The 72,089-nt window shown below is 35.8% G+C and overlaps 1 protein-coding gene and 1 non-coding gene across 2 annotated transcripts; one reads left to right on the forward strand and one right to left on the reverse strand.

Moving 5' to 3' along the window:
- Positions 1-1,979: 1,979 nt before the first annotated feature.
- On the reverse strand, positions 1,980-41,734 carry LOC143390098 (transport and Golgi organization protein 1 homolog). The gene is made up of 29 exons (XM_076842699.2): positions 41,602-41,734; positions 38,671-38,804; positions 35,723-35,809; positions 31,058-33,869; positions 29,270-29,473; positions 26,730-26,878; positions 20,722-20,853; positions 18,487-18,508; positions 17,486-17,574; positions 17,169-17,246; positions 16,972-17,082; positions 15,669-15,740; positions 15,367-15,471; positions 14,602-14,724; positions 14,395-14,503; positions 13,308-13,363; positions 13,129-13,219; positions 12,819-12,957; positions 8,040-8,141; positions 7,125-7,185; positions 6,975-7,010; positions 6,831-6,898; positions 6,619-6,719; positions 6,298-6,435; positions 5,459-5,527; positions 5,279-5,355; positions 5,082-5,153; positions 3,515-3,677; positions 1,980-2,504 (listed from the first exon to the last, which is right to left on the reverse strand). The coding sequence occupies exons 1-29, from the start codon at positions 41,732-41,734 to the stop codon at positions 2,191-2,193; spliced, it is 5,847 nt and encodes a 1,948-aa protein (XP_076698814.1). The 3' UTR covers positions 1,980-2,190.
- Positions 23,581-23,687, forward strand: LOC143390134 (U6 spliceosomal RNA). The gene has a single exon (XR_013090216.1). It is a non-coding gene; the product is annotated as a U6 spliceosomal RNA (small nuclear RNA).
- Positions 41,735-72,089: the final 30,355 nt, after the last annotated feature.

The following is a 72,089-nucleotide window of genomic DNA, read 5'->3' on the forward strand; positions in this document are numbered from 1 at the left end:
GACCAAACATCCCCTGCCAAAAAAGGTGGTTTTATCTTGAAGCAATTAACACAAAACAATCTGTATCTCACAAATTAGTTGTTTAAATTTACTTTCTAGTGTGGGAGGGGATGAGTCACTGGACAATAATTACAACTATAGCAGTAATACTTTCAGGTTGAAACACTACTGCTTCACAAATGAAATGATTTTAGTAACTAAACTCAAACACAATTTGCTGGAGAGGACTTCTAAAACTTTTGAGATACAAAAGTATAATTGAATCAAGGGACAGTATTCTCTCACAACCGGTATATGGGCAGCTACCTTGGGCTTTGCTACAGAAGTGGTACAATCAGATGGATGTAAGGAGAGGAAATTATGGGTGGGCTCAGAACTGCTCAGATAAACTACGTAGAACGCATTATAGCTTACTAATAGAATAAATACAAAAAAGGCTTTAGAGGGAAAACTACTGTTGCTTTGAATAAAAAAATAAATCTGCCTTTCCTTGAAAATCTATCTTCCTAGCTGACATCACCTTTATTTAAATGCTATTTTAAAATTAGAAGTTATAGTAACTTCAGCATTGCCATGTGTCCTGTAGAGGTTGAAAGATACATTCAAAATTGGTGTTTGTGACTTAAATTTTATTTTACATGGCTAAAAATGGCATAAGGTATTATATGGTTTTTCTCTTACACACAGCTGCTGCTTCTGATATTAAATGGAAGCTATGTAGATTGAATTCTTCCTAACGGACTCAAATTCTTTTTGATTCTGAGTCATCTTCAGTAGTTTAGAGATTTTGTTTCACAGAGATTTTGTTTCACACTGAAGCTTTTGCCCCTATTTTGAGAATACTTAGGGGACATAAAAAGAACAATGATATGTTCTAGGTTCCAACAATCCTATTACTTTCTAGAACTTTAAAGAATGGAAGAATATGGTCTAGCAGTAAACAAAAGTACCAGGCTTTTATAATTTTATTTAAATCTTAAACCTCTTAAAAAGTACTGTTAAAATTGCTGTAATTTAAATTACAGCTCTGGAGAGCTAGTTCGTAGGAACATTGTTTTAAAGACAGTAGTTACAGATTCAGGACTTGCTTTAATTGATTTTTAAATAAAATATATTTGAATATCTGTAAAAAAAAAAGAATTTAATTCAGCCCATAGTTGCTGATTAAGGACATTATAAGCCTTAGGGTTTCATTCATTCTTAGAGGATTATACTTTTCTAATTTTTTTATCATATTCCTTGAAAATCAGTGGCAAGGTATGGGAAAGAGAAGAGTGTGTGTGCACATTTTTTTTAAAAGAAATTTCCTTATTTTTTATAGACACAACATACCACCCTATATTTTACTGTTTTAATGCAATACTGGCAAAAGCAGTAGAACTTCAGGTCAAACAACTCTTGCTACTAATGTAAACTCATTCTCAGAAAACCATTCTCACATGGACAGTGGTTAGAAAAAAGTACATGAATGTGCTACAAAAATAGAGCCACAAGACTTCTCACAAGTAAAAGAAATTCCTCTGTATAAGTCCACAGTTGACCAAGGTCCAGCCTCCTTAACAGTGAGCAACAGGAAATATGCTGCCAAGTCACCATCTTCAGTTCTGAGAGTGAGTTTACATGCTTCCCCAATGGCACAAAGTCTCATGACGATCCAATGAATCAACAGACACTTGGGAAATATTAATAAACAATTGTTTATGAACTATTACCTCAAAGAACTTCAGCAAGAAGGAAAATGAAGTTTATGATCTTTGAGTAAACATTTTTAGCGTAACAGTCTCTGCGACCAGATATTTAAAGAGAAAAATCAAGCTTATAAAACACCATTTCTCTGTTATCAACTGGAATACACTAAAAATAGGATACTGGAAATACATGTTCTTAAAGCATTTCCACAAGAAATGTTCATAATTATGACATTCTAAACCATTTAGCAATTGTATATGCTACATTAACTAAAACAAAGGTATTCCTTATTGCACATTTTAAAGTTGGAAGGATACTCTAGTTTAAGTGGGGGATATTTAGGGGGAAAATATTTTGGCTCCAAATGTATACTGCACCAAGGCAGCTTCATTCTAAAAACATAAACCATTTAAAATAAACTTTTATATTTTGAAGCCAATAATCCTTCAACACAATGAATAGTTCATAGTCCACTTTCTGACTAAGTGTCAGAGGTTAATTTTATGGGCCCTGTTTTAAGGCCTGTGAACAGCCCTCACTACTCTGAGAATCGGGTGTAGGTGGAGGTTCATCTTTAAAGCCTGAAGACATTAAGTCTTTTGCAGCAGGTGGTGGCCCATAGTCTTGGGGACCATGAGTTGGAGGTGGTAATGGGGCACCAGGAATGAAGTACTCTCTTGGGCCAAATGAGCCTAAAGGTCTAAATGGTGCAGGTCCTGGAAAAAAATCACGAGGGTCAAAAGGCAAATCCCATTGTCCAGGTGGAACACCTGGTGCATATTCTCTGAAGTCTATTGGTGGACGGATACTAGGACCTGGAAAATAAAAAGGAAGTTATGTAAATACCCAGAAATTTCTGAACTTGGGTGATTTCAAGTATGTTAATATAGTCTTTAATTTCTCCCAAGCCTAGAACATCAACTGGTGAACATCCTGACTTGCCAGATGAGGCAAACTGAAATGGAACAAGTTTAGGTTATAGCCTGGCCAACCAGCCATGAAGCAACATATTAAGGATTTAAACATGGCTCTACCTAGCTCCAGGCTTATCTTTTATCTTTCCCTACTATATAATTGCAGGATTATTTCTATCTCACAAGAGCTCCATTTATATTTGGAAGTACTATATTACCATGACAAGATGATAGATTATGAAATAAGAACTTTACTACATCAAAGAAATTTTGATAAAAGGAAATCCCACTATTTATTACTGTATCCATTAAAAATTCATGAAGTATTTCAGCATGGACTTTACACATGCCATCAGAATCAAGGTGCATGCCCTCCTGGAAAAGGCCTTCCACAGCCACCTAATTAAATCAGCAACATTTATTAGGTCACTGTTAAATCCTCCTCTTTAACACTTCCCTCTGACTTTTCTCAAGGTAAGGAGGGTTTGACTTTTCCTTTTCTATATTCTATAACCTACTGCCTATGATTCCATTATGGGTGATTACAAACTTTATGTTATAGGATTTTCATATCTGTGACAAAATTTTAAGTTATGGCATGTGTCTCATCCACCTTTTCATCTATTGCAGTGCATATCAACATATTTTCAACAAACATCTGCAGAAGTAATATTTCTGGCTTTTCTCTATATAGCCCCTTATCCTTGTCTATGAGATAGCTATTGCCTATCTCAGTATAAGATTATGTAGTGTCCCATATGTCCCAAAAAACTGGAGGAAAAGTTAAAATGTACTCAGCTGTATCCTTTCATTGTTAAGACCTGAGATAGCAACCAACTGTTTTAGCAAGCAATAGAAATGAAAGATGAATGTGATTTATAAGTCAATCACTACTGTTCAGATCATCATACCAAATGGTGGAGGAATTGGCCGAGGCCCAAAAGGCCCACCGAGCTGAAATGGCGGTCCATACCAAAAGGGAGGTGGTGGAGGCCGTCGCATCGGGGGTTCCATAGGGGGGCCCATGAAGGGTACCCCTGAGAAAGGAGGGGGCCCTTTCATAGCCATATTAACCTGCAATTTAAGATTTTAAAGAAGTTAAAAGTTTTAAAATTCCTATGTATTAAGACAAAGTACCAACACCGATAAAAGCTAAAACCAAAACAGGCACCTGTCCAGAGAACACCATCAGTGCAACAAAACTCTACCCACCCCTCCTGTGTATTCCCACTGACAGCTTACAGAAGTTAGAAGGATTCCACAAGAGGGAGCAGTTTGTTAGTGATTATATCTGCTCAGGAAAGGGAAAGGCAAGAGGACTGGCAGAGGTTATTAACAGAGGTGATTTCTGACCAGTATGTCATGCTGTATTCACTACAACCTATTTCAAAGGGAGTCCCCCTCCTCCCCATCACTTCCCTTTCATCACAATAGCTCATTACTTCCATATTAAGAATGAACAGAATAAAATGAAAAATACATTCTTTACCCATGTAATAATAGCTACTATTCAGAGTATCTTCAGTAAGTCTTTCATAATTATTCAACCTCTGAGATCTTTAAGTAGACTGTCTTGTTTTAAATAAGAGGGAACAAAAGCAAATGGATTATGATAATTTGTTGAAGGCCACACTGCATATTAAAGGGTCTCAATCCCAGGTTTGCCTGCAAGCCATGCTTTTCCCACCTCTACTCCTCTATAACAACGGGTCTTTGCTCTCTTTTAAATCTTCTACTACAAAAGGGGTTTGGGGGTCTTATCTAAGCTGCCCTTAGATTGCTCCAGAGATGTATATTCCTGGAATATGTATACACTGGAACTTGAGAAGTATTTCCCAACACAATGCTATATACACAAATTAGGAAGACAAGGCTTTAATATTTACTTTCATTTACTGTACACCATTTGAGATATTGATTTATCATTTCCTATGAGTAGTGAGTTTGAAACTAAACAATTAAAAATTTATTTTATTATAGAGCTGCAGAAGACCTACCAGATATAATAGCAACACAGTTACAAGAAAATGCACTTATGTGAACAAATGAGACCATTGCTTGGGACTGGCTCAAGAGGTCATTTCAGATTATCATTGTTGCACTGAAACAGTATTTCACTTTCAGAAAATCTGATACCAATCTAATTCAAATCACTCAAAATAGGGTTTGCACAAATGGAGGAATTCTTAAATAGCATTCTTCCAAACAAAAATAAAAATGATGAATTATATAATTTATAATGAATTTACTTTGCCTTAGAACATTCAACACAAAACACCATATAAAGTTAGAGTGATAACTTTTCACATTCTGTAGTTCATTATAGTTGTACACACTTAAGCCACATTTCCAAGGAGAAAAGTAAGCTCAATATTGCATGCAGTTTAAAGCAAACAAGATCAGTGTCATGCTCTGAATATCCTTCCCAGAAATGCACAGAATAAAACACAATTCAGTTCTCAACCTCTAAGTACTTACTCCAACTGGATGCTCAGTTAAAGAAGTAATGGTAGAAACTGAGGGGGTCTCAGGTTCTTGGGGAACAGTTTGCTTTTTAAAAAACAAATGGGATGGTACAAATAGAACACAAAGAAGGATAAAGCAAAGAGCAAGTACTGTAGGAAAGCAACATGTTCCTGCACGACCACGTGATTCACAGTAACTACAGAACTTACCTTGCCCTCATCCGTCACCTTAGCTGGAGAAGAACTTTTGGAGCTGCTGTTCATGTGAGCTGGACCACATCCTGGGTCTGTTAGAGATCAAAGAATGGATTCAGACTTATTCTAACATAAAGAGAATAAAAATCCTGCATCCACAATTACAGATTCTTTGAAATTACTTGGTCTCTTTACCAGAGGCAACGGGTTTCCCAGATGCCTCAGAAGACCATTGAGTACGAGGTAAAGGTCCATCCATTGACCCTTGGGGAAAAAAGATCAGAGCCCTTGTATGTATTTTTCAGAAGAAATAAATCACTGGTGGACAGGTCAGGGTTCAACAATAACTAGAAAGCAACATTAAAATGGGTTGCTCAGGGGTTGGGGTTGTAGCTCAGTTGCAGAGTGTTTGCCTAGCATGTGTGAGGCACTGGGTTTGATTCTCAGCACCACACCATCTACAATTAAAAATATTTAAAAAAAATGGGTTGCCCAATACATAAATCACAATTTATGAAGAGACTTAAGTAAAATAAAAGAACTGCCTTGGGTTGATAGAACAGCAAATTAATACGTACTGGTCCTAAACTTTAAGCTACAGACTTGAAGTATGTGTAAGTTGGCTTTTCTTTAGTCTGTATAACCTGACTTCCAATCTTACCAAGACTACAGTCCTATTTAGAATTGGAAATAAGACTAAGTATTTCATATTGGAAATATGTATGCTACATAAAGTTTAAGGCTACTTTTATAATATGTGGAAAAGGAACACCATAGAGATTTAATTTAAAGATAAAGGTTTACACTTCACAGTGTAAAATTTAAAAGAAAAAAACAATACAGGGACCTCCAGGAAAAAAAATGTTTTCTATTCTAGAACAGATTTTACAGAAAACATTCACTAAGATAAAGTAAGAAATTATCTTCTATATATTGTACAGGCCCAAATTCTATGTTTTCATTAGAATATTCAAAAGGGAAAAAAAACCAAAACCTTGAAGCAGTTTACTATAAAGCAACATGTGAATGCTAACCAAATCCAATTCTAGGCATATCTCTTTGATTAAGAGTAGCAGAAGGAGGTCTCCCAGCTGGCTCTGCTGTCAGTGAAGGGGAACAGTCTCCACCACTCACTGGGGATGGACCAAAAGAGCCATTATGGCTCAGTGGACCTAAAGACAACAATGCCGTGTTACTACTTTAAGGCAGCCTTCTCCCTGACACCAACCCCCACACCTCCCGCTTTAGCAAATCATTCAGATTATTTCATAACCATTACACACAGAAATAAAAAGTAATTTACATACATTCTGCACCAAGAAATAAAATAGCTCCTTTTACAAAGTGCCCCCTACCTCTCCGAGGAGGATTTTGTAAATTTGGTCTCCCCGGCATTGGTTTTACAATCACAGGTTCATCTTGCCACATTGCCATCTTTTGGGTCATTTCCAGTAGTCTTGAATATTGAGAAAGAATGGGCTGAATTATGAAACAGCAATCATAGATAATATCTAGCATAACCTTAAAACACTATAAAACATACAGTAAGATACCAAAAATCACATACTTCTGTCTCAAATTAGCAGCTTCCCTTTTCTCTTCAGCTATAGCTCTTTCTGCAGAACGAGCTTTGAGCTATTAAAGAGAAAATATTCAAATTCAGTTGCGGTAGGCTATGCAAAAAATAAAGAAAAGGGGAAAAAAATCTTACCCAATTATCATGAGCTTTCTTCACATGCATAGCAATCTGAAAAAGACAACACATTAAAAAAATGTTTTTAGGGATTCATTATTATAGCCTATAATTGTCTGTATTAGATATCAAAGAATTCTGCAACTACAGGACAGTATTAATTACTACCTGGTTTTTAAATGAGCGCTCGGTTTTCTGTAATTCTTCTTCCATCTCTTCAATTCTCCGCCTAAGAATTACAACAATTGAATAAAATTTGAAACATTCTGACCATTTTCTCTTTATTCCATCAGCTATACTTTTAAAGACTTTTATCATACATAAGAAAAACATTTCTAAAGTTATATGAATCCAGTGTGTTCAAAATTAATACTACAGACCAGGTGCAATGCCACATGCCAGTAATCCCAATGATTGGGAAGCTGAGGCTGGAGGATCACAAGTTCGAGGTCAGTCTCAGCAATTAAGTGGGAACCTATGCAACTGAGACGCTGTCTCAAAGTGAAAAAAAGGTCTAAGGATGTAGCTTAGTAGTAAAGCACCAAAAATAAATAAATAAATAAATAAATAAAATAAAAACCTAATACTAATAACTTCTTTATCATTTAATTGCTAGAGATTCTGAATTGATAAATTATAATTTCCTTAACTGTTCATCAGTGTGTTCTCAAGTAATTCTGCTAGAAATATCTTCCTCCTTAAAACTTTTTCTTTTTTTCAAATTATATCCATAGAAGATTTCCAAGGTCTATCAAATGCCACACTTTTGTGGGTCTTGATATAACACACAGCAAACTGATTTCTTAAAGAATTACTACAACATACAAAACCCCCAGAACTGTTTGCATTGACCAAGTTCCCTATGGTCTTGCCCATTGGGTACAAGTAAATTTTTGTTAACATTTTTCATTTGTTAAGTTGAAATTTATTTTTTCTCCTGTGTGAATTGAATGTGTTCATATCCTCTCGTTATTTATACTTCCATGCTATTTTCTTCTATCTACATAATGTAAAAAAAAATTAAAAAGAAAGCTAACACTAATTCATGAGACACTGACACCCTCCTTTAGAAACTGAACTCACTTGTAATTTTTAACTTCCTGTACAGCGGAAACCACCTTTTCATCTGCAGCTGACAGCTGCTGCTCTTTTTCTAGTCTCTCACATTCTTCTTGACTCTGTTTCCTAAAAGAAAACAAGTTATCAAATCAAAAGTTTCTCTTTGTGAATATCACTTCCCACAATTCTATAAAATGCTTAGGCACATAAAATAGGAATTCAAACCTGCAATTTCATAAATCAAACTCTGGCAAATCACTTACATTTTCTAACTTATCCTCTTAATTCTCTACTTACCAGTAAATAAAATAAATGTGAAAACAACATGTGCCCCAAGGGCAAGTCTCCTGTGTGTAAGATAATAAAAACTCACTTTACTTCAATGTGGAAGATCAGGACTGATCAACCTAACATAATTAAACATATTAGGATAAAGCAGGGGATAATTCTTTTCTCGTTTCTGCCATGGGTAGGACACTAAGTATATCTTTGTCATGGAGGAACTCTTTTCTCAATCCAAGACTGGTACCATATAGTCAGTCAAAGAAAAAAATCTTCTAGAATATATCTTTTAGCTATGCAATTAACCACAGAACATTTTTCACACTTTAGATATTATTTTCAAAAGAATTGTAAATTAAGCAAAAAGACAAATCTGAGTTTTGATAATGTCTATCAACCAGAAAAAGAAGCCAAAGTGACCCACTATCAGAGTATTATCTACTGACAAGTTTTAACTCTCATCATGAAACTCAAGATGTTCATCTACTGACACAAAGGTAGCCACATTTAATGATTTAAAAAATACTATTTTCTGCTATCTTTGTACTACTTTAGCCATATTTCCAATTCAAAAGATAATTAACTTGAAACTTAATTTTCCATAAATCAGAAGAACTACAGTAAAAAAGGATTACTGGTACCAAATAGAAAAAGGGGATAATATATTCTTATATAGCTTCTCATTTAATTCTTCAGCAAGTATTTTATGAGTGGCTATAATATACTAGTTACCTTGTAAGATGCTAAAGAATAAAAGAGCTCACTGTTTCAGGTATAAATGATGCCTAAAGGAATATAATAATTTTCCCCACTGGCTTAAGAAAGAATATGGAGAAAACTGAATCTTGAAGGACAGAGAGAATTTTGTTTCCAATTATCAAAGAGTTAGTCTGAGAGCACTAAGAACAATCAAAACATCTTTATAAGAATATAAAATTGTGTTTGAAGAGATCCAAGCTAAAAAGTCAGTGAAGATATATGTATGTGGCCAAGATCCATTAGAAAAAGGAATCTGAGAATTACAAGTAAGGCTGGCACTTTAAGATACTTTTCTCCTATTGAAGATAACACAAAGATATGAGTCTGAACCAAGCCTTCATTAAATTCCTGGGCTTAGAGGAAAAATGAGGCTACCATTAAAGGGACCCCTAATAAAAGCCCTAGCCTTTGAGTTTAGATTAGAAAGTACTGCACACTTAAGTGATGAACAGGCAAAAAAATCCAAAAGGAACAATACTGAAAAACATTGAAAAGACAAGTCATTTTTTAATTATCTTAATTGCTGACTAAGTTTAAAGTGACAATCTTACTCAAGTAACCTCAACACTTTTCTATAAGAAGATAACTTCGTCTTAGTCCTCAAATTTCATCTATAATTATCACAACAATGTTGGCCAATCAAAACTGACCAGGCACTCCATAAGACAAAATTCTGTGAGAAAAAATCCCACAGAAAAGGAAACCAGCTAATGGGGTTATCCGCACATGTTTTAAAATCACTGTGCTTTATATAGTCAAAAAAGTAAAGTCAAGATTATGAATTTCAGGGCTGGGAATATAGTTTAGTTGGTAGAGTGCTGCCTTGCATGCACAAGGCTCTGGGGTTCAAACCCCAGCACCACAAAAGAGGAAAAAAAAGATTATGAATTTTGTCAAAGGATTAGAAACTATAAAACAAAGAAATAGTTGGGTGTGGTGACCTACCTACAGTCGAAGATACTCAGGAGGCAGAGGCAGAATTATGAGATTAAAGATAGCTTGGAAAGCAGTAAGACCCTAGTCCCTTATGAGAAAGAGCAAGGAGTCTGGGGAGGTAGCTCAATAGTAGAGCACATGGCTCAAGGTCCTGGGTTTGAGCTGTAGTACTGAAATAGGACTGGGGTTGTGGCTCAGTGGTGAAGCACAGGCCCCACATGTGTGGGGCACTGGGATCAGTCCTCAACACCACATAAAATAAATAAAATATTGTGTCGGGCTGGGGATGTGGCTCAAGCGGTAGCGTGCTTGCCTGGCATGCGTGCGGCCCCGGGTTCAATCCTCAGCACCCCATGCAAACAAAGATGTTGTGTCTGCCAAAAACTAAAAAATAAATATTAAAATTCTTTCTCTCTCTCTTAAAAAATCCTATAAAAAATAAAATATTGTGTCCATCTACAACTAAAATAATATTTTAAACCCTGAATTTTTTAAAATCCTAAACTCAATGAATGATTTTAACAGCAGATTTGGGAAGTGAAATAAATCCTAGAGCTTTTAACATAGGTCAGAAGAAAATATCCAGAAGAAGTAAATCCAGAATGTAGGAGGCAGGGGAAATCAAATTCTAATATACATTATTATAATCAGAAGAGAGAATGAGGTAAAATCAACATTTAGAAAAAGACTCGAAAATTCAAGAAGTGTTTAATGGTCCCAAGCAACATAACTGCAAGAGGAAAAGTGGGTGGGGTGGGGAAAACTACACCTAGGCACTTCCCAATACAACTGTTAAAAACAGAGAAAGGACTACAGAAACTAGAAGAGGGATAAGACCAAACAACAATGATAATGGACTCCTTAAAGAAAAAATTTAAAACAGATGGTAATTAATTGGATATTTTTAAATTGCTAAAACTAAGTAACAGTCAAAATTCAGTAGCCAAAAGAAAGATCCTTTAAAAATGGAAACTGGTTTTAACTCTAATCATGAAGTCCATGTCAACCTAATACAGATTATAAAGGTAGCAATATTTAGTGAATAAAATACTATTCTCTGTTTATCCTTGTATTACCTTTGATACACTAATCAAATCTATCATTAAAGGACAATGTTCAAATAGAATGAAAATAATTTCAAATAAGAAACCAACAGTGTAGAATGCAGAACTACAGAAACTTTAAATATGTGTATAAATTGAATGAATGTCTTGTGGAGTTCACAGCATATGAAGTACTAACATACAATGCCACAACAGTTATCTGATTCAGGAGCTACTTAAAGCCCATAAAAAAAATAATAAACCTATTAATCTATGTCAGGTTTTTATTAAATCCAGAATATATACCATGGCCTTTAAATTATGAGAAGATGAATAAAATTATAATTATATAATTATAATTCCATTATAATTTATGATTACATCAAGCTTATACAGGGGATGAGGAAAATAATTAAAAATATTTAAACTATTAAAAAGATACAAGGAAGAAAAAAAGAACAGGTCATCAAATAGAAAGCAAATTCTTCATAAACCACACGCACATATTGACATGGACAGACTTATATTTTAGAAAGTCCACTCAAGCGGCTATAGAGAAAACTACTAAGAATTTGAAATAAGTTATATACAAATATAAAAAATGTAGAATGAATACAGATGATCTAGGTTAGAAACAGAAAAGATGACACAGGCATGAACTAACATAGTACCTGGGGATGAGTAAAAAGAGTAAAAACCACAGATGATGACTGAATGAATTTTGGAGGAGTTGAGAAAAATAGTGCTACAATTTAACTGCATTACAAAAAAATTAATTGCCATTTAGGTCATTCAGATTACTAGTAGGGACAGAGAAAACAAGTGTTCTTTAAAAAAAAAAAGTGATAAAATGAGAAATGTTTCTTTGAAACAGGCCAGGAATTTAGAACTGGCCTGAACAAAAATTTGAGATTCTAAAAAGGTCGATTGGAGATCACAGAATTTTAGAAAAGTTAATGGAAAGGTTTCAATATTTAATGCATTAATTAGGCAACAGAAGTCAAAATACCTAAAAATAGTTAGGTCTGTAAGAAGGTCTGTCGTTGCTTTACTCTTTTTACCGAAGAGTAAAATCAGGTGCAAACAAATAAAATCTGACACAACCTATTTTTAGAGAATCCAAGTATTTTTGTGGATTAAAAACTTCAAATGAACTTTCAAAAAATAACTAGCTCCACACTAAGAAGATTAATATATAAATATATTCTACAAACAAGTACTTCTGTAATCATAACTCCTAAGGTCCTTGCCACAGTTCAATTTTGTGTGAACATCTGAGATATTCAAGTCCAAAACTTGTACCATCAATAAGTAAATATTATCCCTTTTTGAAGTTTTTATTCTACTAAAACATGTCATTCCAAATCACTCAGTATTTTTAAAGGTCCAGAGTTAGAGATACAAGTTCAAAACATTAGAATTACATAACTGATCACAATGAAAGGTAATTAAAATAAATAGGGAGATCATAGAAAGGGTCTAGAACTTTGAGAGGTATTTCCACATCAGTGACTGTTAATACCATTTTACCACTTCCTGCCTTCATATGAATTTGACAATTGATTACGATGTCCTCACAGCCTTAGTTTATGGTTCCAACTACCTCAGGACTCTTAAGACTGACAATGGAAAGAAAAATGCAACTTATAGGAACAAAACACAAAGGAAAAAAGACAAATCTCTACTTATTACAACTAGAAGAAATTGTAAATAACCTTAAGAAAACATAAAATTATCTATTAGTTCACACAGTGATAACAATAACAAACAATGAAAATCTTACTTTTGTAGTGCCATCTCATTTTTCTGGTAGAGTTCATTTAAAATCTCCACTTTCTGCCTTAGAGTTTTGCATTCCTCTTCCAGTCCAACTTTAGAAGACTGTAGTGAATTGCAGTCACCTTCTAATTTCTTTATTTGGTCTGTAAAGGATAAAACAGCTTATCTCTATATGTGTACAAGGACTTAAGAACTTGTTTGAGGGAGTAGTGCCAAGAAAAGTAAGAAGCATGAAAGCAAGAAGCCATTCTTTATCTTTCCAATAAAATTTTAAGTCTTTCCAACATGGCAATTTCTTCTCAAAAAGAACCCACCTTTTAGATTACATTTTGTGGGCATCGAGGCTCTTAGCATAAGTTGTAAAAGTTTTAGATCCTCTTCAACTACTGATATTGTAGTTTGTGTCTAAAAATTGCAGAAAAGAGAGGTATTCTTAAAAGTGAGGCACAGGAAGAATTCACAGGCACTATGGGACTCTTACAAAGAACTATACCCGAGAGACATCCATCATCTGCTTAATTTGATCTTTGATCTTCTCATTCCGATCACCTAAAAAACAAAAGACTTTTGCTTTTTCTTTCCTTACTTTTAACTCTATATTCTCCTAACTTCCCCAAACTAAATAATGATTGTGTTCAAACACCAGAAGAAAAAAAAATCAATTAAATAACTAAACTGATTAGACTAATGACTTTTAAGAGAATTGCAAGCTTAGATTTAAAAAAAAGAGAGAGAGAGGTGAATTTCAGGCTGGGGTTGTGGCTCAGTGGTAGAGTGCTCACCTAGCATGTGTGAGGCACTGAGTTTGATCCTCAGCATAAAAATAAATAAAAGTACTGTCTGTCTTAAAAACAAAACAAAAAAAGGTGAATTTCTAGTTTGCACAACTAAAATGTTATCTATGCTATTCTTGTAAGATAAAAGCTTTTCTTCTCTCTCAGATCTATCTTCACCTGGGCAAGTAAGTGTCTTACTTAGAAAGATTCAATCCTCTATTTTCTCCCTGAATCTACTACCAGGTGTGGTTTGAAATACTTGCTATGTAAGCAATATCCAACTTGGGAGAAAACATCTGGAAATATTTTCCTCATCAGTAAACACTGTTACACTCCCTCTCTCTAGCTTTCTGATAGTCTCTAGACTCTGTTCTCACAGCCTTAGTTTATGGTTCCAACTACCTCTGGACTCTTAAGACTGACTGTGGACCTTAAAACCACAGAGCCATAGAGATGATGAGTATCAAAATCAACTATCATCTGCATAAGAATTAAATTTCTCTTACTGTACAATGTTCAATACTCTAAGTATTGTACAGGATGTGACTATTGTAGCTGCAGTGTACTTACTAGTTTTCAATGGGATAGAAAAGGTCAGTGTTCTTCACATGCCTATTGCTACATTATACCCCAGCAACCCACCTCTGCCAATGCAACAGACATATCTATAGATCCAGTGATATGTGTCTACAACCCTGAATCTTAAGAAGAAAATCAGCTAGCTGAAAAGTGGCATCTGTATGAATACTTAATTAAAGACAGGAAAGCAAAAAAAGGATTCAACCTCTCTGAGACTGATCTTACCTGCTACCTCTCCGTTGGTTAATTCATCTGACTCATCTTCTCTATTTTGATCCTCAGATTCAGATTCACATTGTAACCGATTCAACTGTGTGATATAATTAGTCAAAGCCTAGAAAAGAAGCAAAAGGTTGGAAGACTCTCGATTTTAATTCAGAAGATTTCAGGAGAAATCATGAGATAAAACATGTATTTGGAGTATAAACTTACATTAATAGTATCATCTTTGTGATTAAGAAATACAAGTAAATCTTTCTGGGACTTCTCAAATGATTTGATGTGTTCACTGAGCTCAGCGTGTGATGTACACCAGTCTTTGACTTCCTGCTGCAACTGAAAAGTCAAAACACATGAATTCCTGTGGGTTAGGGAGGGGTTTCTGCACTGGATACATCAGGACTACAAGACTTAGACAAAGAAATAGAGAACCATACTCCTCGGTGGCCTGCCTCAATGGAGGGGGTTGAGACCTTGGTTAAGGAAGAGGGCAGAGTGGCCCCAACTCTCACAGCTGCAGTAAGAACATCAGAGTTCTCAGGAAGTTGACCCTGTTTATTGCATTCCCCAGAAAATTGCTGCCAATTCAAATAATTTACCTCCAGCAGGAATGGCTGGGCACATATGACTGTCTCCTAAATTTAGATTCCTTATTATGTAATCTTCCCTTGGCCAGTGAATCAGTAACTACTCAAAAGAGGATCATAAAATACTTAATTTTCTGGTTTAAAACGTTTCATTGAGGCTATGCAAGATAATAACTGATTGACATTTGATAAGAAAAGCAATAATCCAAAAATCCAAAACAGATGGAGAACATATATATGCACTCAATTTAGGGAGCATGTTTAAACTTTGCATATCTAGAAAAGGTCCTACATGAATATTCCTTACCTCAGAAACAGATCCAAGAAAGATACAAGATAATGATATTCACTTCTCTAGTTTACATTATGTATGACATCAAATTTTCTTTACCTGCTCTTTCGTCGTCTTAAGTATGGTATTTTCTTTCTGAAGCTGACAGCATTCCAACTTCACCTTCTCTTCACGAAGCTTAGCTTCATTAAAGACAATTTGAAGCTAATGCAAAACACTAGAGTTAGTGAATTAATTCCAAAGAAAAAACAAAGTTATACTTTCCCAAACCAGACATCATATAGTTCTCATTTTTTGCACATTTTAGCACACTTCAAATTTTTGGTCCGCAACAAAACTAAGATATAGTATTAATATCCCATTATGCCAACTATCCCATTAGCAAGAGTTGGCAGCTTTACCTCTGAAAATTCAGAAGTATTCACTGAAATGACATCTTCAAGCTTCTCTATAGATTTCTTATTTTCAATTATCTGCCAGGTGAAAACAGAACACAAAATATGCATTAGGATTTCAGTAGAAATAGTGATATGTGTGTGTGTGTGTGTGTGTGTGTGTGTGCGTGTGTGCGTGTGTGTACACACATATATATACTAAAAAAGATAAACACAACAAAATATTTGTCAAGCCATCCCATTACATTTCAGTAATGCAGGGGATCCAGCTTTGGACTAAGCAAAAAATCAAGAACTGAAAGAGATGAGGGAAAATGAAGTCATAAATATTTCATGGCATCCACAACCTTACTGTTTATGAGATAACCAGAAAAAGAGGTCAAAGTATAGAAAATCATAATGCAGTAATAAAATGTTTTAAAGCATAGAAAATTAATTAATTACTGTTTTAAATAAATCAGTTCAAATTAGTAATTTTTTTTCTAGTGATAGAGAAAAAAAATTTCCCAAGATCATTTTTAAAATTTTCTTATCTGAAGTAAAAAATGATAAAATTTAAGGGAGAATAGACTAATCTCACATACAGAAGAATTCCCAAAAATTTATAAAGATATTAGCTCCTTAAGGAAGTGGACATAACTCCCCAATCTTTGTTTGCAATGCCTGGGATTGAATCCTGGGCCTCATGCATGCTAGGCAAGTGCTCTACCATGAGCTGCATCCTGAGCTCATAACTCTTCATACTTTAACTGTGGGTTGTGCATGGTAACTTCCAAAGAATATAATATGAAAAGGATTGGAAAGAATTTTTACAGTGACGAAATCTGATAAATACTACCTCAGCTAGGTGATCAAGCTTACTTGGGGGTAGGATATTTCAGAACACACTCTCTACTATCTTTTGCAACTTTTATGTAATTACAGAAACTTATAGAAATTGAAAATGAAATATGTAAGTAAAATTTTTTTAAGTACAGAAAATTGATTAATTCATTACTCTTTCAAGTAAAAAGTAAACAAATACTGTTCAATTGGACAATAGTTTTTTAGTTGATCTGCATGTTTCCAAGGGCAGAGCAAAGCAATATGAAAATTATCCAAGGTTGAGAATAAAAATATTTCCTAGGCCCATAAAAATAATTTGTTGTATCAGTACTTAAAAGTTCCACAAAATGGGCACAGATGTGGGTTCAACTTCCTTGACTCCTAATCTTACTTTAGTTAACAGCTGGACTAAGTTCAACTTAACCAATTTTACAAAATATTTCAAAAGCCAAATTAAAGCAACACTTAGCAGCAAAACTCTTACCAAGTCGTGATTCTTAGCATTCTGTTCTCTTTCAGATTCTAACATAACATGAAGACTTTTAGCTCTCTCATCCAGAAATTCTTTAGCTTTTTCAAGAAGCTTTATTTTATCCTGGGAAAAAAGGTGTCAAGATTACTCACTCATTACATTTACTTTTGAGTTTAGAATGTAATTCCCCCCAAAGAAGGGATTTTTACCTTATATTTAGTTGCTTCATCAGAAAGAATCATATTTTGTTTCATGGTTTCTTTGATCTGTTTCTCTGATTCCTTTATCTATGTAAATAAAGCATTCAGAATTAAGATACACAAATTATAGTGCTACTATACAAGTTACTTCCAGACAAGTGACCCTTTCCAGAAGAAAGCAGTACTTAATACATATGACTGCTTAGAATTTGGATGATTTGTAGGAAATAATGAAATAAAAACTTTAAAATATGATTTTTAAATTAAAACAGGTAGAAATGATTCAATCTACAACCAAGGGAGAAAGAAACAAAAAAAAATTATACCTTCTCTTCATACTTTGAAAATTTGTGTATCAGTTCTTCATCTTCTTTCATGAAATTGATTATCTTTTGGGCAATTTGCTGTTCAGTGACTAAAAGGGGGAAATACACAAGATTATTACAATCACTAAATGAAATCCAATTACTCAATCTACTAAAAGTAAAGACATGTTATATGGTACTATGAGGAAATACTTCTTAGCATAACTAGTATGCTTTTAAAAAGCAATCTATGCTTATTAGCAATAAGAGTATAAAATTATTAAAATTTAAGAAAAATATAAGAACAATGATATTTTGCTGGGTGTGGTGGTGCACACCTGTAATCCCAGTGGCTCAGGAGGCTGAGCTAGAAGGATCCCAAGTTCAAAGCCAGCCTCAGCAAGAGCGAGACACTAAGCAACTAAGTGAGACTTGGTCTCTAAATATAGGGGGTTTGGGATGTGGCTCAGTAGAGTGCCCCAGAGTTCAATTCCAGGTACCCTTCCCATCCAAAATGATATTTCAATTTAAGCTTATTTCACAGATGGGAAATACAGTAAAGTGTTGTAGCTTGATATTCCTCCCTTCTCAAAACACTTTCTTTTCAGAAAATGGAATCATTTAATTCTTTGCAAAGAAAAACAGAAATGAAAGCATACTGATTCACATTACCATTCTTTAAATTATCTACTCAATTACTTAATGCATGATTAAATCATTAGCATAGAAATACCCTTCAAATGTAATACATCTGCATTACATCAATATTCAAAGTTAATCTGCCCCAAATTAAAACTTATCATCTCCCTATCCACAATTTGTTCCTCCTCTTTATCTCCTATCTCAGAGTTGGAACCAGCATCATCTACTCAGTTATCCATGCTAGCAACCTAGGAATAGTAAAATTTTCAGGAGGTAAAGAAAAGTAATAGACATTAAAAGTCACTGTATCTACTTCTAACATACATAAAACACACATCAAACACCAATACAATACAAGTTTAAGAAACCTAAAAATTTACCTTGATATACTCTATCTTTTACCTAGAAGAGAGAAAAAAGATTAAATTTGATGTCAAACATCTGCTCAATAGAAACAGCATTCATAAAACAACAGTCAGAATCATAACCAAGTGAGAATTTAATAACATTCTGGTTCAGAATAATAAATTTATAGGATTAAAAATAAGTAAAGGTTAACAAGCATTTTAAATTTAATTGGTAGTTATATTTCATAAATAGGCTCTGACATAAACACACTAAGATATGTACCTTATTTCACAGTAAAGATGTGTGTGTGTATGTGTTTGTGTGTGTGTACTCAAAATCATTTACTTGAGAATTCTAAATAACCAGGATAAAGTCTAGAAACAATCAAAAGGAATCTGAGGAAACGATATTAAGGCATAATCTTTGTACTAAGATATGCCACTTTCACTCACCAGAAAACATCTTAGAACTCCAATTTAAATTTGCCTATTGGCTGAATTTAGAAACTAATAGGCTACATCATCTTATTTCTACAAACCACTAAATATATAGCAAGAAATCTGAAAGGGAAGACTGCTAGAAGAAAATGCACAAGCAACAAGAGAAATGACAATTAACATATTCTGGAAAGGACAAAAACAATCATTTCCTAAAGACAGCAATAAACTGCCTGAAAATAAAACCTAAGCAGAATTTTTTTAAAAAACATCACTAAATTTCTTTGTAACTTAGCATATACTTGTCCTTTCAAATGTTATAAATGGTGATGGAATACTCAGATGTGTCCATGGATCATCCATGGGATCTTCGTAATAGGAAATTGCATTCAGAAAACTCCAACACAGAAAGAAATGGCATTTCTTTAATGTCATAGCCTTGCTAACCTTTTACTCAAAATGACAACAGAAGAAAATGGGAAGTAGCATAAAAGCAGTCATCTAAGGAAGAGACTAAAGCTCCAAAGTCAAATGCTGAAACTGAGGAGCAACAGCTAGGAACCAGATCCCACATAACCTAGTGAAAAGAGAAACAGGTATTGTTTCTTTCTTGAAATGAAAGAAACAAGAGAGAAATATAAAGTGTTTTCATGTTTTTCCCTTCTCTTTATCCTTCTATTTCCTTTTTCCTTTTAGCTGAGAAAAAGTTCAATGAGATTGAACTGTGAAAATTCCTCACAGGAATCCAGGCAAATGATTCTTCTATTTAAGAAGGGAATGCTTTTTAAGAGATTTTACACTCAATTGTACAAGGAGAGGAAACTTACCTTAACAATGATATGTCTGATATAATTAAGAAATCAGAAAAAGAACACTCAGATTTGAAAAGATTTGTATCCAATGCTTTTGGCCTCTTTAACTGTTAGGCTTTTCATATGCAAAGTCCATTTACCTAAAATAATTTTCTTCCAATTATGTTAAATAACTATGAAACAGAATGACCTACAGTACAAACATATGTATGTATAAGCTTATATATATACGCTTATACATATATGTACACACATACACAGAGATAGACTAATTCTGCTCAGAAAAAAAAGACTTAATGAACAAAACATTTAATGGATTTTTGGACAACACATAATCTATACTTCCAAATAAAAAGGTATTTTCTGAACATATGATCAAATCATAAAATCTGGGAAAAATATATATAAAAGACTGGAAAAATTATCTTATCTCCTTTTTCTCATATTACTGTATTTCTTTGTAGCATTTCCCCCTATTTATATGTGTTTATATTAACATACAGTTCATCAACATTTAAATCTTAGTTTCTGCTTTTTTTTCCACTTCACATTTAATTGTGAGCATTTTCTGTACCTCAAAGCTTTGAAATAGATAAATCTGCCTACTATTCCATTAAGCGAACATACAATATCCCCTAAATGAATTATGTTGTGCTAAGTCTTCAATCTAATACACTGTTCCACTGAAAAACATTACCAAAATCTTCAAAGCATAGTTATTTCTTTAATATAGATTACTAGACATATATGCTACATAAAAGGATATTTATCTAACCTATCCCATCTTTTATCCCACTTTTAAGACTTCTGATACGTATGAAACTACTGGTCAGGATGGCTGTAAGAATTACCAGTTCTACCAACTGCACCCACACTAAATTATTTTATAAGGTTAGTTTGACTTAAACCACTAATTTGTGTTTTAGCAACTGAAAAGGAAAAAAAGTGGGGGGGCAGTGACTATATAAAATAATCCTTGTGCTTATGTGCTAAGGTATAAGTAAGTTAATTTACTCACAACAAGAACAGTTCTCCAAAAGAAAATGACAAAGGATACCAATCCAAAGAAAACAGTGAAAACTACAGGCTCCCATGGTAGTCCATAAAAATCAGGCCCAGGTTGATACTCATCAGGCAATGTAGTAAACAGCTGAAACAGACAAATTAGAAGAAATGGGAAACCTTAAATTTATAACAAAACAGTCACAAAGAATCATGGCAATTCTAAACCAACCTCCTCGTCAGAAATCCACCTCCTCAATATTTTCCAATAGTTTCTTCAAGAGAAAGGATACTGACAGTCTTATATTTTTTGTTCACTTGCAGTGTTTTCAAGTATAATGAATCTAAATACTTTTTTAAAAAATTTATTTATGTATCTTTAGTTTCAGGTGGACACATTATTTTGTTTTTATATGGTGCTAAGGATCGAACCCCTAACCATCTAACCATCTAACCCTAACCATCTAACCCTAACCCTAACCCTAACCCTAACCCTGTGCCTCATGCATGCTAGGCAAGCGCTCTACCACTGAACCACAACTCCAGCCTGAATCTAAATACTTTAAATTGAGCATACTTTAAATTTTCCAGTTTGTAACAGGCCCTATATCATCACATTGTCTAACACCTGGCTAGAATCCCTCTGGATCATTCTTTTGTCTTAGATAACCTGGTTTTTATAATTTAAAAAATTCATTTAAGACAAAAACTTAAATATATGAAAGAACTAATTAATTTTATGGCAACAAATAAAAACAATGAAACAATAAAAAGATTTCAAGCCCCTTTGGGTATCATTTGATAAGCTAGAAGAATACCTTACTATTCTGAAAAGTGTTTAAATAAAGAAAATGAATCAAATATTTATCTCCTGCCTTAACTATACAAACCAAATATCTGTGTAAAGAATAATCAATCATAGCCAGGCGCCGTGGCACACACTTGTAATCCCAGTAGCTAGGGAGGCTGAGGAGGGAAAATAGCAAGTTCAAAGTCAGCCTCAGCAAAAGGGAATTGCTAAGCAACTCAGTGAAACACTGTATATAAATAAAATACAAAATAGGGCTGGGGATATGGCTCACTAGCCAAATGCCCCTGAGTTTAATTCCCAATACCCCCCCCCAAAAAAAAAGAATAATCAAATTTTTATTTGTGTAGGCATCCCATCCTTTAAATGAAGAAAGAAAAATCCAGCAACTCAGACCATTGCTATTTTGCAACCTATAATATATTAGCAAATCTCACCAACGTCACTGTTGACTAGTAGTCAACATCAAAGGAGAGGATATGCATATGTCAATGCAATATTTCCTATTAAGTTTTCATAAGAAAAAGAATTGAACCTAAACCTGACTATTAATTTCCAAGAAATATAAAGCAACAGAGAGAAGCTGAGGTTGTTAGCTCAGCACTTGCCTAGAATGCATGGAGCCCGAGGTTCAATCCCAGCATCACCAAAAAAAAAAAAAAAGGCAATAGAGAAAACAGGTTAAATTGTTGTACCAGGGGGATGTCATTTATTCACCAAAACTACAATATATCCTAGAAGTCCCACAAACGTATTTTTTTCAATTATTGCAAAAAGTTACAACAAAAGGAGAAATCAATTAACTTATATGAGACTTGTTCTCCCACTGAAAGCAACCAGAAAGTTGGAATATATATATTTTTGGTACCAGGGATTGAACTCAGGAGCACTTGATCACTGAGCCACATCCCCAGTCTCAGCCCCATTTTGTATTTTATTTAGAGACAGGGTCTCACTGAGTTACTTAGAACCTCACTTTTGCTAAGGCTGGCTTTGAACTCATGATTCTCTCTCAGCTTCCCGAGCCACTAGGATATTAAGGCATGTGCCACCATGCACAGTCAAAATATATTTTTAAAGAGCTATTTTTCAGATAGAAAGCCACAAGGGACATGCAACTGTCACCCCTAAGAGAAGGAGAACAAATAGGTGAGCATTCTACCTTGAGGCACCCTCTAGACCTCAGTTTGGGAAGGGGAACCCAAATGGGGCCTAACGGTCTCACTGAGGAGAAAGAGACCAGAGTTCCAGGAGATTAAGCAGCCAAAAACATGTAGAGAAAACTACCAGAAAGATGGGAGCCACAAAGAAAAAGAGTTCCAGAAATCTGCATGGAGGTGGTCTTCAGTTTGGGGCTACATTCTAAGCAGTACCTGCGAGGGCCAAGAACAACTATAAGCTAACCAATCCCACAGTTGGCACTGAGCTGGGAGAAGTCTGGATTCCAGCTAACCAGAGAGAGTTGACATACAAAAACAGTATGGTCAACAAGCTCATGAAGAAGTATTTGATCCAGGCATGATAGCACATGTCTGTAATCCCAGCAGCTCAGAAGGTTGAGGTAGGAGGATACCAAGTTTGAGGCTGGCAAGTTAGTTTGAGCCTAAGCAAGTTAGTAAGACCCTATCAAAAAAAAAAGTTCACTCAATATCATTAGTTATCAGGAAATAAACTCACAAAGACATACCCACTAGAATGGCCCAAGTGCTAGTGAAGGTGAAGTCAAGTGGAAGTCTCCTAAATTGCTGGTGGAAGTATAAAATGATTGTGGTCATTTATTAGCATGGCTTGACAGTATCACATAAGATAAAAACATACATTAAACATAGGAGGCAATTGCACTCCTAGATATGAGTCCACTTATAGGGGCATATATATGAAATAGTACTGTAGGAAAAATGAATCTATAGTTTTAAAAAAAAAGTTATCAGTGGTTGCCTGGAACAGGTGGTGAAGGAACTCACTGGGATGGATCCCAAGGAAACCCCTTTTCTAGTGAAAAAACTGTTCTATATCTTGATTATGGTAGTTTTTACATGGGTATCTACATTTGTTAAAACTCAGAGTGTGATTGCTTTGGCAGCACATATACTAAAATTGGGACAATACAGAAAAAATTAGCATGGTCCCTGAGCAAGGATGACACCCACATTTGTGAAGCATTCCTTAGTTTTGTGGAAACAACCCTTCAACAGATGAATGGATAAAGAAACTGTGGTACATATACAAAATGAAATGTTACTTATAGCATTAAAAGAGAAAAAAATTATGGCATCTGCGGGTGAATGGGAATATCAGGCTAAGGGAAGTAAGCCAATCCCAAAAACCAAAAGCTGTATGTTCTCTCTGAAAGTGGATGCTGACCCATAATGGGGGTGAGGTGTGTGGCAAGGGGCATGGAAAGAATGGAGGAACTGTGATTGGGCAAAGGGGAGGTAGGACAGGCGAGAGGGCATAGGGATAGGAAAGATGGTGGAATGAGATGAACCTCATTACCCGAGGTACATGTAGGACTACTACACGTGTTGTGTACAACTAGGAAAAGTTTTGTTCCATTTATGTACAATGAATCAAAATGCATTCTGCTATCATGTATAACCAATTAGAACAAATTAAAAAAAAACTCACTGATATTGGCTATCAAGGAATTACTGTTAAGTTGGGTGATGGCCCATGGGTTCATTATACTATTCTCTATGCTTTTCTTTAAAGCTTTCCTAATTAAATTTATTTTTTAATTAGTACATAGAAATAAACATTATAATTATTGAAGTAGGTAACATGACATTTTGATGCATGTATACACTATGTAACGTTTAAATCAGGTTAAATATATCTACCTCCTCAAACATCATTTATGGTAAAACTTTCACAATCTTTTCTTCTAGTATTCTGAAATGTACAGTATGTTATGATTACCTATAGTCCCCTACTATTCTCTCTGCTCTTATTTGAAAGTTTCCATGATAAAAATACTAAAAATAATTTTTAAATTAAGATATAACTTCAAATATTTAAAGGATTTCTATGTAGAAAAGAATTCAATTTTATAGAGGAAATCATGTGGAGGAAAATTTGGAGTCAATACAAGGATGAACTAGACAACAGAAGAACATATAGCCTTGTAAGAGAGTGACTCCTGCTAGGAAATACTGGTGTACAGGCCTCATAACTACTCGTCAGGGCCACAGTAAAGAAAATTACAGCAATGAGTGAGAAACTAGACTAACAGCCTTCCAAGGTTTCTTCTAACACTAAGATTCTACTAAGATTCCATTGATCAATGAATCTGATTGGTGCACATCTCCCAAACACATCAGAGCCTATTACTCTCCAGTCCTATCAGATATCATACTACTTGTTTAAGATTTTACATTGACTTGTTCATAATTTTTGCAAATATTTGTTAAGTCCTTTTCTTAAGGCTTTCAAAAATCACAATCATGCCTTACACCTGTTAGACTCTTTTAGTCCTCGCACAATGTCCTGTACATACTAGGCCATCAAAATGCCTTTTTGAAGGCTCCTTTCAAATCAGTCTCGTAACATTGTGCCTCTTCTTTGCCACTCACGTCAATGTCTTACCTATCACCGCAAAATCACTGACCATACCTGCACCACATTCGTGTACCCCGACCTAGACCTAGAGGAGGGCTCTGTGCATACCTAAAAATATGAATAAAGAAATCCTTCCCATATCATGAGGCTGTAAACTTTCCAAGTGATGTTGATTCATTCTGATAATCAAATTATGACTGTGGAAGACTGGGCTTTAATCACTGGAAATATCATTATTCTAACTGCCTGGCTTGTACATACTCCTTACCCAGGTGGCTGCCACCACCATGAACAAACATGGAGCCAACTGAAAACTGATTCATTTCTCCCCATCACATCTTTTCCACCCTGGTGGTCTCTCCTCCCCAGGTATTCATTGTCTTTATACCACCTCTGACTGCCTACATGAGAATTAGGGGGTGCGTGGGGGTAAAACCCTACAAAATGCCAGACATCTCACCAGACACTTTACCTTGTCAAATCATTTAATTCTTATGATTGGAGTAAGCATTATCTACATTTTTCAGATGGGGAATCTGATATTCAAAAGTTTAGTTATTTGCCCAAATTTCTAAATGATAACCTTGGGATTTGAAACCAGATGTACCTGGCTTCAAAATCTATACATTTTACAAGGAAAACAACAACATCACTTTTCTTAAACAAGTCTTGAAATAACACAACTTACAGGAAACAACTTCAGTTGAGAAGGATTACTGTCACAATGGCCCTAGGACCATCTTATCCTCCAAGCTCTAAAAGCTTTCTCATTCCTATAATTAAACTCTAAAAGTCCAACATCAACAAATACCATGACGGGGAGGTAAGTCCTAAAATGCTTAGATAAGCTTCTAGACAGATTAAATGTCTTGTTTGGATCATGATTTTCTTTAGAAAGGTCAGCCTTAAGTGACTCTTTCTAAGAAACAGATCTAACCTAATTCCTTTCATTCTTAAAACTTTCTAAGGATCCCCACTATTAATGGTCTAATGCTACTTTGGCTCATGACTTCCTTTAAGATTTGCTGGCCTCTCCAACTGACCATCCCCCTCCAACTTCACACGTTATACAACACCAACTATTCACATTCTCCTGGCCTCCCCAAATATCCTTTTATTCATGTTTCCATTTCTCTGAACACATTTCTTCTGACTGCCAGCTTCCCCCACCATCCTCCACCCCAGCCTCTCTAATCAACAACAAACCACATGTCACACTCCTGTTTGCCCTTGGCCTGTGCTTCAAACACATCTCAACTACTTTCTGACCTTATTGATCACCCTTCCAACCATAATAAATGCATTTATGGACAATAATGTTCTACCATCAAATAAATACCTCTCTTTCTGCCATTATCTTACTGTGTTTCAAGTGAATGCTATTATCTCCCTGCCAGAATGAAAGGTTCTGAGGGGAAGAACCAAGTTTTTACAGGTGTACAAATGTCCAGCCTTGGTAGACAGCAAATCTTCCTCATATGCTAAACTAAGTAGCCATTAAGCCACACCCCTATGGCTTTTGTTTTAGGAGCTATCTACTCAAAGGGTCAGGAGTCATTTTCATAAAGACATTTTAAGTTCTTCACTTCATGACCAGAAGCCACTTAAAAACTAATAAATAATCAACATTCTAATTGAAGAAACTATGTCAAACTTACCATCTTAGTGAAATAAAGCAAGTATGAATATAACAAGGAAAGCACGTTGTCCAAAAGGGTGGCATCTGCTGGCTCTTCCAACTTTATGTCCTTTAGTTGTTTTTCTGTATCAGCATCATCAACAGGAGTACCTTCTGTTATAAGTAGCTCTAAAATTGAAAGGGGAAATGGCTATTTTATTTTATGCTATAGAATAAGAATTGTCTCTCTTCAGTTTCAATATTCATCAGTGTTTCACTAAATATATGAATCACAGTGCCTGGAATATGTGGCTCTCCTAAAGACAATTAACACAGAGAAGAAAACTTCAAAATCCTAATTAGAGCTGTCAGACCCTTCAATTATAAAATGAACAATTTCCAGTCTACTCTCCACTACTTCCGTGGCCATACAACTGCTATCAGAACAATATTTACTAAAGGAAAATTTTTAAAACCAGAGATATATAGACAGGGTGACATTCAACAAACATGGATTTAGTGCTGGTGAAACTTTGTGTTAAAAATTTTAGGAAAGCTGAAAGAGAGGGAGTCTTGGTTTGCAGATTTACAGGTGGAATGAGCCAAGGCTTAACACAGCATCTGGCACCTGGCAGAGATACTCAACAACTATTTATTGAGTGCACAGATGACAGCTATTTAAAAAGAACACAGTAATATCAAGAGAGACTAAAGGATATTGGGTACAGACCTGCATTGAGGCTCTGTGAATGAGGTAGAATTCCAATTAGACCTGAGAGCTTGTAGGGGTGGAATTTCAGTATGAGTTACATGAGCCTGGGGTACGTTTGATTAAACAGCTAGGAGTCCAACGTGCAGTTATTAAGAAGTTGGACCAGTTGGGCTGGGGATGTGGCTCAAGCGGTAGTGCGCTCGTCTGGCCGTGCGGCCAGGGTTCGATCTTCAGCACCACATTAAAAAAAAAAAAAAAAAAAGATGTTGTGTCCGCAGATAACTAAAAAATAAATATTAAAACTATCACTATCTCTCTCTCTCTCTCTCTCTCTCTCTCTCTCTCTCTCTCTCTCCCTCTCTCTAAAAAAAAGGAAGTTGGACCAGTTGCCTCTAAGGTCTTTCTCAACCCTGAGATTCCATTCACTACTATTTTTTTAAGCTTTTGCCTAATTTTTAAATTTTTTTTTTTAGTTTTTGATGGACCTTTATTTTATTTATTTGTATGCAGTGCTGAGAATCAAACCCAGTGCCTCACATGTTAGACAAGCACTCTACCACTGAGCTACAACCCCAGGCCCTCCAATCACTATTGGTCTATGAATTTGACTGCTGGTGAAGTCTGCCCATTGGCTCAGCATCTCAGCACTTGAGACACATTAAATGACATTTGGGAAGATTTTACATATAAAGGTGATTGACATCATTTTGTGGTGGAACCTAAAAGTCCAGGGAAATAATTCATGCTTAATTTTGTAAGCCAAGTTTTCCCTAATCTTGAAAGTTTTGGAGCATGAAAATAACAAATCTTAATGGTGCGTGATTCATTTTCAGAACCTTATGGAGTTAAACACAGTTCAGAAGTCAGTAGTGTTCATATATGAATGAAATGTCTTCTGGAAAATGGAAGAACTGATATGTTATTCCTTCTCAAATTAACTGAATCCCCCCTGCCATGAGTTCTCCTACACTCTGTGTGTGCAGATGGGGGCGGGGTCAGGATCAGTTCTGCTAAGCCCTGCACTGGTGCAGGATAATGCTATAGCTATGCTTACAGACCAAAACCTTTAAAAACACAAAATACAGTAATTATGGCTTCATAGCACCATACTGGATGGATAAAATAAAACAATTAGTCATAATGTAATTTACTGATAAAATGAGAGTGAGCAACACAAAAGTAGAATGCTATTGATGCCATTATTGGGGATTTTTTTTGAAAAATTGTTTCTCATCTCCCACTGGATACTGTGCACTATGATGAAGTATTCATAAGTGTCAGTCTAAAATGGATTGCAGTTCTGTACTGCTTCCTGTAAGTATATAGTATAAATATCTGGACGATTTACTGCATTTGAAAAAGTTTAATTACCATGTCCAGGAAGCAAGTCAAAACAGGACTTGAGGTATAGTACATTCCATTTAGAAGAAAAGGGAAAAAAACACAGAATTTAAGAGACTATGAACAGTGATTCTCAAGCTAACTTGTACCAGGCCAGACTTTCCTGGAAGGCCTGCTAAACACAGATTGTGGGTCCCACCCCCAGAGTTTCTGGTGCTGTTGGTCTGGTTGAAAATTACAGTTTTAGAGCATAAGGCCTTTGAAGAATAATATTTTAGTTGTAAATGGTTTACACAAGCTAGTCATAGCTAAACATTTGCTTTTAGGTGAGTTACAGTCTCTGGCCTATTTTTGATTTCTAGTCATCTTTATTCTTGATTTTCTCTCACTTAAGAGATTTTGTTTTTTGAACTCACATGTACCTATATTACTCTCTGCTCTATTTTGTACCTTTGGCAACAAATATCCTTGAAAGCCTTCATTATGATAATGCCTCTACTTTGTAGAGAAAAATTGGCAAGCTTTACCTGGGTCTACTTTCTCAGTATTTGGGATCTGAGACACTTCTAAGACACCCATGTCCTCAGTCACAGGTTGACTCAAGAGGCTGGGCTCTTCAGGATGGTTCATATTTAAATGATGACTCAGGAGGCGAGGCTCTTCATGAAGATTTCTATTAAGATGATTTGTGTTCTCTTTAGGAAAATCATCTTCATGGGGTGGCTGCATCTCTACAGGGGAGAAGAATGCATTGAGCCAGCTGGATGACACTATCTACCCCCACTTAAGCCCAATGATCAGCACTCCCCCTCAGCACACAGCTCCAGATACCTCAACACTGCCCTCCTTGTCCTGGCATGCGCCCATGAGAACAACTGGGCAAGGATACGGGAGGGTTCATTGTTTTCATCCCATTTAAAGGATGACTGAACTATACAGTCAAATTTATAAAGAAGCCTTTAATCCAAAGTATTTCATAAACAAATACATTTATGATAGAGGCTTCAATAACTTAACTTCCCTTGGCAAACCAACATACACCCACATGAATAAATGTGCAGAAGAGAATTCTGGTCCAGAACAAAAATGTGAAATGTCTATTCTGCTCAGAAATAACAGGAACTCTTTCATCTACAAGTGTGCTGGTCTCACCGAGCCAGTATAGAGAAGGGAATTCCGTAAGTCTAGCTTGCTAATGTGACTTTCAAATATGTTCCAAGTAACCTAGGAGCCAAATGGTGAACCTATCTCCTTCCTGAGCTCAGGACATAGACCAATAGGATCCAGAGCAAAGATTATCTCTTCACAGCTTCATATTCTACCCTGAACATTCACTTGTACTTTGCATTCTTATCCAAAATATATCTGCTTTGATTAAATGTACAACTGTTTTCTTCTCCAAATTATCAGGTAAAATTAGCATTCTTGGGATGTAAATTTTCCAATGGCTTTATGTCCTTCTGGAATTCTTATCATATACTCTCAGTTGAAATATTTCATTTTGAAAAACAATGGATAGAGATGATCAAATATGAAACCAGGAAACAGAAAGCTTTTATCAGGATATTGGGGCTCATTGTCAGTTTGACGAATATTTAATTGAAAGGCTTCTATGTGTCAAGCACTACATTATAAGGCTTGTCATCCTGGTTCCATCCTTGATTAATATGAATGCAAGGACCTTAGAACCCAGAGGAGTAAAACCAGAATAAGTGACCTCTCCCCCAAGAGACTGGAAATAGCATGGTATCCACAAAAGATAAATGCTGGGGAGGGGAATTCAGGCAAGCTATCCATTAAAAGTTATTCTAGGGCTAGGCTTGAGTGACAGAGCACTTGCCTAGTGCAGGTGAGGCACTGGGTTCGATCCTCAGCACCACATAAAAAGAGATTAAATTCTAAAATAAAAAAAGTTATGCTAGTAACTCCACACCCACATGATCTAGTACAGATATTTTATGATTAAGAAATTATGTTTAATAAAGCCCTTTTATAATTTTAACATAAAATCTGTACTGTTAACAGGTCTACTTTTTTGCATTAGTTTCTCATTTATATCTTTCTCTTTAACTTTTTATAAAATTTCTCTTTGAACATGCTAACCAATCCCAACTGTCCTAAAGGAAAAAAAGAATAAGCAATGTCCTTTCATGCTCTAGCCCAAAAGAATGAATAAAGGAATATATGGGGCTCCTGAGTCAGCCTTCTTTCTCCTTTAGGCACATGGAAACTGAACAGAACTTTACAATAATACACAAAAACACCTGGATGGAACAACTCCTTTTCTCCAGCTCAAGCCGCAAGCAGGTATTTACCTTCAGCTTTAGTCCAGATTTCCTGTAGAGGAGGCACTGTTATCAATGGAGCAGTCTCCTCCACTGTGGAGTGCTTGTACCTCACAAAATAGATCAAGTATTGGATATCATCAAGCACTGCAGCCTCTTCAAATATGTTACTTTCCTTTATTCCTATGTCTCTAATATCATTCACACGATTATCAAGCATTTGCTCTGCTACGCTCAAAATGTGTGACTCAGAGACATGGAAGACCTTATCTAGAACTTTTTCCACGTTATAGGGCAGGCTCTCCTGCTGTGCCGACTTCAGCTTTAATGACATTTCCTGCAACGTGGCTTCCAGTTCTTGGACATCAAAGTACTTCAGGAAGCGTTGCAAGGACTTTTGTTCTGTAAAGAAGCTGCGGATTATGGGCAAGTCTTCCTCCTGATCGCTAAGCTCTGGCTTTAGGGCTATATGTGGACTCTGTGGGAGTATATCATCTTCAAGATCTGCATAAGCAGGACCCTGGCTTTCTGCATCCGTGATATGCCCTATGTCCTCAAGGTCCTCTTTTGAGATTTCTTTTCCAGTAGCCTTTTCTGTAGACCCTGAAGTGTTCAGATGTTCCTTAGGGTTGTCTTTTTCAAGATCATCAGAATTTTTATCCTGAAATACTTCACTTATCCCTGAAGTCTGAGTGTTTTCCTCATCACTTCCGTCAAAGAGTCCCTGGGCTTCCTCATCTACCAGAGGACTTTCCTCCTTTCCCATTTCCATATCACCTCGTTCCTTGTCCATCATGTCTACCCTTTTGGCTGTGGTTTCACTTTTCTTAAAAATCTCCCAAATTATACTCATTTCTTGTTTGTTTTCTTTGGTTTCTAGATCAGGATTGATAGTCTCTAAAATTGCTTTCTCAAGAACGTGCTGGTTAACATTCTGAATCCCAGAATGTTTTTCTTTTGACTGTTTTGCACTTACAGCATTTTCATCCTCCAGTAGCTCTTCAGGGGGATAATAATCCTCCTCTACTGATGCTGGCCTTTCGGTATGGAGACCCGGTACTTCTACCTCGTCAGTTTGCTCTGTTTTTTTAATTTCCTGTGTCCCCTGTGTTGCCTTATGCTGAATCAATTCTTCAGCCAAGGACTGCTCTTTACCCTTGACCTTGGAAAGCCCTATCTTCTCATTTACATGACTAACTGTAACAATCACATATCTTTCTTGTTGCCAAGAAAAATTTTTTCTGGGACTGTGGACCTCTTCTTCCGGTTCTCTTAACAAACCAATTCCATCTGGAGAGGAGAATCCAGATTGATTTTCAGTTTTCAGAACTAGTCCCTCTTTAATTTCCTGAGGTTGATGCTCCACTGAGTCTATGTGCAGGGTTGGTGTATTTACTGAACCTGGCTCTTCCATTCCATCTTTGGATGTATCATTTTGATTATCTCCCAGGAATGTTGCAATGCCCAAGGATTCTGGTGGTTTACTCTGTTCTTGGGTCATCAGACTCCCTACAGCTTTATGTAGAGATTTATTCTCTAAGCTATCTTCCAAAATCTTCTCTCCAGGTGAAGAGAGTTCTTCATTCACTTCTTTTGAGTCTTTTGAGATATGGATAACTGCTTCTTTTAGGTCATTCTCTTTGTTTTCAAAGGCTGATTTTAATGTGTCCTTGCCCTTTTCAACAGCTGGCAATGAGCTGAGCTTATTGCTTTGGGGAGAAGTATATGCAATCATCCCTTCTATCTTCTCATCCTCTAATTCTGAAACATCTTGCATCAGGTGCTTCTTAGGCTCCTGAACATCTGTCTCTTTTCCTTTAATATGAAGTTCGATGTCCACTTTTGGCTCTTCATCATTATCTGTCTTAGAGGTTTCCACAAAAAGACCATATTCTGCACTTTCAGGATAAATATAATCTGTTGCTGCTTGTGGTTTCTTCTGTTTTCTTTCTGGAACTAAAGCTTCCTCATCTTCTTTTTCTTCTTCTGAATAAGAATTCCCCAAATCCATCATAACTGTTTTCTCGTCACCACCTGTGCCAATAAATAAAGTATCCTCCAAGGTTGTCAGTATATTTTTGTCATCATCCTTGATGCTTGGGGGCAGAGTTACCTCAACCTTATCTTCTTCATTTGAATTCTGCTCTTCACCTATTGAATATTTCTCCACTCCAAACTCTACTGGGAATTTCATGCCTTCTTCACTTATAGAGGTTAGTAATGGGAGCTCCCCAAAGCTTTCCTCATTCTCCTCTTCATCCTTATCAAATGCATAATAATCAGCATCCAATTCCTCATCATCAAAATCTTCGTCTAATGAAGTCACCAGTCTGGTCGTCTCATAATCAGACACAAGTGCATCAGCAGTATAACCAAATTTGGTTTTCAAGTCTAATGTCATTTCTTTTTTCAAAAGTGTATAAGCATTAGTCTTCTGTTCATTTGAGACCTGAGAACTGTTGCTGGTTTTGTTGTTTTCACTTTCTGGCACTTTCAATTCATCTTGTAGTATTTCTTCAAAGGGTTCAAATGAAGTTTGTTCACCTTGAGCATTATCTGTTTGACTATCTCCATGAGGATGGTTCTTCTGAGCCAGAAATTGTTCCTCAAGATCCATAGTGTTTTCTGAGAATGCACTTTCAATTTGCTCTGAGTTTGCTACTACTGGTTTAGGTTCAGGTTCAACATCCTGGTAGACTTCAGGAAATTGTTCCACTTTTTCTATAGCTTTCTCAGAATCTTCATTTGCAGAATCATACAATTCCAAAAATCCTAGAAGTTCTTCTACACTATAATTATCAAAATCATCTCTTCCACCATCAAAACAGACAAAATCTGTCTCCTGTAAGGAAAAGGAAAACATTAGTGTGTCAATAACAAAGTGTCACAAAAGCAAACTCATCCATGCTCCCAAATTCAGGATTGGTTCTAAAGAATCTTTGGGGTAAACCAGATTACCCTCCTCCAACCCCCATTGGCTAACTCCTTCTATGGCTGAGTAAATCTGTCTTTTTCTAGACTACAGTGTTAGAAAGTCTATTCTTTCTTTCTTTTTTTTTTAACATGGGTCCTATTCTTTAAAAAGCATAATGAGTAAAAATGGTGACAATTTGGTCTCCAACAGCCTGACTCTTGGGTCTCTCTCAATTTGCTCTGAGCATAAGTAGGGAAAGGCAAGGTATCACTTGTAGGATCCTCAAGCTCTAAAATCTACACCTATGTTTCAGGAATTTAATTCTTAATCATTTGCTCAGGAGAAGCTGGAAGATCCTGCAGCATTGAGAAAGATGAATCAGTTTTAAAGTATCTTACTGAGATACAAGTACATTTGATGGAATAAAGAATGATATTAAGGAGGCTCCTCACATTATTATTACCACAAGAACAAACTGAAAACAAGATTCAACAAGTTATACACCTTCCTCTTTATCAGGGTTTCACAGTCACTAAGACCTCTCTCAGGACTATCTATATATTTATTTAGTCTTCCTTCTTGCCACTAGTAAGCAAATTGACATATAAAAGGAGCCATAGTATGAATGGAAATTTTTTTAAAAATTTCCATCTCCTAATTAAATCTTCATAATATTCTGTGGGGGTTCTGGGGGTGGGGGAGGCAGTTCAATGTAGTAGGGATGAGTGATTTCCTCTCCCCATCACATGCATTTCTAAGCCATGAGGGATGCATGTAATGGGAAACATAATGAAAAGGCAGAGTTCAAAATAAATGAGTTCTCTGTAATCAGTGAACTGCTGTCACAGCTTAAATCCCAAGAACTAACTCTCTTTACCAACAATGAAGTCCAACAAGCAACAGAAGTGATTTTATGGCCCCTGAGATTACGAAGAAATTTTAGGAACAGCAACAACAAACAGGATGACTTTATCCATTCACCCCATCTAATCTAAGAACTATCCTAGCCTAGCAGCTTGCATATTCTACAGCCACTACAAAGAGCTGCCCAAAGATGTTTCAATGTTGGTGGGCATCAATTACTACACAATTTAAAACTCTAGAAAATAATCAGCTGAAGTGAGAATTCTAGAACACGAAATCCTTTCAGTCACAAAATCAATTTAAGTCAGAGCACAATACAGGAATGCTGTGTAAAGGAAGCAGTTGGGGCCTTAAAAGATCTGAGACTGAACATCACCTGAAACACTCAGGTCCCCTTTTCCAAATCTATAACATGACTACGATCCCATATATGACTAAGAATAAGAAAACCTTTGTAAGTACGTATTTCTAGCCTAGTATAAAAGTTAGAGTTTATTAATTTAACCTAAATATACTTAAAATGTCTAATAACTATCCAATGAGTAGTTTTCAAGTTGGAATACCTCCTTTTGCCTGTAAAATGAAATTATTTACCTCTTAAATTTAATAGCCAAGTACAAATATATTACATTATTTATTTTTCACATATAAAACAGAAGAGAAAAGCCCTATAGTTGAGTAAACAGCCTTCTATAAGAATATCTGTTTCAATATATTAGAAAACTCTCAGATTATAATATAATCACCCTTGAATGCCTTTCAAACTTTTTTTTATAGGTAGTCTGATTTCAAATGAAAATCTGATACACAAATGTTATAAACACATTATAAAACTTTCAGAAGCAGTTAACTGAATATAATGGGTGGATTTATAAGCCAGTTTACAATTGAGAACAAAAAAGAAATCCATAACTTACATCTGTTGAAATTTGTAGCTCTTCTTTAGTATATTCACGAACTACTTTGATGAAATCTTTCGGAAAATAACCAAAAATATGGCCAACCTATAGTGCAAAGGAGACAAATATAAAATAAATTCTGTACAAGAAATATAAATAAGAGATTCTCAGAAGTGGCAGGAAATATACACATAATAGATAGGTATATGGTATAACCAAGAAAGAAAGTTGCTATAACAATTACACTGAGATTATTATTCCAAATACAGAACTGTTAAAACAACATTTCCAACCACTGAAGTTTTCTTTTTTACATTTAGCTTAATTCTCAACACAGAGCATATAAAGTTAAGACTTCTGAAGTAAATAAAAGATTTGCATAGGAGATTATTGTATATTATATGGTTAAAAGTATATAAATCAAAGCTGGTTATAAATGCAATTCCAAATAACCTCTAGCAAGAATTTACCTGTACATTTTGTAGCATTGCTCATAAACCAATATTTATGTCTTTCTTAACCAATACATAACAGTCATGAAAAGTAATAAGTAAAAACAATACAAAATCTCTAAAATGTATTACCACTATAGCAAATGTATTGATAGTATATGCTTTCCTAGCTTTTTCCAAATCTACTTTTACAAGTACTTGGGGAGAAAATAAAATTACAATATAATGCATACTAAACCACATATCAAGCTTCAGTTTCACCCAAAATAAATCCTCTGCAGAAAAGAACCCCATTTATTTTCAGCACCAACAGCTAAATTATATGAAGTTACATAAAGTGTACAAAAAGTATATAAATTTCCCCTTGAGAAAGACACTCTTATTACTAACTACTGACTAAAAGGAACAGAAGATTCTTGCCAATAATTAAAGGAAACTGATAGGCAAATCAAACGCCCAAAAAAGAAAATTAAAAAAGGCATCTTATCACTAACTCTAAAATATCCCCATTCATGAATGTTCTTGTTATATCTAGAAACCATCTGAGAGCCAGTATTAGTGGTAGAATACTGCCATGAAGATTAGATAAGACGGAGCAATTAAAAGCTTCATCACTGGCAGATAAAGTCTGAGACTCTAGAAAATCAACAACATTGCAGATTGAAAGCTAAAAACTCAAAAGGAGAATCATTTTGAAAACTAAAGAGTTTTTAATTTCCTAAGTATAACATTCATGACATGAGAGGCGAGTCTGAGGGGAAATACACTTTTCCCTTCTGATGAAAATTCTATTAAGGTTAAATTTGGAAAAGGAAAAAAAACCAGAGATGTATGGAGAAAGGAAACACATTTATCTCTTATTAATCTGTGTCAATTGAGACCATAGATTATATAAAGCTCCATAATTACACACTGGGTGGTATCCCATTTCTTGTGATATGAAAAAAAAATGATGCAGAATCATGGAGGCTCATGACTGGAAATAATTTTTATACCTAATTTTGCTTCCATACATCATCCCTGCTGAGGTGCTGCTGATTTGATTTGTGGGTGGGGAGCAAAGAACTGCCAGAAGAGAACAAATTCTGCATAAGCTACTATCAGAACAAATGTACTTAAGTGCCACTGCCCTGAAAGGAAATATTCAAAAGGAAGATGGATTAGACAGGGGTCCTTTCCTAACTGAGTTTTTCACTTTATAGGGAGCTAAGATAAAACACAACCTGACTGAAGGCAAAGAAGACAAATGAATGCCACAGGAGCAATGAAAACAAAGTGCCAACCAAACACTCATCAGTCGGCAAAGATCCTTTCTGGTCAGGTGCTGAAAGCAGGGCTCCTCAGGAAGACAGGATGAGTGCTGCCACCCAGAATGGCAAGAGTCCTAGGGATGAACATAGTTAACAGGCTACAATGTGACAGGAGAAAATGTAAATCAAGCCCATTTATCCAAAAGTTCAAAGAAGGGGAGAAAGACGACTACTGTATGAAAAATGCCACTTGGGTACATGGAAAAACAGTTCCAAGTTTAAAGATTACGAATCCTATTTGGTATACTTGAAAGAAACAATAGATGGTTCTTTATATGGAGTACTGCAACTGGGACTCTGTCTAAATATAAAGTTTGTACCTAAAGGCACCAAGTTTCAAGATCATTCCCTAAGAATCAGAAATGGCAACAAAATGAAACTAGTTTTCCCATAGGGATTACTCTTATTTTCTGCTGTGTGGTATTTTATTTAGGGTGAGAACTTTCAGGGATGCAACCCGGAATGTCTCTAAACTGGAACATTCCTACAGTCATCAAAGACCCTTGCTACTATTTTAAGTAAACAATCCACATATCACATTTAAATGAAAAGGACAATACTCATAAGTCTCTCAATGAGGTCACTCCTTTTGAATCTCCCCATTTAAAATATCAAAGCATGATATAAACAATGTCATGTCTTTCATCAGAAGATCCATACAACTGGCTAGAAGTAGAACCCCTGGGGGAACCTTCAGGCATAGATTATAGGAAAAGCAGGAAATGGATGACCCAGAAGTTGCAAAAAAGAAAAAAAAGCACATAATGAACATAATATTCTGCTTTTTTAGAGTAAAAACAGCACAAATGATTAGGTAAAATACACAAAAAATCAACTTTAAATATGCATGCCTGAGTTACTATCTCAGACTTAATTTACAGGATTAACTCTAATGTCCTTGAATCCTTCCCTTTTGAAGCAGCAAAGCTAAGAATTGTCAGATTTTCACCATGACAACCTTTATGATGTGTAGAGCCTTCTGGAACTTGATGTGAGGGGTAGCAACCACAACCACTTCAGTTCTGTTTCAGAAAGTCTACTGACTTTCTATGCTGTGCCAGGCCTAAGGCATGTTAGGAGCACAGGGCCTGGCAGAGAGGTTAGGTTAACTCTACAAAGACCCCAAGAAATCAGTCATTTAAATCTACACTGCTGAAAAACCCATCAAAAGTAAGAATATAACACCTGTCAAACTTTTACTTACACTTCTGGCCCAAAGTTCTGGTGATACCTCTGCCAGTTTATAGTAGACATATACAGGGTCACCTTTTTTAAAATTCACAAAACGACAATCTGGGCCTCTGAAATCTTCAAGAGCTTCACCTCGGTACATTAACACTGTATATGAACATTGAAAAAAGAAAAACAAACATTAGAATTTGATTTTTCATGATCCACATTGACCCATCAGGAAATATGAATCCCACTATGAACAAAAATCAAGTTTTTCCAGTACTCTCTGGAATCACTTTTAATTCACCTGCTCAAAGTATCTAAAATTCTTCGAGATTTTATTGCTATAAAATACAATATTCCCTGCAATTAGACAAGGGAAAAGGAAGCTTCTCTATTTTTCTCTGTGCTGAGAAATAAAAAGCAATGTGGCTACCACCAATCATGGCTGGTTTCAGTGAAACTCTTGGTTCTTGCAGGCCTCAATTTTTTTCTGTTTCATAATCATAAAAAGCTTCATTTTGCAAATATGTAAATCCAAGTGTAGACACGGACAGGCTTAAGTATGGCTTCATGCAGAGGTAATAGGGAGGGAAGAGGGAAGAATATCCAGGAACCTCCAAGGGGTTAATTAACTTGAACTAACCGCTAAAAGACATTACCTTTAAGTGGCTGCAAGTGCTACCATGCAGCCATAAACACTGTCAATTTCATTTGCAGCAGAGTTGCTGTCTCTGTGTTCAGGATCTGGGTAAATTACCAGGAAATGTATTTTCTCTGAGCAAATATTGTTGACTATATCCAACATTAAGATTGTTTCAAAACATCCTCATTCATATCAAAAATCAAAAGTGGGTATCCTATCTGACAAGGAACAAGTTTAACCATGAGAAAAGGTCAGGCAATACCTTCATTCTTAAAATGCAGGACTAGAATCACAATTGATCTAGAAACTGGTAGAAGCAACATTTTTCTTTTGGTTGACCAAATACACAGTTTCTGATTTAAGATGAAATGGACAATAGATGTATGTAAAAAGCACAAAGAAGAAATGGAAATAACACTTTTTCTAAAGGCCAATTAGCAGTAAAATACACAAGAATGTGTGTTTTATAAAAATATATGTCTGAGGAACAAACACATATTTGGAGAGGGTAACTTGTTATTTTGAAGCTAAAATAGAACTATTTTCAAAACTGTCAGCATCCTAATTCATAGATAATTAAGAGGCCAAGTTGAAGGTGAGAGACACTTTAAGGTGGGGAATTCTCATCACAAGTGGAAATGGCAATGTTTCTCTTGTTCCCCCTTAGGTCATAGAGGATTTACAAATCAGTAATATATTAGGTGACAACATAATGCATACTATGGAGCACCTATTTAGTTATTTTTTTTTGGAGCACTTATTTGGAAGGCACACAAGGACACCTGACATACACACCTCACTACTTCCTACAACACAATACAGACCCACCTGTTGTGTTTGGTCACATATGTTTGGACACAGGCCGTTTCTCAAGTTATGTTACCCCACTGAACCTTACCAACACCATGTCTTAGTACTGAGGAAGCATCAGTGATGAGATTGTCCAGGTAGCCCACATAGGATAGCGCTTGACAGCAAAGAATAGCAAACATTCTACCATGCTGGAAGCCTGATTTTGTTCACCCAAAACTGAAAGGAAATATCATGGCAGCTGCTTTGCTTTTCTGAGTGTTTATTTACTCCAGCCTTAGGGTTACCTCTAGGAACAGCTTAACATATATTGGAAACATCTTTTTTCTTTATGGGAGTGGAACAAACAATTCAAATTATAAAATTTGTTTTTGGTAACACCAATTTAGGCATAAAGAGCTCAATGGTAAACTTCTTGGCCTTTTCAGCATGAATATTTTAAAATATGTACTGCTTACAATTTATGGACAACATGGTCATCAAGTTACAAGGTTACTAGAAACCAAGCAGGAGGCCAAAAGAAGAATTCTGGGCCAGTAAATATATAGAGGAAAGAGGTTCCAACAACACTAGCAACTGAGTCTAAAACTGAATTGGCTTATAAAAATCTTGGAGTATTTATTATTGTTATTGCAACAAACCTCTTCATCTGAATCTGAATGGCTACATCCTCCCCACCGCCCACCTCCAATCCAGGACTGGGAAGCAATTCTGTCCGCTTCCTGCACACAGAAGAGGCTGCAGTTCCCAGGTGGCCAGTGCAGATCCTTGGCCTCTTTCAAAAGCAAAAGATTACTGGCCCACCTGCTACCCTACCTCAAATATGAAGGGAGGCTTCTATGCACAGAAATGACAGGTTGAAGCAGAGTCGGGGCCGAGACCTCGGAACACATTGCGTGCCTGGACTTGGTGCTCTTCCCAAGCCTAAACTCTAGTCCCTGTTAAAAGGCAAAACCAGCCCAATCCCCAGTGCAGCAAAAAAAACGAAGGGGCCAGTGAGCCTTTCCCAAGGAGCCCCACCATCAACCTGCCACTGGGATTAAGGCCACCGAGCCCTGGAGAGCATCTGCCCTGATACCGCACCGGCCCAGGTCCCTGTGGCGGGGGCAGAAAAGCGCTCTGCTACAGTGTGGGGAGCCCCGGGCGCGTGGCGCGCAACCCCATCACCCATTGAGATCCTAGGCAAATCCTGGAAGGGAATAAACTGAGAGCTGTCCCTGGGGAATCGTGTTTCCCAACCCCCACCTCAGTCAGTAGAGAAAAATAAAACGCTGGCAACAAGTGGGAGTCCAAACCCCGGCAACCTGAGCGGGCTGGCGGGGGCGCAGGCAGAGCCGGAGTGGGCACACGCAGGGTCCCGAGGCTCTTGTCACTCCTGCACCCCACCTGTCGTCCTTCGACCCCCTAGCCCAGCCCGCGGGGCTGGGGACGGGGAGATCAGAGCCCCATGCAGCCCTGAAGAGCCACCGCGGAGACCCCGGGCCGCCCGCCCGCCTGCGCACTCACTGCTGCATTCGTCGTCTGCACAGAGTTTGTGCTTCCAGAAGCGCTGGCCAGTGCTCGGGTCCGGTTGGCCCAGTACTCGCCAGGTCGGACAGAGCACGAACAGCCAGAAGAGCAGCCCCGGCGCCGCAGCCATGTTGTGGTCACCTCGGGGAGCCGGTGACGCGGTGGAGTAGGCTGCGGCGGGCATCGGGGCTCAGGGGGCAGGGTGGGTAGCAAGGCGCAGAGGGGCGGCACCCAGGAAGGCTTCAGCCTTTCCCGGTTGACACGTCAGCAGGGATATATGGGGGTCGATGCACTGGCTCTACTGGGGAATGCAGGGAGCCGGAGCTCCCCGTCCTTCTCTAGTGGAGACCTGCTCCTCAACTGAAGACCTTCTCCTCTAGTCGCTGCCGTGGCAACTAGGACTCTCTTTCTTGTCCAATCACCTGCCTTTGCTTCGGTGCCCTCACAAGCGACCCTCCGCATGATTCCATTCGCCACCCACCATCCCCCGCCACTCCGCCAACCGGTCTTTTCTGGCTTTCCTCAACTTCTCATTTGTGGTCCATCCTGAACTAGCCTACTCCACTTCACCATCACTCCCATCCCCCATTCCTGGTCTGGTACCACCTTTTCTGAACTACCAAATCCCACCCATGACTTGTCACAGCTAGTCTATGGTTCCAAGCTCCCTCCCCTTCAAACTCCTAGAGGTTCCTTGAAGCCCCACCCCAAGATCCCTCTGATTAGGAAAGGGGAAAGTGGGAAAGTGAATGGAACTGTGAGTGAGGGTGTAAACTGGAGACTATGGCCTGCTTTTTTTTAAGGCGGGGACAAGTGAGGGCAGAGAGATGGACAGTAGTCTTCGGGCTAAGATCTTGAGATTCTTATCTTTATCCATAAGGGAAGAAATCATTTAATTCAACAGCATATTTTTAACTTTCATTTTGTGCTACCATTCATGCCAGATGCTGGACAAAGCCCTAGCACGGTGTGGGAGTGGATGAAAATCAAAAGACAAGATATCTGGTCCTGGTCTGAAAAAGTCCACAACTTCGTGGGAACCAACTGTCAAAACCGGTTGTCAGAGAAGAAAGCAATTAGCTAACATTTCTTGAACACTTTCTTTATGTCCAGTTGTTATTCTGAAGGTTTTATACATATCAATTCATTTAATCTTCATAACAATAGTACCTTACAGTAGTAGTAGCTCCTATTCCAATCCTTATTTTAGAGTAAATTGAGGCAGTCACACATCCAGTTGAAAGGTTAATAAAACAGGTACTTGTTACTCTGTTTTTCTGTATGCTCAACAAAACACCGTTGAAATCTTAAAAAACTGTCTGCTAATCTTGTTCCCAGAATGTGCTGTCCCCAACTGCCGAACTGTTTGCTAATCTTGTTCCCAGAATGTGCTGTCCCCAACTGCCAAACTGCAGAATGTAACTTCCCTCCCTGCCCTCTTCAAGGAAGGTATATAAGCTCTGCTTAAGCTGTTGTCAGGGCTCTTTGCTCTCTCTTTGCTCTGTTCAAGTGAGCTCTGAGCCCCAGCATGCTGGTCAATAAACCCTTTGCCATTGCATGAGATAGTCTCTTGGTGGTCTCTTCCTCCGACGCTCGCCTGACCTTTACACAGTGAGTAATGGAGCTAAGTTTCAAACCCAAGGAGTAGACTCCTTTTCATCACAACCCATCAACTAACAAGCAAATGTTGTACTTTCTGACAAGAGGAGCAAAATATGATTTAAATCATAATATAGCTGAATTACTGATATGTACAGTTAAGGGGGGGAAAGGCACAAGCTAGCCAGCCCAAGGAAGAGTGTCTGCAATGCTCTCATCCTTGGTGGAGCCATTCTCATTTGTCTGTGACCAAGGGCTTGTTACTATAGTCTCTGCTAAAGTTATTCATCAACCTCCAACACTGAACCCATCAGTTGTTTCCCCAAATTAACTGAATCTTTAAAACTTAGAGAAAAGAATGTAGTCCACCATGTTCATAATGTTAAATAAAGAAAACAATGGAAAAAAAGGTGTGCACAAACATTTGTCTACAGGGGCCATGAGAGGTCCCCGGTCCAGTGTACTTCTGCGCTTTCTGGAGAACCAGTGGATCATAGAGAGAAACTGTCTGAGTCATTCTTCATTTCTTTTCTACCATGTATTTACTATGTTATAAAATGTATCTACTAGGCATCTCTAACAATATGTTGAAAACTGAACTCATTTTTCTCTCAAAATCTGCTCCTTTCAGTCTTCCCTATCTCAGAAATAAGAATGACAATTTAATTCCCATTATCCAGGTGCTCAAAGCCCAAAACTTACAAACCATCTTTGATCTCTTTTCTCTCACATTCCAACTCCAGTCCATTAGACAATATTATGACTTTATTTTTATAATTTTATTGAGATATAGTTGACCTACAATAAATTGCAAATGTTTAAGGTGTACAATTTGATAAGTTTTGACATGAATATACCCATGAGACTATCACCAAAATCAAAAGAGTCTTTCATCCTTCTTTGTAATCCCTCCCCTCTCCTTTTCTGGCTGTCTCCAAACATCTCCTGTCATTATAGATTGTTTTGCATTTTCTAGAATTTGATATAAATTATACAGCATTTTATTTATTTATTTTTCTGACTTCCTTCTTTCCAAGTAAGCATTCGAAACATGCCCAGAATCTGACCACTCCTCTGCATCTGCTAAGCCAATATACAGGCCAAACCCACATAATAAGTCACCTGAATGATTTCCATAGCCTTCTTCTGTCCTTGCTTCTGCCCTCATTTTCCCCAATATCTATTGTCCTGATGGCAACTAGACTGATATTTTTAAATATAAATTTGATTGTGTCTCTCTGTTCAAAATCTTCCTATAGCTTCCCATTTCCAAATAAAAGGCAATGACTTTTTCCAGGCCTGGTCGTACTCATCTGTAATCCTAGAAGCTCAGGAGGCTGTCAGGAGGATCCTCAGTTCAAAGCCAGTCTCAGAAATGTAGTGAGTCCCTAAGCAACTCAGTGAGACCCTATCTCTAAATAAAATATTTTTAAAAGGACTGTGGGTGTTGCTCAGTGTTTAAGTGCCCCTGGGGGTTCAATCTCTGGTATCAGGGAAAAAAAAGGAAAAAAAGCCATGACTTTATTATGGACTACCCTGCCTTATTATGGACTGCTCTTAATCAATGTGACTCCCCTCATCCTTTTCTCCCCATTTCCTAACATCCTTCTTTTGCTCTGTTAGTTCCATTTAAATACACCAAGCCCACCCCTGCTTCAGAGCATTTACACTTGCAACTTTGCCTCAACCTTAACTCCCCAAATCATCTGACTAGCTAACTACCCCCTCACTTTATCATGTCTTTGTAACAGTGGCATTTCATGTGATAAAGGCCTTCCCTGGCCACCCTACACAAAATAGAGCCTCTTGCCATGACTATCAAGCCCATCACCCTGTCTTTCTTTCTCTTCAGACTTGCCTTACCACTTTAGACTTCTCTTACTACTTGCCTTACATTTGTTTATCTACTTGACTGCTCCAACCCAACCTCAAACACAATTTCCAACACGAGCAGGAAATTAGTTGTTTTGTTCGCTACTGTTACATCAGTGACTAGGGAAATGCCTAGAATGTATGAGAGAGTTAACAAATGATTTGTTGGATAAACTCATGGTTCCAATGATATTATAAATATACTACACTATTAACCTAAACACATATATTAACTATTAAGCCCCCATATATAAATAGTACTGAGAGAAAATAAGCTATGGGAACAAGGCATTTAAGGTTCACCTCTCAGCAGCATGCATCCTCAACTCCAGGAATGTACCCCTGAATGTTTGTGTTGAATAAAAACATAGTTGTTGTGAAGAGTAGTTGTTTGGTTACATGATACTGGAATATTTAAGCAGATCTTTAAAAACTAGTTTTAATTTTTTCTTATTTTTCTTATTATAGAATATGGTATGTTGTAGAATTTTTCTTATTATAGAATACAGATTAATGATAATTCATTGGTGGAAAAATCAGAATAGCAACATGATTTAATTGCATATTATCTTCTTGATACTTACTTTGACTCATAATCAGATATAATTTTATATGCATAGTTAGTGCTTCCAGTTAATGAAGAGCTAGCTGCTTAGTTTGTAGAGTTTTCAATATTTTGATTTATCAGTATCATTTTTTAAACTTATTGCCTTAAAGACATATTAACTAGTCTGGTGGATAATGAGAAGAAAATTTCTCAACTGGCCACAATAAGGTAGTGGTAGTTCTTTCTACCAGGATACATACAATTAGTGGATGAATCAGCATTCACTTTTACTCATAGCATTTAAATATGTGGCATTGATGTTTAATATAAGGTTATGTTAAAAACCTTCAGAAAAGTAACAGGATAGAATGTGGTGGTGATTGTTGGCATGGACATAAATAATCTCAAGTGCATTATTCTTTAATACCTCAAAGGGAATTCTTACGGGGTAAGGGTTGAGTAATTGTTAAAGGTAAATGTATCCAGTTTGGGTGGAGGGGACATAAAATTGTAAGTATGAAGGGTTCCTAATGTCAGAGTACAATCTAAATGAGACAAGAAAAACATATCTGAAACAAATAATTGGGAGCATAATAACATATACCATTGGAAACTTGTGAAGGCACTTGCCTAGGAGCATTCAGAAGGCCTAACGCTGCCGTTACCAGGAAGAACCTCATCTATTGTAAATGATGTGCCAGAGAATAGTGTTAAACATTATGGAGGACTAAATCTCTCCAAGAGGGGCAACAGATTTACCCTCGCATATGAAACATTGGAAAAAAGTGGACAAAATAAAAACAACAACAGTTCTCAGATATTAGATAATAAGCAGCATAAGAGTGACCTCTAAGATAAAGTTAAGCATGAGAGATGAGTGCTAGGATTATCCCAATTTACTCCCTGGAAAGAATTTTTCAGGCCACATTCAGAGAAGGGAAACTCAAATAGAATATCTCCTGAGTTGAAGAGATGGATTTTAAAGTCTGAAGAGACCGATGCAGCTAGAAGTCACAGATCAGAGTAAAGGAGAGAGTAGAGAACTGCAGAGGGAGAGAGAGTGTGTACATGTACTAGCTCTCTAGACATCTATGGAGGGTTCCCCTGAAGTCTGTGGTTAAGTAACAATGGGCACACATGTAAGGCCAGAGAAAGAATCTTCAGAAAGGAACAGGATGGAAGGTGGTGGTGATTGTTGGGTGGAGATCAATTTTTGTAATCACCAGCTGGAATGGAAAATCTATAATAAAAGGGCATCAAGTAACATAGTCAGTAAAAGGCAAAAATTAGCCCAAAATTGAAGGTAACTCCTGTCTAGCAGAATCTTAAAAAGATAAAAATGTTTCCAAGATAGTTCAGAAAAAAGATGTACACAGCTCAAGAATATTTAAAAGAATACAAAATATGTTTCCAAGATAGTTCAGCAAAAAGCTGTACACAGCTCAAGAATATTTAAAAGAATACAAAATATCCAATACTCAACAAGGTAAATTCACAATGTTTGAAATCCAATAAAAATGTATGAGGCATGCAAAGAGGTAGGAAAATATAACCCATGTTGAAAAGAAAATTAATAGAAATGATCATTAATTACACTGTGATAGAGTTATTATTCAAGGATATTAATACATTAATACAGTTGTATACCATATGTCCAAGATGCTATGGAAAAGCATAAGCATGTAAAGGAGAAAAAAGAAGATATAAAAATGATCTAATTCAAACTCAGAAAAAACAATGTCTAAGGTGAAAATTACACTGAATGAGATTAACAGCAAATTCTACATTGAAGAAGTCAATATCAGCAAACTGAATATGCAGTGATAAAGACTCTCCAAAATGAAACACGGAGAAAGAGACTGAACTGAACAGAGCATCAGTATGCACAGCTTCAACCAGTCCAATATATGTGTTATGGTAGTTCCTAAGAGGTGAGAAAAACACATTTGAAGAAATAATAAATAAAAATGTTCCATATCTGATGAACACTCAGATTCAAAAAGCTCAATGAACAAGAAAAATGATAAAGATGACACAAATATACACTAAATGCTTAAAACCAGTGCTAAGAAAAAAATTGAAAAGCATCTACAGAAAACAGATACTATTATGTACAAAGGAGTGAGAGTAAAATCTCAAAATTCATTCAAGAACCATACAAACCAGAAAACAGTACATCGATATTTTCAAGTTCTGAAAGAAAAAAACATTGACATCCTAGAATTGCATTCCAAATGAAAATATATTTCAAAATGATGTAGTCTTTAATGCAAAAGAATTAAGTTAAACCCTACCCCACATAAAAATTACCTCAAAATGGACCACAGACATAAATGTAAGAACTCAAAATGGACAACACATATATATGTAAGAACCAAAACCAAATGTAAGAAAGCATAAGTAAATCTTGGAGTAGACAATGACTTTGTAGTTAAGACACCAAAGGCCCAAGCACCAAAAGAAAAAATAATAAAGTAATAAACTTCATCAAATTTAAAACTTTTAAAGGCTACCATCGAAGAAAGTGAAAATACAATCATAGAAGAAAATATTTACAATTCATGTAGTTAGAATATAACTACCTAGAATATATAAGCAATTCTTATTGTTCAATATGAAAAGACAAATGGCAAGAAATTAGAATAGACATTTCTCTAAAGAAAATAAGCAAAAGCCAATAAGCAAATGAAAGGATACCCAGCACCATTAGGGAAATGTACAACCTCAGTGAGATACTACTTCACATCTATTAAGATGGTTATAATCAAAAAGATAATAATAATAAGTTGGCAAGGATGTGGATCAATGGGAGCCCTCACATACTACTGGTAGGGATAGACTACAGACCTAAATGTAGCAGCTAAACCTCTACAACTTCTGGAAGAAAATATAAAAAGCTGCTTGGCAGAGACTCTCTCTGCCTCATGCTCTCTTTTTTCTCTCTCTCCTCTCAGAAATAGATCAGACTTAAAAACTTTGTCTCATGCTGGACGTGGTGGTACATACCTGTAATACCAGTGGCTCAAGAGTCTGAGGCAGGGGGATTGCAAATTCAAAGCCAGCCTCAGCAAAAGTGAGGCACTAAGCAACTCAGTGAGACCCTGTCTCTAAATAAAATACAAAATAGGACTGGGGATGTGGCTCAGTGGTGGTATGCCCCTGAGTTCAATCCCCAGTACTAAAAACAACAACAACAACAACAAACTTTGTCTATTCTATATTCATTGTTATGGAAATGGAAAGGTAAGCTGACAGACTAGGACAAAGTATTGGCAAAACATATATCTCTCAAGAGAATGATATCTAGGATATACAAATGATTCTTGCAACTTATTAATAAGAAAAATGACCCAATTTGATAGGATGGGCAGAAGATTTTTTTCTTCATCAAAGTAGATACAAATATGGTGAATGTGCACATGAAAGGATATCCAACATAATTTGAAATGTAAATCAAAACTGCAGTGTTATTACACATACAGTAGGATGGACAAAATTTAAGACTGATCATAACAAATGTTGACAAAGATGAAGACTATGGTATCTCTCTTAGAACTGCAGACTATAACATGTAGTACAAACAATGGCACAAACTGTTAGAAAACTGTTTGGCAGTTGCTTTAAAAATTAAATCACATCTGTTGAGATATTTACTCCAGAGAAATAAAAGCATACATCCACACTGAGACTTGTGCACAACTATTCATGGTGGTTTTATTTGTAATAGTCAAAAAATCCCCAATGTTGGACTGTGGGAACAGGTCATGCCTCAGAACCCTTATACTCATATTAACCATATAGTAGGCATTTGATTACTAACTATTCCATGAATGTAGAGATTGATTTTTTTACTGTTAATAGAACTTCTCTTTTATTAAATATAACAGCCAAAAGAAAATCACGTATAGCACAATGAATTATCACAAAGTAAACATATCCACTAAACCCTAACCCAGGTCAAGAAATTGGACATCAAATGCACCTTCATGAGCCCTCTCTCATTGCTCCCCTAATTATTCCCTACGTTCCCCCAGAGTTAGGCACTATTTTAACTTCTAATAACAAGGACTAGTTTTGCCTATTTTGTTACTTTATTCAGTGTAATCATACACATGTGTTCTTTGGTGTGTGGCTTTTTTAGCTCCATATGTATTTTTATAAGATTTATCCAAGTTGTTGAATGTGAATGTATTTCTTATTTTCATTGCTTAATAATTTTCAACTGTATAAATATAACCTGGTTTCCTTAAAAAAAATCCCCAATGTATATCAATAGGAAAATAGATAATAAATTTTGGAAACATACTTAGCAAGAATAAAGAACTATTGATAATAGCAAAAACAGGGAGATTCTGAATGAAATAAACTAGACAAAAAGTAATATGCATTGAAAAATTCGTTTTTTTTTGTACTTCCTAGTACAAATATCCAAGGGTGCTCTACTGTTGAGCTACATCCCCAGCCCTTTTTATTTTATTTATTCATTGACTATTATTATTATTATTATTATTATTATTATTATTATTATTATTTTGCTATCAGAGATGGAACTCTTGGGAACTCAACCTCTGAGCCACATCCCCAGCCCTCTTTTGTATTTTATTTAGGGATAGGTCCCACAGAGTTACTCAGGGCCTCGTTAAGTTGCTAAGGTTGGCTTTGAACTCCCAATTTCCTGTTTCACCATTGTGAGCCACTGGGATTACAGGTGTGTGCCACCATGCCCAGTTTAGTTTTTATTTTGAAACAGAGTCTGGCTCAGTTCCCCAAGTTTACCTCAAACTTGCGATCCTCCAGCCTCAGCCTCCTAAATATCTGGGATTACAGACTCTGCCACCACCTCCCAGCAGATTCAGTTATATTTAAAGGTAGAAAGTTATAAACCAGGTGAATCCTAGTAAAGGTCTTAGTAAAAAATTAATAAAAATGAGAGCACTATGCTTGGTCACAATATGGTAAGTCAGAAAATGACAACAAATATCCATTTTCTTTCAGGTTGACCAGAACAATATCATTTCTCAATGGATTTCAAAGGGTCTCCTTCCTTCTTTCCTTGCCCTCCCTCCCTTCCTTCCTTCCTTTCTGAGTTTTGGCGTGTGTGTGTGTGTGTGTGTGTGTGTACACATCATCTTCTGTGCCAGTGTAAGAGGTTTAGGCAATGGATCAACCTTTACACCTGTGCCTAAGGACCCCAATCTTGGATAATCTCAAGAGTGGGAACTCCTAAAAAATAAACAGGTCTTTCTTGGTAACACCAGTTTCCTCTTTGGTAAGAGTTAGTGTAGTGGGAGGGTGGCAAGGGCCCTACCCTGCCACAAAATAAATGATAAAATGTATTTTGGTACAAATTGTAAACACTAAAGAGTTAAAAGTAAGAGATGAGTCTTGGGATTTGAGTTAGACCTGGATAAGTACATAGGATTCAGATTCTAAAAAGAGAATAAAAGGCAAGTGAATTAAACAGCATAAGAAAGACTCAGCAGAAAGAAATATGTTTAAAGGACAGTAAAGACACCTCATTTTGCTAAGAGGAAAGGATTCTATAAAGGATGACATATTTGTGTGCTTAGGTCAGATTATGAAATTCCTTGAAAATCAAGCATAAGGATTTAGACTTAATAGAATAAAAACGCAGAAAATATTAGACTTTAAGTAAAGGGATCATATAACTTAAGTGGAATTTAAACAAGTATCTTGTCCTTAGATCCAGGGAAGATGGAGTTTTAGGCTGGGCATGACCAGTAGGGCTGAGGCATTCCCCACAATTAAAAAGTCATGTTGAAGTGTACTGTACTAATGGGAGTGAGTCATATACAAGGCAAGGTCTTCTGCCAGCATCTACTGTTTGTCTAGCCCTGACAAATATTATTCCACTTTCAACTGTACAAAGAAAGAAACTCAAACATCTGAAATTGCCACTAATATATGGCATGTATATGAGTTCCTGTTTCTGGTTCTGCCTAATGTACCTTGACATTCTTTTCATGGAGGTCAAATATTTGGTGTGTTGAAATAAATGCAGAACAGATATTGCGGACATGTGGCCTATACATCTCAATTTCCACAGTGCACTGTTTGGCTATTTTTTTAATATTTATTTTTTAGTTTTCAGCAGACACAACATCTTTGTTTGTATGTGGTGCTGAGGATCGAACCCGGGCCGCACGCAGGCCAGGCGAGCACGCTACCACTTGAGCCACATCCCCAGCCCTGCACTGTTTGGCTTGATCCATTTAGTTTTCAGAAATATAAATTACTTCCTTACCAGAACAACAGCAGAAGTAAGGAATATAGCCAAAAGGATTGTAGTAAGAGTCAGAAGTCTGTGTGACTATAGGCAAATCATTAACTTTTCTGAGTCTCAGATATTTCATCTATACAAATATGGGTCAAAGTTAAAATTGTATAGTTCATTTTTTAAGAAGAAAATGAGATAATATATGAAAGATTGCCCATTTATGTGGTTTAAATAATTAAACAGCAAAATCCTGGCTGTTACAGCCAATATAGACAATTGACAAAGCAACAAAGTCTTGGCAATAAATGCTTTCATCACTAAGGAGCCATTTTTAGATAGTGCCTACTCTGGAAACTGTTCTCTTCTCACTGAAACAAAGTAAGGCTGATAACATCCTCCCAAAGTGTGCTTGGAAGATCACAAGCACCTCTTGGAGGAGACAGGGAGAGTGGGGGAGAAAATATGTTCTTTGGGATAACATATAGTCTACCAGAGCCTACATTGAAGCAAAGCAAGCCCTCCTGAATCTTCAGCATTTTAACTGATGCATGCAGTATAAAATTAGAAACAGGATCATAAACACTATTATGAAGACTATACTCAGTGGGGGACACTGATCAAACATATATGGGAAAGTAAGTTCTCTGCGATTAGTATGAAAGCTCAGTCTTACCCAAATCCACATGAAATTTGAAATGGTTTGGAATACATAAGAGGATCAGTGAATGACATCAAACCCAAATGATAAAATAGAGAATCTGAACATGATCTTTCTCTTATTTCTCACTGATCCCTTAGAACCACCAATAAAAATATAATATTAACTCTACATGTAAATCAAATTTTCTAGAAGTCATATTTTAAAAAGTAAGACAGATGAGTTTCATTTAATAATACATTTTACATAATTCAATATATTCAAAATGTCATCCTTTTAACTTGTAATCAAAATAAATATATAACTGTTATTCTACACTCTTCATAATAAGTCTTTGATAGCTGACTTATGGCACATCTCAGTTCAAACTGGGCACAGTCGCAGCATAAGAAAGTAGGGATTGTAAATCAACACTAGGCCATATCATATATTTGCACTTATTTTAAAGAAAAGCCAAGTTTAAAAGTATGTTTTAGGTTTTAAAATATTTTTGGCCAACCTCTCTTGGTACTTACGCAGAAGTGAGAAAAGATCATTGAAGGTATCTCAACATCCCTCTTTTTTTTTCACTCAGAGGTTAAGATTTCTGTTGCAATAGCTAGGGATTGCATTGTCATTTCAGATGAATCTCAAGTCTGTAATCAAAAAGTGTAAGTCATCATTGGGTTCCTACACTTGTCATTCTTTTATTATTTTTCATTTTTATCTTAAATATATTTACTTCTTGACAAACATAAAGAAATAAAGAATTATATTTAAATGGATAATAAAAACAATTTGACTGCATAAAATCCCTTTTCGTTTTAGTTAGACCTACTGGTACAAACAAGTCACCTGGGTGGTCTATTTTTCTTTGGTAACAGGGATTGAACTCAAGGGCTCTAGACCTCTGAGCCACATCTCCAGCCCTATTTTGTATTTTATTTAGAGATAGGGTCTCACTGAATTGTTTAGGGCCTTACTTTTGCTGAGGCTGGCTTTGAACTCAGGATCCTCCTGCCTCAGCCTCCAGAGCCACTGGGATTACAGGCATGCAGCACTGCACCCGGCACTTGCTCTGTTCTCTTACTTAACTGCAACTGTGTTTTCCTTGCAGTTAAGTAAGAGACCTTGGTAAATTACTTCTTTGCACCAGGGTTTCTTGATAGAACTCTATTCGTACTTTGGTTTGGACTCTTCCTTCTAGCTGAAGGTTATATACTATCTATGGGCCTGGCCAAAAAATGTTAGTAGTTTCCTCAGTCATGGTGAAACAACAACAAAATGCCCTCAGGCATTTCTAAACTTCTCTTGATAAGATAGTATCACTGTCCCAGTTTGAGAGTCACTGCTTGAAACTTAAGTTAAACTCTGATCATTTAACAAAGCACCTTTAGTTGTAAGTATCCTGTATTTTGTAGTTTGCAAGTATTCTGCATTTTGTAATTTCTCTTATCAGCTAAAAAGAAAGGATTATAAAATCAACATTTAAGGCCGGGCTTCATGATGCACACTGTAATCCCAGTGGCTCTGGAGGCTGAGGCAGGAGGATCTTGAGTTCAAAGTCACCCTCAGCAATTTAGCAAGGCCTTTAGTAATTATGGATTTCCTATCTCAAAATAAAACAATGTTAGAAAGGGCTGGTGATGTGGACCAGTGGTTAAGCACCTAGATTCAATTCCCCTGTGCCCATCCTCCACAAATCAACATTTTAAAAACCAGAAGCACTAAAACATCAAAGAAACCCAAAGGCCCTTGTAAACACAACTGACTTTGCTTCAAAGGTTTTTTGCTTTTTGTTTTCCACTTCAAGTTAACACTACCTTTCAAAAAAATCACATTTTTGAATTTATTTTTTCTGACATCTAAGAGGGATCTTACATTTTTCTACTTCCCTTTCCAAGACTATTCCCTCTTTTGCACTGTGTAATCTTAAATTTAAATCTGAATTAGTTGCATTGATTTTCCTTTGTGTTAATAGTCAAATTATGATACAATTTGAATTATTGAAATGCATATGGAGGGGTTTATTTTCTTATTTTTAATGAAAACTCATGTTTTTAAAATTAGCACCTAGGGGACTATAGGTGGAGACTTAATATGTAGAGTCATCAGCATGATAATTGTAATTAAATAAACACAAATCAGTTCATGATAGCTGATTTCATTTACCATTATAATCAACTTTCTCCTCTATAAAACAGCACAATTAGTCCTAAATTGACATTCACTAATTGTATATTAGAGTTTCAAGGAAAACACTGAAGAGTTAGTGACTATCATAATGATTGAGATGTGTTTTGACATCAGTAATTATTATTATTTTTAAGATGGGGGTTTTGCTATGTTGCCTAACCTGATCTCCAACTCCTGGACTCAAGCAGTCCTCCTGGCTTGGCCTTCTGAGTAGTTAGGACTACAAGTCACCAAACCAGCCCAGTAATTATTGTTTAGTAGATCTCTTTTTGGACACTAAAATCACTACTAATATGATTGTATATGTTTGAAATTGGTTTTTTGAGCAACATACAGATTTGATGCAATTCCCATCAAAATACCCACGAATTGGTGTGAACATACTTTGTATACAACCAGAGATATGAAAAACTGTGCTCTATATATGTAATATGAATTGTAATGCATTCTGTTGTCATATATATATTTAAAATAATAATAATAATAATAATAATAATAATAATAATAAATGTCATTTTTCCAGAACTAGAAAAAACAGTCCTGAAATCCATTTGGAAGAATAAAATATTCAGAATAGCCAAAACGATTCTAAGTCAATAAAGCAAGCTGGAGGCATCATCACAATACCTGACTTCAAATTATACTACAAAGCTATTGAAATAACCATTGCATGGCTCCGACATAAAACCAGATACATAGACCAATGGGAGAGAAGAGAAGACACAGAAAAAGATCCAACACAGTTCATAGTCATCTGATCCTTGACAAAGGTGCCAAAACATATTGGGAGAAAAGACAGGCTTTTAAACAAATGGTGCCAGGAAAATTGGTTATCCATATGTAGACAAATAAGACTAGACCCTGTACAAACTTGAAAGAGATCAAAAGCCCAGGAAATAGACCAGAAACTATGCAAATCCTTGGAAGAATATATAGGTTTGAGACTCCAGCATATAGGTACAGGCAATGACTTTCTTATTAGAACTCCTAAAGCTCAGAAAATAATAACAAAAGTTAATAAACAGAATGGCATCAAATTAAAAAGCTTCTGCACAGCAAAGGAAACAATTAGTAACATGAAGAAAGAACCTACAGAATGGGAGAAAATATTTGCTAACTACTCATTTTTTTTTAATGAGAGAGAGAATTTTTTAATATTTATTTTTTAGTTTTTGGAAGACACAACATCTTTGTTTGGATGTGGTGCTGAGGATTGAACCTGGACTGCATGCATGCCAGGCAAGCGCGCTACCACTTGAGCCACATCCCCAGCCCTGCTAACTACTCTTTTGACACAGGATTAATATCCAGACTATATAAGAAACTTTAAAAAATTTAACATCAAAACCTCAAGTAACCTAGCTTAATTGGCAAATGAATTAAACAGATAGTTCTCAAAAGAAGAAATAAAAAATGGGCAACAAATCTATGAAAATGTTCAACATCATTAGCAATTAGGGAAATGCAAATCAAAACTACAGTGAGCTTTCATCTCACTCTAATCAGAATAGCAGCCATCAAGAATGCGAATGATAAGGGGCTGGGGTTGTGGCTCAGCAGCAGATCGCTTGTCTAGCACGTGCGAGGCCCTGGGTTTGATCCTCAGCACCACATTAAAAATAAATAAATAAAAATAAAGGTATTGTGTCCAACTATTTAAAAAAAAGAATATGAACAATAATAAATGCTAGAGAGAATGTGGAGAAGAAGGGACACTTTTTTCTCTGTTGATAGGATTGTAAATGAATATAACCACTATTGAAATCAGTATGGAGGTTCCTCAAAAGACTAGACAGGAAACCACCATATAACCCAGCTATACAACTACTCAATGTTTATCCTAAAGTATTAAAGTCAAAATACTAGAGTAGTACATGCATACCCATGTTTATAGCAGCACAGTTCACAGTTGCCAAACTATGAAACCAAACTAGGTGCTTATCAAGGATGAATAAATAAAGAAAATGTGGCATATACACACAATGGAGCTTTATTCAGCCATAAAGGTGAATTATATCATTTGCTGGAAAACGGATGAAACTTGAGAACATTCTGTTACACAAAATAAGCTAAACTCATAAGGTCAAGGGAGCATATGTTTTCTCTTGTATGTGAAAGCAAGAGAGGAAAAAGGAAAAGAAAAGTGAAAATCAAAAGGAGATCAGTAGAGTGTAGGAAAGGGACCAGGAGAGGGAGGAGTGAAGGGAAAATACTGGGGAATGATATTGGCCAAACTGTAGTGTTATATTGTGCATGTGGAAATATGTAACGACAAATACTGCCATGATTTACGACTATAATGTATCACCAAAAAAATGGAAAAAATGAAAGAAAGCAAACAAAAAGAACAAAATTGCTTTCATGTATGTAAGTATGTATATACACAGCTTAGCCAAACATTTGTTGTGAGCATAAACATTAATTAATACTCTGGAACAGTGATGAGCAAATCATAGCTGTCAGCCTGACACTGTTTTTTTAAATTGTTCTCTTTTTTCCTTTTTTCTCTTTCTTTTTTTTCATTCTTCTCTCTCACCCTCCCTCCCTCCCTCCCTCCCTCCCTCTCTCTCTCTTTCTTTCATATTTCCCAGGCTGGCCTGAACTCCTAAGCTCAAGTAATCTTCCTGCCTCAGCTTTCTGAGTAGTTGCGACTGCTGGAGCACACCACGGTGTCCAACAATAACACTTGCTTTTGTAAACAAAGTTTTATTAGAACACAGAAGCTTATATTATTTACCCACACTCTAGGCTGTTTTTGTGCTACACTGGCACTTGAGTAGCAATGAAGACTTGCCTACAAAGTCTAATATATTTATTATCAGTCTCTTTTCAGGAAAAGTTTGTTGATCCCTGATTAGATTATAGATTAAAGTCAGCAGAATAAATACATAAACATTTCTTTTCTTATGAAAAAAATTGGCTGTATGAAATGAGATAAATGATCTGTTAATTGCCAAGATAAATGTCTCTTCCCTATAGAAAGTGTGTATTCAGGACTAGAAATCTTGACACTGTGTCATGTCAAATGTAGGAAAAAACCTGGCAGTTCATTTTGATGAGAGTTAAGAAATTTCTTTTCCAGGACATTTTGAAGTGTATCTAAACTTTGTAGATAATACAGGGAAGAACATTTTAATCTGCAAATAGATTATGTTCATTATTAGTTTGTAATCATTTCACAACTATCATATAATATTAAAGCATCATAGGAGACTGCCTATTGGATTGTAATAGAAACTGTTATGACTCTAGACATTAACTTGTATTTTTCTAGTTAATGTAGACCCATACTTTTAAGCTAGTGCTATTGGTAAAATATATGATTACTTAAGTCTGACTGCCTTACTAATTTTGACCAGTTTATTTTTCAGATATCCATTTTGTGGTTTACTCTTTCAATTAATTTTGGGTTCCATGGGCAATGAAATTGTTGTTGAGTATGTAAGATGTTGCAGTTTTTATGTAAGTTCACCTAAGTGCCTCTACCACTATTGATGGGCAAGGATATAAGTAATTTAGTACTTTTACTTGAAACTGTTATAGATCTACTGTACTGGATTTGTTTTCCTGACACAAAAGAGTATAAAACTAGAAAAACTAAACGTTTTCAGGTATTAATTTCAGACATGACTGTAGGCCTGGTGCACAACACACACTTATACAGGGAGATGAAGCTCAAGTAAGATGGTGGTCATACTGAGTTAAGGAGAAAATTATCAAAGAGCAAGATTATCATAGTGGTTGGAATTTTGTGGACAAGAATGTCTGAGTTATGTATGGTGGGTGCAATGTGATTATGTGTGTGTGTTAGAGAGAGAATACTAAAAGCCTGGAGGAAATTCATTTTTGATATGAATGTACCAGATGAGACTCTTTAAGGCTTAGCAGAGTTTGACTGCTATAAAGACTGAAGATGATGCTAAATGGTAATGTTGGAAGAAATTAGGTTTCCAGCAGAGTCAGGTTGCAGCAGCTTCACTAATATATCAGGTAATTAATTAAGAGTTCAGAAATAAGCCTTAGCAAAAAGAACCACACACAAAAGAGTAAAGGGAAAATGGTATACCTACATTTGAAACCAAAATTGATTCATGCTGGGATAGAGGCGCGCATGGGTCATTAGGGAAACGATTCCCAGACCTTCACTACTCGAGCGATATTAATCCTATGTCAGTTGTATAGCTGGAAAAGATTTTTTCCCATTCAGTAGGTTGTGTCTGTTGATAGTTTCCTTGGCTGTGCAGAGACTTTTTAATTTGGTGTAATACCATTTGTCAATTTTAGCTTTTATTTTCTGAGGTGTCCTATTCAGGAAATTGTTGCCTGTGCCAATATCTTGAAGTATTTTCCTCTAACAGTTTCAGAATTTCAGGTATTTGATCCACTTTGAACTGACTTTTTGTACAGGATTGGAGAGAGAGAGACCTCATGTCAATCTGCTACATGTAAATACCCAATTTTTCTAGTATCATTTATTGAAAAGAATGTTTTTTCTCCAGCATATGTTTTGAGCATGTTTGTCTAGAATCAGATGGCTGTTGCTGCTTCAGTTTATTTTGGTTCCTCTATTTTATTCTGTTGATTATGTGTCTGATATGCCAATTCTGTGTTGATTTTGTTGCTATGGCTCTGTGGTATATTTCCAATCAGGTACTGTGATAGTTCTAGCATTGCTTTTTTTTCTCAGAATTGTTTTGGTTATTTGGAGTATTTTGTGGTTCTATGTAAATTTTATGATTGTTTTTTCTAGTTCTGTGAAGAATGATATTGGTATTTTGATGATAATTGCATTTTGAATCTGTGGATCACTTTCAGTAATATGGCTATTTTAACAATATTAATTCTCCCAGTCCTGAACATGGGAGGTCTTTTCATCTTGTAGTGTCTTCTTTAATTTCTTCCTTCTTCCTTCAGTGTTTTATGATTTTTATTGAAGAGGTCTTTTACCTACTTGGTTAGGTTTATTCTTATCCCTCTTCTTAATTTCCTGTATTTCTATGTTGCAATGTAATGATTTTTAAATGTATCCAATGGCTTAATAACTCTTCCTCAAACATACTTACTAATCTGTTGTTTAACTTTTGATTCATAAAAATTCTACTTGTCTGTGAACATATAATAGAAATAAAATGCAAAAGATAATAATGCCCCTATGCTTTAGCCTCCTAATTCTCTTCCACTGAGTGTTTAAAAACCTTTTTTATTGGTACATTATAATTATACATAATGGATTTATTATGCCATCTTTGTTCATACACATAATTTGATCACTCTCATTCTCTAGTACCTTTCCTTTGCACTTTAAAAATTTTGTTTTACATCAACCTGTTTTCAAGGACCAAGTCTTATCTTTCTATTCCATGAACATCAGTGGTATTTGACATGGTCAGTCACCCCTTCTTATTTCCAGAGACCCCATTTATCTGAACTATCCTTTACTCCCTGAATCTTCCTTCTCTTTTGCTTGGGCTCTCTTTTTATTCCTAATATTATTGTTGGAGAACTCCATGGATCAATCTTGACCTTCTTTTCTTTTCTATCCATACTTATTCCATTGATAATCTAAGCCAGGTTTGTAGATTTAGATGCCATCTATGCATTGACAATAGTTAAATTATGTCCCCTGCTTAAATCGAAACTCAAGCTCCAGTCTTGTATAACTAAGGTTATACCTTCTTGACCTTTCCACTTGAATATCTAATAGAACCTCAAAGTCAATGTGCCAACACCAGAAATCTAGATTTTTCTCAAAAATCTGCTCTATCCTTCCTCTTCTCAAGTGAAGGTAATTTAATTCTTTCTGATGTCCTACTACAAAACCTGCCTGAATTTTGAAAATTATTGCATTGTATTTGACTGAAAGTGATATAATTTTGTTTTAATTTTATTTTTCTGATTATTAATGATTTTGAGATCATTTGTTAGCATTTTTTGGTTGACTCATCTGTGTGTTCATAATCATCTTTATTTTTTTTGAAATTGGATTTTTACTCTTTTGATTCATTAACATTCTCTTTTATGTAGAAACCTCAGTGTTTGAGCTCAGGATGAATTATTTGAATCAAAAAGGATAGAGTTGTGAAATCTACTATGTGAAAATACATGCTAATTATTTGGGGGCCAGAAATCTACTAATTGTCTTTACTTACAGTAAATCTTCAGTGGGTAAACTGTTGCAGATTACCCAAAACAGAAAGAGACATGGACCAAAGGAGGCCCCTATTTATCATTTATTTCTCTGAAACTCAGTTCTTTGAACATTTCTTAGAATGGGAGCAATCTGCTCTACTTTTAAACTGCCTGGTGGTGGTACACTAACTCTCCTTGATTCCTCCTGTATGTTAGCCAGCTTTCTATCACTGTGAAAAATACTGGAGACAAATCAATTTGTAAAGAGAAAAGTTAATACTTTGGCTCACATTTTTGAAGGTTTCAGTCCATGGTCAGTTGGCCCTTTTGCTTTGGGGCTGTGGTGAGGCAGGACATTATGGCAGTAAGCACATGGCAGAGTAAAGCAGATCGTCTTAGGGCCAGAAAATGAAAGGGAGAAAGAGAAAGGGACTGGTAAGCACCTTTGCCCTTTAAGGGTACACACCCAGTGATCAGAAGACCTCCCACGAGTCCCCCTCTTAAAGGATCCCAATACCACCACCCTGGTGAAAAGTATTTACCACATGGGCCCTTGAGGGACATTTTAAATCCAAACTATAGCAACCTGTTTCCCTATTTTTTTTCTGTTCTGATTTCTGAACAGGAAAAACTCCAAACTAGAATAATAATGTGGGTTATAATTAAACTAATTTCCTGATTTCAACTGTGCTTCATTATACTTGAAATGGCATGTTCTAGACTAATATTTTAATGAGGAAAACATCTGACCCATTTTTATATTCATACAGATACTAAATTTCCCCCATTATCAAAATGCTTAGGGAATTGCCTTGGGAACAACTCTGGGGCATAGAATCCTTACTGTGCCTTGTATTTATTAGGCAATTGAAGAAGAAATCCAGTCATATTTTGTTGTTGTTATCATCATCATCATCATCATCATCATCATTCTTACAAACTCTCCATTTGAGGCCAAAAATGGGGTGTTGATTGCTCTGGGAAATTGAAGTTTTAAGGTCATGTATTTTTATCTATTTGTTTCTTAAACTGTGTTGTGAAGTTGAGAGGGTCTGCAGGCAGTGGATCATAGATTGTTGAGTAGTCAGGCACGGCCAAGGTGGAGGCAATTTTGCTTCCCCCAGAGAAATGCCATCTTTATTAATTTCATGTATGGAGTTACGCATAAGATTTTGTTGGATGGAGGGTTTCCATAGTTTTTGTTAATTATTTAGTGAAATGTAGTAGTCACTTGCAATCACTTTATTGTGAATGTAAATCAATTACAACTTTTTGATTACAATTTTATTTTGTGTCATCAAGAGATTGCCTCTTTTGAAGCTATAATAGATACTATGATGAGTGAGATTACCCTTGCCTTTGGCATGCTTCACAGTATAGTAGGAAATATAGTATACAATACATGTCATGTGTGCATGCACATGCATACTGGAAAATCTCCAAAATACAGAGGAAAATATTTAAATGGAAGCAAATTAATAATGTGAGGCATGGTGAGTTAATGTATCATAGTGCACAAAATCTGGTGTTTTGGAATATACTGACCTTGGTTCAAATCTCTTTCTACTCATATCAAAAATAATACTGACTTTGCAGAGTCGATATGCAAAATAAATGAGATGAGTCATGTGAAATCATAGTTACTGCACTGCCTAATAAATGTTACTTTATTTTCCTTTTCTCTGATTCTTTCCTTCTTGCACAGACATTAACTACCTGTCTCCATTAATCTAATTCACATTCTCATGTTGTAATCTGTAAAACTTTCTAGTATATTTGTTTTTTTATTGGTTGTTCAAAACATTACAATGCTGTTGACACATCATATTTCATACATTTGATTCAAGTGGGTTATGAACTCCCATTTTTACCATGTGTACAGATTGCAGAATCACATTGGTTACTTTCTATTATATTTGTATATATGTGTCTACACACACACACACACACACACACACACTGCATACTGTGTTTCTTACTTGACTATAAATACCTCAAAGGATGTTCCAACTCCTTCATGGTGTGTATTATAGCTTCAGGATTGTTCCCCAACATCTGCAACATAGAATAACATATATTATACTATATTATACTATTTTTTGTCAAAAAATAGTATCATATATGCCCCCCAACACAAAGTACCCAGCATGGCAGTGATACATCTGACTGTTAGTTCTCTGGACCCCTGAAGGTTTTTATTGTTGTTGTTTATTATTCTAGGGAATAGGAAATTTTTGCATATATTAATGCAAATGAAGAGATGACCAAAAGCATGTTAGAGACACTCCCCTTCAATATGTCTACTAAAAATATAACTAAAAGTTCCTTTGGAGGAGATTTGCAAATGATCACTGGAATGTTTTTATTTTCATGTATTATAATTCTCTGCAAATGATTTCTGGATATTCCCATCTAAATAATGAAGTTCGAACTCAAGTTGACACTATGTCAACAACCAAGTATAATAGTTTGAAGCAAAACCAAGGAAGGTTTTCTTTAAGAAAGAAGGAGGAGAAGAAGAAGAAAAATAAAACCAGAAAATGTGCAGGCCTTTTGACAGTCTAAAAAGTAAAATCCATATTATCTTCTATGTTTAGTTTCAGAGATTTATGTTCTGAGTCTACAGTAATTCTTCTAGCTTAAACAGTACCTTGTGCACAAATATGCACTTAAATAAACTCTGACTAATCTAATGATCGTGAAAATATTTTTTCACATTATATAGAATAAAAAACTTTCAAAAACTTAGTAAATGCATTTACTATTACTTATAACATCTTAGGAACTTGAACTGCATTTGGCACGTGGCTTAGAACATTGTTTGGGTTCCCATAGCACTCGATAACAAAATGTTACCGAATAGATGCTGAAACACAAGAAAATATCTTCAGGACTTGATGGGTTCTTAACTTTTCCACTGGCTGCATTATTGTATTACATGGATCTCACCATGGTGGCTGGATGCTAACTTATTCCCAGGCACTGAGGTGGGATGGTGTGGGCAAAAGAAAACTAAGAAGCTTCCAGGAAACTTCATGCTTGACCAGTCCTGGACCAGAGGCGGAAAAAAATTACAGAGAATTTTGAACTTTTAGGAGTCACATAAAATCTTTTTAAATGCTGCCATCTTAAATTTTCAATAAATGAATGATTCATGTCATGGATCTGGTTCATTCCTGCATTTTGCTTTAACTTAGATTGGTTCCTGCTTTTCAGTTCTTGATGGTTCAAGGTCAAATATGTTTTCTTTTAATGAGAAGTAGAGAGACTGGCTTGTATAGAACTTTGCCAACTTAGAAACAAGGATTGTTTTTTCTTGTGAATAGAAAATTGTGACCTCAAGTGGTTATAATTATAAATGATAATAGAGTATTGTGCTAGGTGACAGGCAGTTATTTAAGTTTGAATCCTTATGAACTTATTTATTCCTAAGAGCAACACCATGCAATAGATATTATTATTTGTATTTTATAGATGGGAAAACCAAGGCAAATATATGTAATTAACTTGGTCAATATCATATAGTAAGCAGTTGAGTTCAGAGTTGAAATCAGTGACTAGAGGATGGATAACAATCATGTGTGTTTTGCAGAAGAGACTCTTGGAGATGCAGGATATGTATTAGTTCCTGTCATTATAATGGGATACCTGAGAATTAATTTTTTAATATTTATTTTTTAGTTTTAGGTGGACACATTTTATATTTGTGTGGAGCTGAGGATCAAATCCAGTGCCTCACACATGCTAGGCAAATGCTCTACCTCTGAGCCACAACCCCAGACCTGGTAATTAATTTTTAAAGGAAAAAAAAGATGTATTTTGCCTCATAGATTTAGAAGATTCAGTCCAGGTGCATTATACTTGCTGAATGAATGTGTTTGAATGGATTTTCTCAAATGTCATCATTGGATTATAGCAAGGCAAGCACAGGGCCATGTTCAGCTCCTCAAAGGCCACACTTCAACCTGCACTCACTTGGAATTTGTGCAGGCAGAGATGGCACCAAAAACATCTGAAGTTAGGATTCAGAAACATAAGTGAAAACTCTGTAGTGAGGAACATTTCACAGGACTGTTACTGTAAAACACAGGCTTACCAGGATAAAACAGTATTTAGCATGTGAAAGATGTTTTCATACATCATCATAAAGTCCTATTTTTTTCAACTATGCAGATTGGTTTAGTGAAAAGTAAAAAAAATACACGTGTAGATTTTCAATAATCTGGTTAACTGCGGTCATCAACAGTCACAATAATTACTGGAATTTTTTAGAATATCATATATTTCAAGATGAGACCTACTCAGATTGAGGTAATTGGGAAGTTATTTTATCAGTATCTGAGATTTAGAGCACTAACTTCAGTGGTTCTTAAAAAAAAATGTTATATCTTAAAACAACACATGTTGGGGTATGTTATTCTCCACTATGTACTAATTCTGTATTAAATCATTTTTGTATTGTATTGAATAACTTTACATATAGTATTTTAAGCAATCTTATGGACAATATTGAAGGATACACAGATTTAAATTTTTAAAATCTTCAGATTTTTGTCAAGAATCTTTTAATCCTCATTTTAAAGTGACAATTTTTTTGGCATCCCAAGAGTTCTATTCATCAATAATCAAAAGAAAAAAAATTGACAAAAGTGCATTTGTATGGTACTCTGTGTATTTCAGAGTGTTCTATATACCTTAAAATATAGACAGATAGATAGATAGATACGTAGATAGATAGATACATACATAGATAGATAGATACATACATACATACATACATAGATAATTTTTCAGAAAACATTTAGGGTCCCCTTCCTTTTTGTATTTTGATATCATTGAGAAAAAGCATTCATTTTTTCACTAGGTGAAACTTGTGTTCTTAATTTGCAAGGATGGGGAGCTTTTTGTTTTCAGGGGTCTTTGATTAAAAAAAACAACAGTGAATATTCTTTTTCTAGAAGGTTGATCAGGATGTAAAACAATTTGCCAAAAGAATGCCTTAAGGTAATGAGTCCCTCTAACAAATTAAGTTTTTATTTTACAAAATTTGGCATGATATTGAGGTTACAGAAATTCAATGATGACATTCAGCAAAATAATCAGTATAATTATAAACTGTTCATGATTACTCATTTTAAAACAAGTGATATCTGTTTGTAATAACTTTATTTAGGTTGGCAATATAATTTTAGTTTTATATAATTATGAGCTAAGGATGGAAAGCATAAAGCATGACTAATGTTTTAATTTTTAAACATCTCTGGAATGTGACTTTTAGATATATGCCTCAGCACCAATTATAAGAAAGCCTAAAAATTTTTACAAGTAATATTTCATAATAAAATCTGTAGAAAGCTAGTTATCTGTCAAATATAATTCTGAGGATTTAAAAAATGAATAAAAATCAGAATAAATCACATGGAAAAAAATCAAACACATAATAGCTATTTGAGTTTCAACTAGAATAAGATGATAAATTCATGCAATGTAATAAAAATGGGCTCATATTTACAAACTGAAAAATCTTTTAAACTAATGAAGCCCCTCAAAATTTTCTTTAAGAAGAATGGAATAAATATAATTTTTATAAATTACTTTGTTTTCTATCATGACACCTTTTCACCATATTTTCAAAAAAAAACTGATTTCAATACATCTTTTTTAAAAAATTGGTACCAGGCATTGAACCCAGAGGCACTTAACTACTGAGCCACATCCCTAGCCCTTTCTATTTTTTTTATAGTTTGAGATAAGGTCTCATTAAGTTGCTTAGGGTCTTTGTAAGTTGCTGAGGATGTCTTTGAACTTGTGATTGTCCTACCTCAGCCTCTTGAATCACTGGGATTATGGGCATGCACCACCATGCCTGTCTAGATTTTAATAATTTTTAAGAAAAATTCTTAGTAAAATATTTTACTCATTGTGGCCATTAATTGCCAACATAAATATTTAAGAATGTTTTGCATTTGTGGTTGAGAACTACATGGTTTGACGTTACATGTCAGATATATTATTCAATGTCTCATAATTACAGAATCAATTTCCAAGGTGTTTAAAACTGTTGTGTATTAAAATTCTACAAGTTTGGCTATTTTATTACCTGATAGGTAGCATTAATATTATATTAACCTACTTTTGTACTATGCATTTATTGACAGTATTTAAAACAATCTTACAGAGAACACTTATTCTATTTTAAAAATTATAGATGCCATATATAATATTTTCATATACCTAAAACAGTTAAAAAAGAAATCCACATATATACAATTAAACAACTGAGTAATTAACTATTAATCAATAATATATTAACAATGCTAGATATTTTCATGGCTGAAATAAGAATCACCACTTTTACTAATATCTACTAGTACAAGTAAAAAATGTTTCCCTTTATATCAACCTATTTTATTGAGGAATAATCATTGTTTATATTAATATTAGGTAATAATTATACCTTTGACTTATGCATTACCTCATAAGGTTTACAGAGTGCTTCCCATGCATGATAAATTAAATTTTAGCCAGTTATATCCTGATATACATAACAAGTTAAACCCTTAAAAACACATAAGTTTTAGCATACTCATTCTACAACATATCATAGATTCAAGAAGATATTTGAAATACCAAATGTCTCTCTTGCATCTTACAATAGTTCTATGTCCTAAAATTTGATATCACATAAATTTTCAAGAACTTAACATTTGTATTTTGCATGTCACTCTACAAACAGTTTCAAAACTAAGAAAATGTACATCACAGGGAAACTTTATAACTTAGAAACCAACATTATTCTTCCACCACTAACCTCTGCTAAGATGTGTGAAATTACAAAGAGAAAGTCCAAACTGAAATATTAAACTTGCTCAGTACACAGACTAAAATGTCTAAATGAAAAAAAAAAGAATTAACAAAGGACAATTATGAATTGCTTATCATTACATATTCTCCAAAACCCAATCCTCTAGTTGGAAAACAAGAAATGTCATAACAGAGCAGTTGAGATGTAGGGGATACCAGCACTGAGAAGTAACCTGTGTCTCATTTAAGAATCCCTTGGTCTCATCCCCCCTCACTGTTACTGACCAAAACAGAGGACCATCACAGAAGAGCCCATATCTCTGTGAACAAACCTACAGGAGAAATGACAACACGACACCCAATAATCTTCTTCCTACTTGTCCTTCAGGACTAACCAGGGGCATCAGCATGTCTAAGACACATTCTCTGATCACTGTCCCTCACTTCTGGATTAAATGTCACCTTTATATGCAAGTAGGTGCTTAGCCCAATTATTGCAGGTAGAAAACACCACTAGAGTGATGTATTTACATTTTTATTTTGAGTGCTTTGAGTGCAAAGTTCCTGCAAACAGGCAATAATTATTTTATTTTTATATCCCCGGGACCAAACCCAGCCTAGCACATAAGTGCTCAGTAAATGTTTATTGAATGTTGAATGGAAGTTGAATGTAGATACTGTGACTACATCTGGCACATCTACCACACTAATGATTTAGAGGTGAGGAGAAAGAGTTAATTGCTTTAAAATGCAAAAAAAAAGAAAGATTATTAATTGCATGTAGTAAAAAATGCCACTATACAGTTTCCCTAATGGTGGAACTAATGCAGTTATTATACCAGGAACCATTTTGAACCTGCCATTATTGACTATGTAACACCTCTGAAGTATAAATATGGAGACATGCATCATTTATTATAATGAAAGTACTTTACTACCATTGACACTTTAAATCAAGAAATGTGATTTAGAAAAAAACTATTTTTAGAACATTTCTTTTTCTCCCTGGGACTTCATATTTTATATGTAAAACTTATGTGAAGCTTTCAAAGTATTACCTTATTTTTCTCTTTCCAGTTAAATATAGTAGTATCTTGTCACAAAAAAATTCAGAAATTATTTTAAATATTTATATGGAAAAACTGATATCACTGAATTAAAAACACATTGTGTTACAGATGGCTAACTCTCTAAAATAAAATTTCATTTTCTGCTTTTGAAAAAATGATTTTCCAAAGTGAGGCTAAATTTAAAAACTACCTATGTTTTGGGGAGTTAAGGGTGTATTTCAGTGGTACAGCATTTGCCTAGCATGCACAAGGCCCTGGGTTCAATCCCTTATGCCACAATAAATGAATAAATAAGAGAAATTTATACAGGAGCAAAACATACATATGCTTCACTAAGACATATAAAAAGATATTCTATATATACAAGATTTCTTTTCTTGCTTTCATTGTCTGTAATGTAGATTATAGTATTTCCTATTATATAGACAATTTGACAATTTAAAAGGGCTAATATCTGTAGCACTATGAAAAGTAGCTAGATTAATATGCCTGTTGAATAGAGCAACTGAAGTTCTCATTTATGATTTTGCATTTTATACTGTAAACTTAAATGACAACAAAATATTTTATTGAATAATATCATATGCTTAACAAAATTACTTTGTTTTTATGCAAAAATTCAATTATAGTTCTATAGATATTTTCCCCTTTATTAATAAATAATAATTCTCCAAGTATTACTGTTTGAAGCAGGTGTTTTATGAAGATTCTGACAAGTTTATTTATTATTATCTACCTAAATTATATACAATAACTAGAAATTACATGTTTTATGCAAAATTAAGATATATACTATCTTAAAGATGTTATTTGATATAAATAAACATAACGCCAATGTTTATTTTCATTCCCATAAAATAGCATTGTTTTGTAAAGCTAATATATGATCAAAACATGCCTAGTTACAAATAAATTTATCTTCCTGAATGTAATCTTAGATTTCTACTCCAGGTCCATAACTGTTTTTCTAGATTCCTTGAGGCTGGATGTGCTCAGCTGCATAAACTGTATATTATGTGACACCTCCAAGGAGGGTCTGAGGCTTGACTTTGCTATCAATTACAGTAGTTTTCTATGTCATTATGTATCAGCATCACCACTGAGTAGGTTAAATAAAGAATCTACGGTGTTCAGATCTGGTTTTGCTGTCATGAGTTATGAAGACCATTTCAGTTTTCTGAGCAGATTGAATTTCATAATTACAGATAAGGACTGTGAGGAACACATCGGAACACACAATTGATAGGTTCCCAAATGCTGCTGTTAGGTGGGGGCTGAGCCTTGATGAGCATTGATGAATCTTGATACTGGAATTTCAGAAGGCAGAAGTTAAGTCATTGGAATGACAATGGGAGACATTAAAAGCCTTCTGGTTGACATTGATAAAGGTGGTTTCAACAGGTGATGGAAATAAAATTCTTTTGGGAAAAGATTACAAGTAGAGGGGGATAGTGAACAGAAAATAATGGCAGTGATGAGCCTGGCTGTAAGAACAATGAAAAACAGAGCATTGACAGCTGTGGCCAGGAAGGAGGCTTCCTTTTGTAGAGAGGCATCCCATCAGAGTTTTATGCTGATGGGAATGATCTAGCAGAGAGAATAGAGGCAGACACAGGGAATAAGCAGCTTGCATAGTGGCTGAGACTATGCATCTAGAACCAAGTGAGGGGCTTGTTTTGGGTGGGAGTGTGGGCTGCACCCATTTGGGCACAGGTGAGATAAGCCCACCCGTGGTGCTGGGAGGGTGCTTGTGGAGGAAGAGTCTTTGAACCTATTTCCTCCATGAAACAGGAAGCAGCGTCATCATTAGAGAAGAAGAGGAGGAGAAGAGTTTGGGATTTGAGGAGAGAAGTGAAGACGTGAAATCATTTCTGATGAAATTGGATATGTGGATTGTTCAACCACTGGCAACAACTTCGCCGAGCAGCTCCAGCGTGCACGTGCATTTGGGAGGTCATGAGTTCAGTGACGCCAGCCAGTGGAGCCACAGGTTCTCCAGCCTTTGCTGGTTTCACCACAGAAAGAAGAAATGGATTGTTAAAAGGAAACTAAGACAAAGGAAACGAGAGTCCAGTGAGTTGAAGGTATCTTCAAGAGACTGACTGCAATAGTGGGCCATGGACAAAAGCTGAATAAGGAGAAAAACAAGGAACAAGGTGGTGGGTCAGGAGCAATGGAAATTTAACACAATCAAAAATTAGCAGGATGGAAACTTGGCACACCCAAAAGTTGGATGCCAGAAGGAATGAACAAGGACAAGGGCTGAGAGAGGGTGAGATACCTAAAATTGACAATAGCAATGGCAGATAATGATAATGAGAGGGTCCAGGATATGATAGACGGAATGAGTGGGTCAGACAAGGTGGAATTCAAAACCAATAATGAAGAGCAGGTGAAGGAAAGGAGGGATCAGATTTGGGGAAGAATCACTTATGTTTATATTGATTTCACCGGGAAGATAAGGATTTAGGGAAAGTGCCTAAGTGGGAAGGGGGAAAGACCAGGGGATGGTCAAGCATGGCTTCAAGAACATGTGGATGATGATCAGGCTGAAAACATGATATTCTGGAAGCCACAATTCTAGGGAGAATTTTTTTTGAGGGGTGGTGGTGCGGCAGGTAAATTGATAGATCAAAATCTGTAAGCAGCAGAGAAGCAAAGACTGGTCCTGCCTCTTCTCTGGCCCCACAGGCTGAAGATCAAAGAAGCAAAAATAGCATAATTACAAGAAAATAGCCTCAAAATAAAAACCTTCTTCTCAGCAAAAAAAAAAAAAAAAAAATCAACAAGTTGAAGAGGGAGCCTACCTTTTGGGAGTGAATTTTTGCCACATGCAAGTCTGATAGAGCATTAATCTCCAGGATCAGAACTCAAAAAAGCAAACAACCCAATCAATAAATGAGCTAAAGAGCTGAATAGACACTTCTCAGAAGATGATACATAATTGATCAATAAGTATATAAAAAAGTTTAACATCTCTAGCAACTAGAGAAATGGAAATCAAAACTACTCTAAGATTTCATCTCGCACCAGTCAGAATGGCAGTTATCAAGAATACAAACAACAGTGTTGTTGAGGATGTGGAGGAAAAGACACACTCATACATTGCTGGTGGGACTGCACATTGGTGCTACCAAACTGGAAAGCATTTTTGAGATTCCTTAGAAAACTTGGAATGGAACCACCATTTCACCAGGTATCCCACTCTTGGTTTATACCCAAAGGACTTACAAATGGCATACTATGGTAATGTGGCCACATTAATGTTTACAGCAGCTCAATTCACAATAGCTGAACTATGGAACTAACCTAGATGTCCTTCAATAGATGAATGGATAAAGTGTGTTATATACACACAACGGAATATTACTCAGCATTAAAAAATAAAATAAT

This window comes from Callospermophilus lateralis, unplaced genomic scaffold (assembly GCF_048772815.1).
Source record: "Callospermophilus lateralis isolate mCalLat2 unplaced genomic scaffold, mCalLat2.hap1 Scaffold_89, whole genome shotgun sequence".
In the NCBI taxonomy this organism is placed as follows: Eukaryota; Metazoa; Chordata; class Mammalia; order Rodentia; family Sciuridae; genus Callospermophilus; species Callospermophilus lateralis.

Coding starts and splice junctions, on each gene's coding strand:
- LOC143390098 (XM_076842699.2), bottom strand. CDS start 41,734: ATGGCTGCGGCGCCGGGGCTGCTCTTCTGGCTGTTCGTGCTCTGTCCG. Junction 29,474..31,057: donor AATCTGGACTAAAGCTGAAG/GTAAATACCTGC, acceptor TCTCCCCTGTAG/AGATGCAGCCACCCCATGAA. Junction 13,364..14,394: donor AACCAACGGAGAGGTAGCAG/GTAAGATCAGTC, acceptor TTTGTTTTTTAG/GTGATCGGAATGAGAAGATC.